Here is a 72,089-nt window from a genome sequence, read left to right on the forward strand (position 1 = left end):
TTTCACGTCTAGGGCGAAGGCAACTTCGAATATGGCTAGGTGTATCAAGATCTTGTGAATGCGGAATTTTGTATGAAAACAAAATAGAAAAGAATACTAAAGAATCAATGTTATTGATGATTGATGAACGAAAGATGATGAATGAAGAGAATTGATGAAAATTGATTAATAGATGTAGATGATGAAGATAGTTGATAATTGGAGTATTCGTGTTGACAATCCATCCATTAAAACGGAGTTTTGATACGATATTTATCGAGAAAATCAGCCAAAAAAAGATAATTTATCAAAACAGAGTCTGAAGACCACAGAACCACCTTGGCGCCAGCCCTGGCTCATTGGCGCCAGGACCAGTGGCTAGCGCCAGGCGCCAATGGCTGGCGTCTAGCGCCAATCCTGGTTCCAGGCGCCAAGGCCTGGGGTTGGACGTCAAACCGACTTTTAACGCGTTTTCGAAATTCTGATAAAATTCTCGTACTGGAAGATAAAATAATATAATTTCAATCGAAAATGCTATTTGATCTAATTAAAACTCTAAAGAATCCTAATTAAATTAAGAATGATGAGAACCTTCTAGAATGTTCTAGAAGACCAAAACCATTCCTAATTATATTAGGAATCATAAATCATATTAGGCCCTCCCCTAGATTATTGGGCCGTACTTAAAACTCAAACCGGGCCCAGTTTAGTAAATTGGCCATAACTTCCTCAATATTCATCGGAATTGGGCTTATAATATATCGTTGGAAAGGTCTTTGCAAGCCCCATCCAACTACACCACTATTGGACCCATATCATGGACCAACCAAACTGGATTGGCTGTTTTCTTAAAATAAAGTTTTAAAAAACAGGAAGAAGAGAAAAGAATTAAAACTTTCCGCAACACTAGACCTTTCCACACTTTTGTTTCATTCGATTATGTTTCGACGTGAAAGGTACTCATCACTGGGTTTGGTTTTGGGGAGACACAAATGGGTGTCTACAGAAGCCCCCACTTTGATTGAGTTTGGAGAAACGCAAGTTTCGAAAACGAAAGTCAAAGTAGCGATAGGGACGGAGAATGATTCAGAATGTTCTGCGATCCTAAATCAATCTTGTAACGTCGATACCTGCAAAACTAGCATTAGTTAAACAGATAGAAGAGTTAAGAAACGCGTATCTTGCACCGTCGAGCACACGTCTCTGAAAGTAACCGATTTGCTGTATCCTTGCTTTGATGACCTCCTACAAGCTAGAGAATGCTATCCCGCTTGAAAACCGCTATGCCTGTAACTGCTTCCAATATAGAAGATTGCTTCGCCTGAAACGATCCTCTTCCGCTTTGATAATATTCCATATCCAAGGGAATACTATCGAAGATTATTTCTCTTGAAACAATCCTCATCCGCATTGATAATATTCCACGTCCAAGGGAATACTATCGAAGATTGCTTCTCTTGAAACAATCCTCATCCGCATTGATAATATCCCACGTCCAAGGGAATACCATCGAAGATTATTTCTCTTGAAACAATCTCCATCCGCATTGATAATATTCCACATCCTAGGGAATATGATCGAAGACAACTTCGCCCGAAATTACCTTTAGTTGTTTGTGACAACTCTCCACAATCTAGGGAATGCCACCTTGCAACTTTGACATTCTGAACAAAGAGCTCCTTTTTGATATGTTCAATTTCCACTGTGATAGTCTTCGAAAAGATAACTGCTTTTTAATCCTTAATACTGCCATGCCAGTACGTCGGCGCTTTGCTGCTTGTGAACCAGTATGTCGGTGCTTTTGCTGTGATGAGAATCCTCTTTTCTTTGGGAATAGTTGCCAACACAACTCTTGTTTGATGTATGACAATCCGATTTAGGGAAAGTTGTCAATGCCACGTAACAATCCATCCTTGGAAATGTTGTCACGATGAAGCGACAATCCGTACCTCGGAAAATTTGCCAAAATCCAATCTTTGGAAAAGTTGCCAATGCTTCGTAACAATCTTTCATAAGAACTTTGCTACGATCGACAATCCACATCTTGGAATATAACTCTTGAAAGCAATCCACCTTGGAAATTTGCCAACGCTATGCGACAATCCTTTTAGGAAAATATTGCCACAATTGACAATCCGCGTCTTGGAACATTTGCAAAAAAGAGTCGACCGACAATCCACTTCGGGAAAACTTGCCACTTACTGAAATGGATGACAATCCACGTTGAGGAACCTTTGCCGAAATTTATGATGAGTAGAGACCTACAACCATCCTTTGGGAAATTTTGCTATAAGGAACTGGGTGTATGACAATCCAATTTCGGAAAACTTGCCAGCGATGACAATCCGAACTTGGAAAAAATTGCCAAATAAAGAAGGAGCACGACAATCCACGCTTGGAAACTTTGCCAGAGATGACAATCCGATCTTGGAAAAATTGTCGTTGAAGAAGATGCACGACAATCCATTTTTGGAAATATTGTCAGTTGGGGATGACAATCCAATTTTTGGAAAACTTTGTCATTTAATAAGAATGCGCCGACAATCCATATTTGGAAACATTGTCGTTTGAGTGCTTGCTTTTGAACCGATGCTTTGGTGCTTGTAATGAGCCAATACTTAGGCGCTTAAGCTAAGTGAGACTATCTTTCGTCAGGTCGATCACTTAGACTGTAATCAAATCGACTACTCAATCATGTCAAATTGCTTATAGGGGCTAACTGGCGTACCAGGGAACCCGAAATCGCTGTATGAGGCAAAAATCACCTTTCTGAGAGGCTTCGAGCTCTGTCACTACTGAAATATCTCTGGCGCCAGGCGCTGGAGTAGGGTCTTCCCTGTTCTGCTGCACCTGTATTTATTTTTTACTATAGAACTTTGCCAATCTTTTTAATTGTCTTAGGGTTGACTTAAGGCTTAATGTTGCTTGACTCATCGACTTGACACGACTCAAGGTATAAACTTGACTCGATATGATTGACTGACTCAAGGTTGACTCGACTCGAAGTGTAATGACACATGTGTTAGACTCAAATCAAAATGATATGACACGACATGACTCAATGTGTACATGACTCGTGTGTGCATTGTAATGTGATCGTACGACTCGAAAAAAGCAAAAAAGCAAAAATTTTCCGTCAATTGTGGAGGGTACCGACTTTCTCCCAAAAAAGAAAGACGTGAAAAAGAAAAATCAAAAGTTTGAAGATGCATGTTGAATGATCTTAGTCAAATGTTGTTTGATACTATCTCTCAAGGTTCAAGGATTAATTCATCCTAGGCTATCTCAACTGTTGACTCCATGATGAAAGTATTTAGGTAACTTAGGCACGGAGGCTAAGCACTTCATACTTCGTGATGCAATGATAATTATGAGTGATTTTGACGAACCATGCTTCAGCGTTGTGCTAAGATTTCATGACAAAGGGTTCCTAAGGGAAATATATTTGGTCATGTATGTGTGCAGTGTGTGAAAGTGACACTAAAGCTAGGCCGCAAGAGCTAAATGTGTGGAAAAATATATTATTGAAAAGAGTCAAATGGTGGTGACTCTTAGGCTAGGTAAGCTAATGATGTAGGGATCAAGCCCCCAAGTCTAGCTCTAAATGAATAGGGATGAGCATTGGAGATCCCTTGATATGATCATGGTTCAAGTGTGTGAATGTGTATATGAATGCATGTTTATTACGGCCGCACCTCGATGTGAGGTTGCCTACGTATCCGTTAGGAATCAGGCCAAACGTAGCTCTAGCCAAACCTCGCACAAGTGTGTATTCCTCAAAAAGGTCATTTTAAGGGTTGTAACGTGGTTAGGCTAAAGGTTTAAAGAAGAAGGGGATAAAGGCTCAAGACCCTAGACAAACCCCCAAGGTGTGCAACCTTACTTTTGAATCTTTATAATTTTATGCTTGAGTTTCTACTCTTTTTTAGCTCTTTTTGCTTTAGCATTTATTTTATTTTTATAAGTGTGGGAAATCCCGATCATGTGGTCTATCACTCACTTGGCATTCATGTTTCTCAGGCACGGTACCGAGCACTCGATAAGAGACGCAATCTGAGACGTGTTCTTATCGAAGATATTTTCACATCAAAGACATTGGAACACTTACCCTTTTGTACACTTGTTTTCGTTTTTTATTATTGCTTATTTTTTGCTATTGCTTTCTTTTGAATTTGCTTAAGCTTTCTTTAGAATTGCATAAGTTGCACACCATTCCATCCCAAGGTTAGGTAGATGTAGGTTGAAAAAAGAAGGGTCTATCGTTAGACGAGGCTCAAAGTGGTTTATGAAGAAAGGATTGTATAATTGAAGGGCGAAAGGAGATATGATGTAGCTACAAGGGGTGCCTCAAATCCTTAGTATACCTTGTGCTTAATTCGACATGTTTTTTTTTTTTTTTTTATATTTGATGCAATATAATGAAATGATCATATATAAGGAAATAAATGCTCATTTTATTAAAAAGGAAAAAGAAAAGAAAAACTACAAAAATAATCTAAAGGAAAAGAAAAGGTGCCTATGCTAGACTTATTGGGGAAAGGAAAAAATGAAAAAGAAATAGAAAAAGAGGTCATGAAATCTTTTCGTTGAAACTCGCCTCCTGTCTTGTGTTGTTTCATCATTACCCTCATTTTTTGTTTGTCAATCATATGACTCAAACTCGATTCAACACACATGGATGGAAGGAGTGAAGAAAGATGGAATAGAAAGTGAAAAAAGAAAAAAATGATGGAGGTGGAGGGATATGAAGAATTAGGGGTAGAATGTACCCCCCAACTCAAATGACGGAAAAGACCGACTCATGCATGAACCTAAGACATGGCCATGGTGACATGTGCTCAAAGTGTGTGCTAAGACTAGTGAGTGTAGATGGTACTTTAAGACACGTGTCATGACCATGTTGGTAGACTATGTGACTAGACTCAAGCAAAGACTAAGTTAAGACTTCACGTATATGTATTAAACTGGACAGACTGTGGTATTTTAGTCATAACGTTTGATCTGCGACTCTGATTGGGATGAAACCAACTCCAAATTAAAGTTAAACTCGGGGCTACAGATCCATAGGTTGTACGACTCGTAGTTCTTTCTAGAACTCCAGATATGACCAAAACAAGTTGACGTTTGTGCAGTATACGGGTTGACTTAAAGGAACTATGACTCGATTTTATGTTTATTTTTTAAGCTCAAATTAAGTAATTAATTAATTAAACAAAGTCCTTTAGTCATTAATCAGTTTATTTATTCTTAGCACAAGTCAAACAAACGGTTAGGAAAAATCACATAGAGTATGCACAACAAATAATGCACAATTAGTCAAGTAGGCACAATATGATGCAATGAGTTTGCAACCTAACCATGGTTCTAGTTCTCTAAAATTCGGGATATGATTTAGTCAAACAGGGTCCATGGTTAATTGTCCATATGCACCGCGTAGAAGCCTAACCGTGAAAGGTTAACGCGTGTGGATAGAACACCGCGAGTTTTTTAGAAAAAACTCGCTTCCATGGTTTGGTGAATTCAACCTCTCAGATGTACCCTTTGTTGCCAGGAGCGTTTAATCGGGTAGATAGAGCATGAATTCCCAGAGGGTTACGTCCATATGTAGAACAAATATGGGTTTCAGAAAAATGAGAAAAAATTCAATCCGAAAGTAGGATCGAGAAAACAATACGAAAAACCGGTCGAAATTAGAACGCATATTTCTGGCTCGGTATTGGGGGAAATTGGCACCAGAAAACAGAGACTGGCGCCAACTTTTAACTGTAGCGCCTGGCGCCAATACTGGCGTCTGGCGCTACGGCTAAAAGTATGGCGCCAAGCTCTAGCCCCTGACGCTACTTCCCACATGCCTCAGCAGCTTTCTGTGCTCAATAAAATCATCCAGTTTCGCGCGGTGTTATTTCAGTCCTAGTTGTGAAAGACATTTCTCAAATTTCCTACGTGTAAAATCCTATGTTTTTGACTCATTACGGATGGTCTTTCCAATGAGAACCTTTTTATGCATATGCCACAATGTTAATCAAAATTACGCACATGAAATACTTAGAACTTTTCGAGTCTCATCCACTCATTCTAAATCATTGCCGAAACAAATTCAGGAATTAAAGTAGAAATCCTCCCCAGTGGAGTCGCCAAAAACTGTAGGGAATAATTTCAAGCCTTAAAGATCCCACTAGCTCGAACCCCACTGTGATCATACAATAAAGTACGGTGGCGTCCAAAAGGGAAGAAGATAGAGCAAAAGAGTCGCCAACAAGTTTTTAAGGAACTTGTAAACCGTTCACGAGGTGAAGGTTACACCCCTTAACGATCCAAGAGATCGTCAACTCCATAAGGTCATGAACCAAATAAGGGTTCGGGGATGAAGGTACAAATCCAACCTAAAAGAGATTGAACCTGCCCTAATAATAGGCCTCTACTTTATTCTGATCGTATTCATGTGCGCTTTCTGACTAACATACAATCAATAGAATTAACCCTAAACCTGTTTATCTATGTTGGTTGAATTTAATGCACAAATAAACTATTATTGGCGATCACTTGAATTATAATCAAATTAAACTAACAAGATTATTAATATCTTATTAAGCGTGATTGCAAATACCAATTCCCTTTAACCTGCAATAAAAGGTGATCAAGCAATAACAATATATAATAATATGCACATCAAGCAACATAATAAATAATCATAAACATTAGAAAAAACATAGGAAGCATCATACCAATCATACTTAATATTAAAAAACACCCTAGACATGATACTAGGAATATCATAATAACAATATAAACATGATATCTACATCATAAACTCAATTAATCAATAAAGTACTTACTTGGATGCCTCGTACTTCTTTCTAATTACAAAATACACACGTTAGTAACTTCAAGGAAAATAATAATCAAACAATTAAAATAATTGAAATAGAGATATTTGGGACCAAACCCTCAGAAATTAAAAACCTTTCACGTCTAGGGCGAAGGTAACTTCGAATATGGCTAGGTGTATCAAGATCTTGTGAATGCGGAATTTTGTATGAAAACAAAATAGAAAAGAATACTAAAGAATCAATGTTATTGATGATTGATGAACGAAAGATGATGAATGAAAAGAATTGATGAAAATTGATTAATAGATGTAGATGATGAAGATAGTTGATAATTGGTGTATTCGTGTTGACATTCCATCCATGAAAACGGAGTTTTGATACGATATTTATAGAGAAAATCAGCCAAAAAAGATAATTTATCAAAACAGAGTCTGAAGACCACAGAACCACCTTGGCGCCAGCCCTGGCTCATTGGCGCCAGGACCAGTGGCTAGCGCCAGGCGCCAATGGCTGGCGTCTGGCGCCAAGGCCTGGGGTTGGACGCCAAACCGGCTTTTAACGCGTTTTCGAAATTCTGATAAAATTCCCGTACTGGAAGATAAAATAATATAATTTCAATCGAAAATGATATTTGATCTAATTAAAACTCTAAAGAATCCTAATTGAATTAAGAATGATGAGAACCTTCTAGAATGTTCAAGAAGACCAAAACCATTCCTAATTACATTAGGAATCATAAATCATATAAGGCCCTCCCCTAGATCATTGGGCCGTACTTAAAACTCAAACCGGGCCCAGTTTAGTAAATTGGCCATAACTTCCTCAATATTCATCGGAATTGGGCTTATAATATATCGTTGGAAAGGTCTTTTCAAGCCCCATCCAACTACACCACTATTGGACCCATATCATGGACCAACCAAACTGGATTGGCTGTTTTATTAAAATAAAGTTTTCAAAAATAGGAAGAAGAGAAAAGAATTAAAACTTTCCGCAACACTAGACCTTTCCACACTTTCATTTCATTCAATTATGATTCGACGTGAAAGGTACTCATCACTGGGTTTGGTTTTGGGGAAACACAAATGGGTGTCTACAATCAGTAATACCAAGTTAAGTTCTATTTAAACCATTAAACCATAATTTAGCCTTGCCACATAATGAAAAAGGAAAAAGAATCTCCCTGATTTGGTCCTACGTGACCCTGGCTTGTCTAATGGTGTTACAATACTGGAAGAAATCTGCGATGTGAAGATTAGGATCTTCACCCTTAGCTCCGCTGAATTGCTTCCTCTCTATTATAGTGATAAATTGGGGCTTGATTTCAAACTGAACTCCATCTAGCGCCGGAGTGGGAGTAAGGTGCGGGAAATCTGTGAGCTTCGGCTGCGAGTAGTCACTGAGTTTCTTCTGGGCCGTCATCTCTGATTTTGAATCTGAAGGAATTTCTGTGTCACTAGAATCAGAGGGAGGGTTTCTTTAATTGTTGTCTTCCTAAGAACCCGCCAAAATTTATCTATAGATTTTCCTTTGCCTATGAAACGAGCGCTCGATCTCAGAATCAAATGGGATGTAACCTGATCTGGAACACCTGGGCATAAACAAGGAACTAAAAGACAAATATGAGAACTGCCTCAAAGAACTAACGTTCTCTGAGACAAAAGGGAATAATCTAGACTACAAAAAATTAATCAGAAAATAAAAATAAAACCGTTTCCCCGGCAACGGCGCCAAATTTTGACAGGGTAAAGTTGTATCCCCTAATCAAAAGTAATTATCTAAATCCTCTAACTAAAGTAGATAGGGAAGTAGGGTCGAAATCCACAGGGAAACAAGTCTTTCTACTCCTAATTAATTATTATAATCTAAATTATCAAAGTAACCAATATTGTTGTAAATAAATTCTATACCACGAAGAATAAGATTGAGGGAAATAAAGTAGGGAGAAATCAAATATTAAAAGACCTAGGGTATAGGTTCACTAATAAACAATATTCCAGGGCAAATCAGAATAAGAAATCATCAATCATTGATTAATCAGATTATAAAGGGCTTTCGCTACGTATTATAATCACAGAGTTAATTTACCAGTATTATATCTCATCTGTCGAATCTCGACTTAACCATTTATAAATTAGTCCGCCTATTGAAACTAAGCCTAAACATCAATTCTCATCTGTCGAATCTCGAATTAATATTGCTAAACTCATACAATTAAATCTGGCCAAACTTAATAGCATAGCATTAAATCAATCAATAGGAAATTAACCAAGCATTGATAATCAACAATCACAAATTTACCCCTTCATATTATTTATTAGATTCCCATAAACCCTAGAAATAAAACTACTCAAATATCATCATAACTAAACTAATCAAATGAATAAAGCAAAATATAATCAAAGAAGTAAATAAAATAAATGAAATTATAAGAGAAGAAATTGTTACCAAAAGAAACCTGGATTAATGAAAGTAATTAAGAACAAAGTTGAGAGAGAAATTAAGAGAGAGAAAATATCCTAAGTAGAGAGAGAAAATCTAAAGAAGAAGGTAATTAGAATTTACATACATAATTCGTACTTAAACATTCCTCAAAACAAAAATTAAAACAAATCTAATCAGTCTCCTAAGAAAAACACGCGCCCGATCAGGCGAAGGGCCGCCCGATCGGGCCCGCCTTTTTCCTTGCCCACTGTTGGTATGCCGTGCCCGATCGAGCTTACGCTCACCTGATCGGGCGCGCCTCTTCCTTGAGGGTTCTTCTGCACGCATCCACCCGATCGGGCGTATGCTTGCCCGATGGGGCCCGGTCTTCTTCTTCGAGGCTTGGATTTCGATTGGGCTCAATTCCTCGGCCCAATCTGGATTTCCTCATCGGGTCTTGATTAATCGATCCAATAGCCCCGGTATCTCATACCGAGCCCTTAATCACCGGCTCTCACCGATCCTGGGCTTCAAGAGTGGTCGTGTCCTTCTAGCTTCCGTAGTTGATCCAAGAAAACCTAGGAAAATGCTCCAAAAGTGCAATTTCCTGTAAAACACAACTAAAAATACGAAAACACTAGAAAACACAAATTAGTAATAAAAATGGCCCTAAAGAGCCAAAAACACTACTAATTATGACCGTGAGACGGGGGTAAAACACTATATCAATTGGATATATCACATATCTTGGACAATTATAGGGGGTTCTTGGTTTGCCAACTCAAGAAGAGGTCGATCTGTCGCCCATCTATGGTGCCAAAAGAAGGTTTGCAAACCATTTCCAACCGCCATATTCACCCCTTTTCTCACAATATCAAAGCTGCTCAAAATCCCTTTCTAAGTACTTGAGGAATTGGACTTCGATTGGATCGGAACATATCAAGGTCGCACCTGTTGTCACAATACTTTGCTCTCAAAATATGCGACTGATATGTCTATTTTATATAGTATTTTACCCCGTCCCTTGGTCATAATTGGTAGTGTTTTTGGCTCTTTTGAGCCACTTTTATTACTAATTGGTGTTTTCTAGTGTTTTCGTAGATTTGGTTGACTTTTGTAGGGATTTGCACTTTTGGAGCATTTTCCCAGGATATTATGGAGCAATTACGAGCATTGGAGAAGCACGACCAGTTTTTATAGCCCAGGGCCGGTTAGATTCCGGTGATTAAGGGCTCGGTATATGTGATACCGGGGCGTTTGGACCGAGTATTCAAGACCCGAAGAGGAAACCCAGATTGGCCCGAAGAATTGAAGCCCAATCGTAGTCCAAATAGTGGCCCAAGAGTGTCGCCCGGCCAAAGAGGCTGGCGCCCAAAGGCGCGCCCGGCCGGGCGAGGGAAGCAAGGTTGGCGCCTGAACTCGCGCTCAGTCGGGCGCGAGGAAGTGTACCTGAGGGAAAAAGGCGCGCCCGATCGGGCGGTGCCTCGCTCGATCGGGCGCGTGTTATTATTAGGAGACGATTAACGTCATTTAAGTTTGCTTTAGTTTAGGATTCTTGCTTAGTATAAATACTTTTCCGTTAAGAGAGTTTAGTATCTTCTTTTACTCTTTCGTAATTCTTCTTAGATTTTCTCTCTCTACTTAGCTTTTAGATTAGTTTCTCTCTCTTATACTTTGTTCTTAACTCTATTCTTAATTTCAGATTTATTTGGTAACGATTTCTCTTCTCTTAATTTTAGTTATTTATTTTATTCCTTTGATCATGTCTTGTTTATTTATTTTGATTAGTTTAGCTTTAATTATGTGTGAGTATTTCTATTTCTAGGGTTTGTGGGGATCCATAAATAATATGAAGGGGTAATTTATTGCTGTTAATTGTCAATGCTAGATTAATTTCCTATTGATTGATTTAATGCTTCGTGACTAGATTTGCGCAGATCTTTTATGCATGAGATTGACAATATTGATTCAAGATTCGAGATATGAGAATTGATGTTTAGGTCTAGTTTCAATCGGCAGGTTAATTTATAAATGGTTAAGTTAAGATTCGAGAGATGATATTTAATACCGGTAGATTAATTGTGTGATTGTAATACGTAGCAAAATCCCTTTATGATCTGATTAATGAATGCATTGATGATTGATTATTATGTTTTACCCTGGAATATTATTTATTGGTGAACCTATGCCCTAGGCCTTTTATTCATTGTTTTCTCCTTATTCTTAATCTTCGTAGTTTAGTTTCCTTCGATTAGTATATTTTGGTTACTTTATAATCTAGATTATATTAATTAATTAGGAATAGAAAGACTCGTTTCTCTGTGGATTCGACCCTACTTACCTATCTACATTAGTTAGAGGATTTAGGAATTACTTTTGATTAGGTGATACGACTTTAGCCTTTCAGCGACCAAAGAGCATTCGGTTCAGCCAGGATACGGTAGCCAAGGCTGGCTAAAAAAGCTTTGTTTTCATCCCTCATATAGTTAAAACCTAGGCCACCCAAGTCCTTTAGTTTCGTGATGTTCTCCTAGGATACAAGATGAACTTTTCTTTTGCCATCTAACTCACCCCACAGAAAACTTCTATTTTTCCTATTAATCTCATCACAAGTTGATTAAGGGAGCTTGACGGATTGCATAGCATAGGACGGGATTGTGCTCAGAGTCGATTGCATCAAAGTGGCTCGGCCAACTATTGAAAGGGTTTTAGTCTTCCATCCTGCTAATTTGCCATTCACCTTATCGACAAGATATTAATACTCCCGTTTAGATGTCCTACAATTGACTGTTGGGACACCTAAATATTTTCCAAAGTCCTCTATGGAATCCACACCGAGGCAATCACACACTTTATCCCTAATATTAAGATTAGGATTGTTCGAAAATTAAATTTTCGATTTATCAATACTCACCTTACTTCCAGATGCTTCGCAAAACTGATCGAGGCAATACTTCATCACTTTATCCTGTTCTTCCGAAGCTTCATAGAATAAAATTAAATCGTCAGCAAAAGCAATGTTCGAGATAGCTGGCCCATTACGGCTTGCTTTCACATGCTTTTAACTCCCTAATTTGACTTCCCTGTCAATTAAATGAACAAACACTCCATGCAAATCACATAAATATAGGGTGAAAGGGGATCTCCTAGCCATATGCCACGAGTAAGAGAAAAGGCTTCCATTGGCTCTAGGGGTGAGCAAAAAATCAGGGTACTCTAAATAGGAACCGGAACTTGTTAGGAACTGCAGGTTCCGGAACCTGTACAGGAGGTTCCGGTTCCGGGTAGCAAATTGGAGAACCTGTTGGAACAGGTTCCGGTTCAGGTTCTCAATTTTTTGGAACCGGAACCTGTAGGGTACCATGTACCTGATAAAAGTATCACTTAATTCAAATTATACACTAATTCTTACTCAATCTTTAAATAATAAATATTAAAATTACAATTATAAAAATATATATATTAAATTTGTTAGAAAACTACTATTAGTTTGTCTTATTTGCAAGTTACAAACATTATAAATTAGTGACCAATCAGTTTTTTATTAAAAAATCCGCAAAAAAGTTAGTGAGTTATATTATAATACAGGGTACCCTAAATCGAAACTAGAACCTGTAGGTTCCGGTTCCGGTTCCCAATTTCCAGGAACCTGTTCAACAAGTTTCGGTTCCGGTTCCTGTTTTGAGGAACCTATTGCAACAAGTTCTGATTCTTGGAATTTTTACATGGTACCCTGTTATGCTCACCCCTAATTGGCTCTCCTTCCACAATATTTTCAATTCAGCCGAAGTAATACAATGCATTGTGAATTCCACCATAGCCTGAGGGAGACAGAGCTCCATAAGTGACTCTCTAATAAACTTCCAACGGAGTCTATCATATGCTTTCTCAAAATCTATCTTCACTGCCATGTAGCCTATCTTGCCTTGCTTTCCTCTCATACTTTATAGCATTTCTTGGACAATAATCACATTATATGTGATCTGACGTTTAGGAACAAAGCTACATTGCGTTGGGGATATGAGAGTTGGGAGAACCGGTTTAAGCCGATTAACAATCACCTTCGTCACAATTTTGTATGTTATATTACATAACCCAATAGGCCGAAATTTCTTGGTTGTTTCCGGGGTTTCAACTTTTGGAATTAACACTAGAAAAGCATCATTTAAACCCTTCGGAAAATCCCTTCCTTCTAGCACATCCTTCACCATTCGAATAAGACTCAGGCTAACAATCTCCCAAATTTTTTGGTAAAACATAGGCTGGAAACTGTCGGGGCCAGGGGCTTTGTACGACTTCATACTCTTTAGAGCCAACTGCACCTCGCCGCCACTAAAGGGACGAGACAAAGTCTCTATGTCAGAGCTCGAAATTTCTGGAAAGTAGTCCCATAAAAGCTGAGTATTAACATGACCTTCGACTTCTTCTTGACACAAATTTTTCCAGTAAGACAAAACCATCTGTTGAACCTGGTTCGAGTCAGTCACCCACTCCCCTAATCCATCCTTGAGAGTCTCAATTTTATTCCTCCTTCTAATTACTGTCGATAGATGAAAGTATCTCGTGTTACGATCACCGTCACAAATAGCATCAACTCTCGATTTTTGAAACCAAAGAAGTTCTTCAGCATTCAACACATCTTCCATTTGTTTCTTAAGCTTTGCTTCAAGGGTAATAAGATGAGTTTGTCTACCCTTCAAAAGATCAATTTGAATCCATTCAAGCCTTGCCCACAATTCTGATTTTTTGCGGAAAATGTTGTAAAATTCTTCTTTATTCCACCTATCTAACTTTTCCGCAAACACCCCCAAGAAAGGAACAACTAGAACGTCATTCTTCCAGTTATCACGCATAAAATCACTGAATTTTTGGTGAAGTTTACCACGTGACCTGAAATTGAAAGGGCTTTAAGCTCTTTGGGATTGGGGCAAATCCCGAGGTGCGTATCAAGATTAGACAGTGATCCGAGGTTAACTTTGATAAATTTCGAACTGCACCCTCCACAAACATTAGTCTCCACACATCAATGGCAAGACCCCTATCAAGTCTCGCACTTTTAAAAGTAGATGGGGTCAAGCCATTATGTCTCTATTGGCAGAGTGAAGTTCGCCATCATGCTTGGAGGATCGTGATCCGGTTGAATATATGTGTCCAATTGGATCTATGCCTTGTTTGTCAATGGGTGGACTACTATTAGGTACAGGTCCTCTGTCTGGTAATCCACAAACATCTCGAAGCTTGGGAGGATATCAACTCCATTGTCACTGGTACATGTCTTGGGTTCATTGTGAGGGTTCCCTAGAAAAGTAATGTTTCGATTCTCCTTTCCTTTACTGCCAATAAGTTTCGAGTAAGGGGAGGCTATCTCAGACTTTTTGATTGAAGTCTTAAAAGAAGTAAAAACTCTATTTTTATTGGTCAAAGGGACTCTATTATCTTTACCAATTTTTTTATTGATTAAATTTGGTAAGATAATATTTCCATGCTTATATTTGGCAACATCCCCTAAGATATTGTTATTATTCAATATCTTATCATTTAGCAAATCAACATGAGTATCTCTATTCAAAATATTTTCTTCAAAATCACCAAGAGTTATATCCTCAACCATAATACTTTCCTTATAAACTGCTTCCAAATTCAACTTAGAATTATCCCCTTCCATAAGATCCTCCTCCATTCGATTTGATTCCATAGTCATCACATCACTTTCCGTTTCATTCTCCATATCATTCGAACTAATTTCCTTGCCAATTGACACTTTCCTCCAGTAAGAGTTTTTACCCTCTTTAACCCCTACATCTTGATCAGTCCTTTCCTCTTTTGTACCCATGTCTTCTTCATTACCTAAGACACTGACTCTTGACCCTTCCACTACACTTTTCGAATTCTGTTTCAAACTAGGCCCTAACTTTGTCTTAGGTTGATCCTTAAGAGGTTAACCTTGCTCACCTTGCTTGGTCTTGTTATTCTCCTGAGCTTTCTTACTGCCTTCTTCTTTTCCTTTATAGGTAGACTTCCTAGCTGGTTTCTAGACTAACATCCAAGCACCATATTTATCCTTGACTTCCGGTCTGCTCCCCTACACTTGGCTCTTATAAAAAATTCCTCTATCGATCCTACTCGATCACTTCAGTATTGTTTCCCTCTTGGACGTTATCCCTGACAAACTTAGGACATTCCTCATCCTTGTGCCCAAGGCAGCCATATTTGAAACTGTAGGGAATATTTCAAGCATTACCCCAAACTTGAACCCCATTGTGATCATATACTTAAGCATGGTGGCGTCCAAAGGGAAGGAAGCTAGAGAAAAAGAGTCGCCAACAAGTTTTAGGAACTTGTAAACCGTTCACAGGGTGAAGGTTACACCCCTTAACGATCCAGGAGATCGTCAACTCCAATAGGTCTGGAACCATGACTGGAAGTTCGTGGATGAAGGTACAAATCCAACCTAAAAGAGATTGAACCTGCCCTAATAATAGGCCTCTACTTTATTCGGATCGTATTCATGTGCGCAATCTGACTAACATGCAATCATTAGGTTTACCCTAAACCTGTTTAATCTATGTTGGTTGAACATTAATGCACAAACAAATCTATTATTGGCGATCACTTGAATTATAATCAAATTAACCCTGAACAAGATTATTAATTATCTTATTAAGCGTGATTACAAGTACAAATTCCCTTTAAACATGCATAAAAAGTGTGATCAAGCAATAACAATAAATATTATCAAGCAACATAATAATAATAAATAATATATAAGTTATCCGTCAATAATTTTGATAATCACAATCATCAAAATAATAATCATGTTAGGGCATAATATTAATAGCAAGATCCTAGGCATGATACTAACAAGATTAATAACAAACCCTAGCATGTCACTAAACAATAAAGATCAAAGCTTTATCCATAACATGATACTAACATGAATATTAAGAAAGAGAATAAAAAGCATCATAGAAATCATAATAAGCATATTTGATATTATAACCTTTACCCTAAACATGATACTAGGAAGATCAAAACACCCTAACATGACACTAGGAATCATAACAACCTAGACATGATTTCTATATCATAATAACAATGCAAACAATTAAAGCATTTACTTGGATGCCTCGTACCTCTTTCTAATAACAAAATACACGCGTTAGTAACTTCAAGGAAAATAATAAAAACAATTAAATTAAATAATTGAAATAGAGATTAGGGACCAAACCCTCAGAAATTAAAACCTTTCACGTCTAGGGCGAAGGCAACTTCGAACTTGGCTAGGTGTGTCTAGATCTTGGGAATGCAGAATTTTGTGTGCAAAAGGCTAGTTTAGAAAAGAGAGAGGGAGAATTAGAGAGAATTCCTAAGAGTTGATGATTTAAAACGGTGGTTTTAGGAGGCTATTTATAGAGAAAATCAGCCGGATATGATAAAAAACGAATCAAAGTTTCGAAAAGAATAAAATACGATTGCAGCGCCAAACACGCGCTTGTCGCTAGACGACAAACCTGTCGCCTAGCGACAGAAACGCCAGGTCTGTCGCTAGGCGACAAAACTATCGTATGGCGCTGCAAACAATTTTCCACGCGTTTTCTTATTTTGATAAAATTTAAGCGTACAAGAGGGTAAAACTGTATTTTCCTTAAAAACACTTCTTTTATTCTAAAATAAAACTCTAAAAAGTCAATTAAAGTCAATTTATCAATGCTAATTAAATTAGGATTCAAAAGAACCTTCTAGAAGATTCTAGAAGACTATAATCAATCCTAATCGCACTAGGAATGATAAATCATAATAGGCCCTCCTCTAGATCATTGGGCCGCACATAACAATCAAACCGGGCCTAGTTTAGTAATTTGGCCATAACTTTCTCATTATTCATCGGAATTGGGCTTATGATATATCATTGGAAAGCTCTTTTCGAACCCAACCCAACTACACTATTATTGGACCCTTGCCATGGACTAAACCAAATTGGATTGGATGTTTTCTTAAAATAAGTTTTCAAAAACAGAGAGAAAGAAAAGAATAAAAAACTAACCGCAACACTAGACTTTCCACACTTTCCAAAAAGAAGTGAAAAAAAGACATTTTTTTATATACATTCGAACTACTGTTGGTCATATTTCTCTTTATCGCGAAATTGAAGAAGCTATACAAGGATTTTGTCAAGCCTGCGCATAGGGTACTAAATCATATCGTATTTTTGGAATTCGAGTCTTTTGGGTTCAACTAGGATCATAATTTGTGAATTTTTAGGTGAATTAAGATCAAGAAAAGGAAGTTTTCTAATCACTAACTCAACCACATTCATTGTTGAATCCTAAGGTAGCCAACGTGTCAGCCATTCTTCTCCCATCAGACTTGTTCATTTTTTTTTCTTTTTCCTGACTTGTTCCAAGTAAGTGAATTAACATTACCTTCTCTCTTCCTCTACTTTATTTGACAGGAGCGGAGAATACCACTATATCAATAACAAGACAAAAGTAGCAATTCAGTTTCAATTTGAGCTTGGAAGCAACCTGCTATCAATCGATAGGCGAGAACAGACTGCTACTGCCTGCTTTGCCTATCTATTCTACTTCACTTCATTCGATTATGATTCGACGTGAAAGGTACTCATCATTGGGTTTGGTTTTGGGGAGACACAAATGAGTGTCTACAGAAACAAATCAATCTTAAACCTACATATTGAATTTTCCAAACTCTACCATTTAATCGAAATTTCGATAAGAAAGGTTAGGTTAGATCAACTTTGATACAAAATCGAACATACTGACCCCTGTCTTTTGACTCAGTGTTTCTATTGATCTAAATAACCTTCCCAAATTTTCGACCCTACTTTGTACAAGAATTCCCTGTCAAAGTACTCCACAAATAATTGAGGAATACGAACCAAAGTTGTAAGCTTCTTGATTGCCTCTTCATCCGATACGAAGTTTGGCACCCATTTGCGAATAGTTAGATAACTATCCCCAATCATCCATGGTCCTTCCGTCATCATATACTCATAATCTTCCATATTGTTAAATCTAACAACATAGTAAGCATGGCCATCGTCAGTCAGTGCAATTTCTCCTTTCAAACTCCATTTTAATCTTACCCTTTTAACAAAGAACTTCATAACTTAAAAAAAATTTGATTATGATGGCATCTCTCCACGGAAGGAGCAACCGCATTTTCTCCTCCCTTTGTTAAATAAATGATTGGACAAACCTCATCCTCTGAGTCACAATCCAGGGGCACATCATCATTCGAGGCCGGATCCTCCTCATGAATGATTCCTTCGAACAAAGGGTTCACATTCCTATCGAAACCTTTGGTCATCTGACTATAGGAACTTGGTTTTTGGTTTCGACCCCCAGTTCCTATTGTCTCTTCCACAAATGAAAGGTCTTCCATTGTTGCATCCCCTTCATGATGAAATTCATTAGGGTTGCCATTTTGTTCCAAATTAGATTGTGTTCGTTTGTACTTTTTATTTGATCTCTGGAGGAGTTCATTTTCCTCGCTCGTGAGACTCTTTCCTCTCTCGCCCTCGCTTTCTCTTCCCATTTTCCTCTAACGAGACATGTTTTTTCTAAGTGTGAGTACCACGTTTCATATTATATGCGTAGTAGAATTCTTACTAATATAATGGATGGCATACCCTTGTCTTATTTCTCATATTACACTACTAGTGGTCTTATTTATAGTAATGTGCAAGTAAAAATCAAATAAATAGAATATATGATACAATACATCTTTATTCGAACTTAAATTTTTTGAAAACAGGCAAACAAAATAGGCCCTTAATAACTGGTGCACGACTGCACGGTCAAAGCAAACCATAGCCTTAAACCAAGAATCATCACAAGGGAAAAACCTGTGATGCACGGACACGCCACATAATAGGGGTGTCCGAGTCGACTCGCGTGTCCGACACCGACACGGGTGGGACACGGTACGATACGTCTCGGACACACCAAAATCCGTGTCCAATTTTTTTTTTTTAAAAAACGATGCATGGACACGGACCGTGTCACCCCTAGACACGGCCCGTTTGGTAGTGGACACGCTAATTTTGCATTTTCCTCAAACCCTACTGCTCAATTGCTCATGTCCTCCTGCCTATCTCAAATTCAATCCTCTCTGCTTCTTTCTCTCGTCACTCAAACACCAACAAGGCAACAACTGGAACTTCAGCCTCACCGCAACCTAGATTGTCTCCGACTGCCGTCACTCGTCACCGGCTGACCGCCGCTCGTCACCACTCACACCGGTGTCGCAGGTGTCATTCTCCGTCCTCTCTTTCTCGAATTTAACGGAAACCCCCTTTAATCTTTCCCGTCGCTCGTCGCCCTCGCTCGTCACCGCCGGTGCTCTCAGTTAATCCTCTCATTCTCGTTTTCATTTAAATTCATCCCTTAATTCTCGATTTTTCTTGTTAGAGTAGATTTTTTGGTGTTATTGAAGAGTTGAAAAAAATTTCAAAGTGTTGTGATGTATGATTGGAGGAAGACACAGAGAGATCGAGAAATGGGAGTTTAAGAGTGAGAAATGATAGATGAGAGGAGAGAGAAAGGAAGAAGAAATAGTGTTTACTTGAGTGTATTTGTGTACTTGTTTGTTTACTTGTTTAGATAGATGAGTACCGAATTTGTTTACTTGTTTTACGGTACTAAATAATTACATTGGTACGGACACTAAATAATTACTTGTTTTAAACAAAATGACTTATTTGAGTTTAATTACTTAGTGTTTTATTGAATAGGTTGTCAAATTTTCGTTTTTTTAATATATTATATGCCTAGTTATTCGCCGTACCCGTGTCCCCTATTTTAGGATTGCCGTTTTACCGTGTCCGTATCGTACCCGTGTCCGTGTCCGTGTCCGTATCGGTGCAACATAGGGGAAAACCGGAAAAAGAGAAAAAGCCAATAAAGAGGGTTTTCTTTGGCCCAACAAACCACAAGCATTTTCACAGTTGCCTTTGCCACCCCCAAATCCAATCTACCCCCATTTTTGAAGGTTGCGAAGAGAGAGAAAGTACGAAAAAAATGAGTGGAGTTGGGAAGAAGATTGCTGATGTCACTTTTAAGGCATCCAAGAACATCGATTGGGATGGCATGTCTAAGCTCATTGTCTCTGAAGCTGCTCGCAAGGAGTTCTTCACTCTTCGTCGTACCTTCGATGAAGTCAACACTCAGCTTCAAACCAAGTTTAGCCAGGTCCGATCTTCGATCTTATACATTATAAACCCTAATTTATTGTTTACCCATTTCTGGTTTTTGTTGATTTATTGTTATTATTGCGGTTAAGGGAAATTTTTCCGATGTTTTGGTTAATTGATTGTGATTTTTTTTGAAATGCGATCTGGGTTTGTTGTTGCTGTGAAACCCTAATTTTTTTAATTTGCGATTGTTCCTGATTTAAGCCCAGAAATGATTTGATTGCATGATTTTCCGAATAGGTTTGATGGGATTCTTTTTGTATTGCTGAATAACAATGTATTGAGTAATAATAGAGAAGGATTGTGAATTGATTGGATGGTTTTTTGGGGAAAGCTCGAACATTTTTGAGTACTTGGATAATTTTCGGGGGAAGCTCGAATATTACGGTAACCCATAATCCTAGTCTTTTGCTCTTAAGAACAAATTCGAACCCCATTGGGTTAGAACCACCAAATTTGTTTAGTTGGGGAGGGGGGGGGGGGTGGTGGTACCAGGTTTAATTTACTTCTCACCTGTGTTACTTGAACATGATTACGTGTAAAAGTACCCTGTTGTTTGGTGTAAAATTTTCATGGTACTGTCCCGGAATGAGCGTTGAAGTGTCCATAACCATCTCAGAGTGTAAAGGATAGGATCCGACACCAGTACACGATATCAAATGGACTCTGACTCTCTGAGTAACATGGCTTCTCACTTCTGTACATAGTCTGGCTGCATGCTTTCAATTGCTTCTTCCGTTGAACCTCAGTCTGCATTAGGGTTATTGCAAATAAACTGTAGACGTTACCGTGTGAGTGAGTGTGGCACATTTGTTATTGTAAATCATGGAATAGCAGTAATAGATTGTGATTAGTTTTGTATGGGTACGCAAGGATTGACATGCAGATACGATGATAATATAGCTTTGCTTATGCAGGAACCTGAGCCCATAGACTGGGAGTATTACAGAAAAGGAATTGGCAACAAATTGGTTGATATGTACAAGGAAGCTTATGATGGTATATTTCTGCAATCCTATAATTAATTTTTTTTTTCTATCAAGATATATATTTGTTACCTGAAATTCATGTTAGTTCTACATTATAACATGATATTAAAAGATTAACATGATATTGCAGGATTAGTCATAAGACAGCTTAGGGATAGTTTATATCATGCTCTTTTTATGTTTAATAGACACTTGTGTCTAATGTAGGGTAGGAGAGTGGCTATGCTGTGCTCTAGTCATTATATCTTTATTGAAGAACCTTTAAAACTGGGGAAAAAAAATTAACTTTGTGAGAGCATCATTGATCGCAGTACAACAATAGTCTTTAATATTTTCAACTTTTCTTGTCTTTTCTACCTAATATCATGTTATACCGAATAATCAAATTTGGTTCATGTAGCCGACCCCACTTATGGGATTAAGGCTTTGATTGATTGTCTTTTCTACCTAGTATCATGCTAGATGTAAGGATAGTTTGATTTCCTTACTTTGTCTTCAGCATTTGTAAAGTTTAAGGAGAAGGTACAAGGTCACAAGCATGAGGACATGACTTGTGTCAAAATGAGTAGATAATGTTATTATTTCTTTTCCATTTGGAATCTTCCATTTGAAAATAGAAAAACTTTGAGCATGAGTATTCATAGATTTATACATCATCTGTGCTGCTCTGTATCACTTGCTACATAGCACCTTGTCACATATTTAAAGTTGAGATTTGATGGTGTATAATGGCAAATTAAACAAAATAATTGTTACACAAGCATGATACTAGGTTGACTCTCAAATTTATTTTGAGTGTTTACACCCTCAAATATCTTCCTCTAAATGTGTGCCTAGAGGGCATATTGAGCAGAGGAATTATAAGAAAATCATACTCTTGTTGACTACTTGACTCTGCTCGGGTTTTGATAATAGTTACTGGATTGGATGTTAATAGAATGATTGGAAGCAGTTTTTAAGAGGAAGAGAAGAGAAGAGAAATTGTTGTGATCGAGAACAATAAGAGTTCGTGGAGGAAAAATGGGGGAAATAGTTTCTTACGATAAGTTTTTTTAAGAAGGCAACGAGGAATATTTTTTATCGGGATACCAAGTATAGTATTATGGATACTATTTTTGGACAGAGGGACTATATGCATTGGCTTGAAGCTTCCTATTCCCTTTTTCTGTGTAGTTTTTCTTAGTCGTGAGCTGATTTACATGAATCTCTTTTTAAGATCTATGTTTGGTGTCTTGTAGTGAAGTGATGGTTTTCATAATCTGGCATTCGGGCAATTTTGGAGATTTGCTTGTTAGAATGTTGGCTGTGTTTTGGGGACAAAAGATTTTTTTTTTCTTTCCTTTCCCTTGCCAAAGATGGGAAAGGTTGTTCTGAAATAAATCTGAGAATTATTATAGTATAAAACTTGTGTCTGGCATTTTCTTTGCAACATTCTTGATGTATGGTTTGATGTTTAATTTTAACTTTTCATTTTTTTTGTTCCTGCATTATGCTTAAACTTGCTAAGATTTTACCCTAATGTAATATATTTTTTTCTCTCTAGGCATTGAGATTCCAAAGTACGTGGACAAAGTTACACCAGAGTACAAGCCTAAAATTGATGCCCTGGTGAGTGCATTGATCATTCTAGAGTGCATTGATTATTAGGTGTAGTCAGGCAGTGACATACTCATCTTCATTCAAAGGGACAAAAATGCATAATAACTAAATAACTCTCTTCTGACCCAGCCTAAAACGTGGAAGAAAAAGAACCTCGTATCAAGAGATACTACAGGGTTTTTATTCTCTGCTTTTAGCCATTATAATTCTAATGAGTAATGATGCTCTGATTAGTAACCTTGGTGTGTCAAAAGTTGACTTGTGCTCATATGCTGTGATTTCCTGAGAATAATTTCTATTCATGTGCTTTGAAAGGGCCAAATTAGATCTTTATGGTTTTTGTTCTTTTCACCTTGAATAAGTAATTATTTCATACAAGGGTTACATAAATCTAGTCAGAGGTTTGAATGGTGGATAAAATTATCTTGCAATGGTGATATGGTCATGATCCTATTGGGGTATCTAGTAAATATTTGCTTCATCAAATCAATTTTATCCATATTTGTCAGAGAAAGCATATTCCAGTAAATAATTGCTGCTACAAGAATGAGTAATGCTTAAGATTGTGCTGACCTGTTGTCATGTGTTGTACTGCAGTTGGTGGAGCTGAAAGAAGCAGAACAACAATCTTTGAAAGAGTCTGAAAGATTGGAAAAAGAAATAGCAGATGTGCAGGAGTTGAAGGTAAGGCTATTTCTTTGCAGCTTTGTATTTGCTGAGTGCTATCCTTTGAGCCTCTAGAGCTAGTTGTTTTAGGTCTTCTTTTCTCTCCGTGGACTAAATTATGTTTATTCTCTTTAGAAAAAATTGAGCACCATGACTGCGGATGAGTATTTTGAGAAGCATCCAGAGCTGAGGCAGAAGTTTGATGATGAGATTCGTAATGACTACTGGGGTTATTAATTATGTGACGATTCTGCAATTCCCTTAGGGTGAACATGTTGAGATCATGGTGATTGATCGATATATTAGCATAATAAAATAACTAATTCTGCTTTTTTGGCGATATATTTCGTCCTTGTGAAGGATTTTTTCATTTTTCTCTTATGCTCTTGTAATTAGATTGTGAGGTGCTTGCAAGATAAGAGGCCTTGGTATGAAAGAGCGAGCACATTTGTTTGTCTGATGAGCTAAATACCATGTTGGAATTAATTTTTGAGAATTCATCTTCGTGTTGTGCCTGTTTTTAAAGTTGTGTTGATTTCAATCCTTGTGTGCGTTTGTTTCAGTATTAGGCAAGGTCAATCCAGAATTTATCTTAAGAATATGAAGTAAATAATTACGGTTTTTAATAAAAATCCTGGGGGTTGATATAATTTCATAATCACTTGCTACAAATAGTTAAGATTGTAACATTAAGATAAACTACTCATTACATTATGATTATTTAAGAAATCATCATATTGACAATTTTCTATGTACAATTAGCTATACTACTTCCTTTCTAAATTATTTGCAATGATTTGATATAAAGTATGAGTAAAAAATGTCTAATAGTTGTAAATAATTTGAAATAGAGGTACTCCTAGTATATAAAGTGTGGTACAATAATACCTACTCTATCTCTTGGTTCTTGTGCAAACCCTCCAAGATTTCAACTTTAAATTCACATGTGAAAAATATTTATGATGTGCGGTTTGATAAGCAAATGAATTAACATTATTATTTTCTTGTGAAAGGGTTGTGATCATTAAATTTGTTAATGGAAGAGGTCAAGAGGAAGATTGAATTTAAATTTCAAGTTTCAAAAGTTAGCAAAGAAGCAAAATTAAATACTTTACATATTGATAAATTTGTTCTTGAGGGAAAAAAAAATAATTAAAAGCAACTTAGTTATAAGGATGTCTCGGTAAAGAAAATGAATCAACTAGCATGTAATCACATAAGGCATAACGATGTGTCAATTCAATTTTCTGGGTTGAGTTCGGTAAAGTCGGGTTTAGTCGAATCTATTAATTCGAGTCATGTTAAATTATTGTGTCCATATAAAATGAATTTGGTTTTTTCTAATCCGTTTTAGATCGGATTGTTTGGGTCAACAACTCAACATTTGATATCTTAGACGTCACATGTAAAATTGTCAACTGAACATGCATGGCCTTAATACAGTTAGACCTACCTACCCCTTTCTCTAAATTTACCTAGGCAGTCATATTAGCCAAGACAGCCGCCATGGCCCATTTTTTTCACTTTCTCCATCCAAAACAAAAAGGAAAAGTATTCTTGATTCTCATTTGTCTCATCTGAATCCCAAGATTCTACTGCACCCATTTCTGTAATCACTCCATGAAAAACATTCTTCCTCACCATTCTATTCGCCAAAAAAATGTCAACTTCTCTTCTATCCTCCTTTAATCTTACCCTTAACACCCAATTTAACACCCTTAAATCTTCATCCCTGCAAAACCCTTGCTGCATTACTCATAAATTCATCCCCTCTAAGATTATAAAGCACCCATTTTTCTCCAATTCAACTGTAAAGATACCACCTTTTAAATCTAGTTTCAACAATGCTGCTCATTCTTCTGTAACTTCTTTTGTTACAGATGAAGCAGATGATTTAAAACTTGATCAAAGTGTTATAAAACAGGAGAAAAAGAGTTTTTGGGGTGCTGTTAGTCTGATAATTGGGACTGCTGTGGGTCCTGGAATGTTAGGTTTACCATCTGCAACAATAAAATCAGGGCCATTACCATCTACTATTGCCATTTTATTTTCATGGGTTTATGTCATTTCTTCCATAATTTTAGTTGCTGAGCTTAGTTTTGCTACAATGGAGGAAGATGGGGTCAAAGAAGTGAGCTTTACTGGGTTAGCAATTAAGGCCTTTGGCACCCATTTTGGTGCATTTGTTTCAGTTGTTTATGCTAGCCTTAGTTTTGCTCTTCTTGTTGCTTGTGTTTCTGGTATTAGTTCTATTGTTTCTCAATGGTTTCCTAGCTTAAACAATGTAGTATTACATGGGATTTTCCCTTTGTTTCTTGGGAGTATCATTTGGTTCTTCCCGTTCCAAATAATCGATTCGACTAATCGATTTCTGTGCTTTATGATGCTTGTTTCTATCATTACTTTGGTGGGTATTGGTGTTTCAGTTGCTAGAGCTAATATTGTAAGTTCATTGTCCTGTTCATCTTGGCATGTTTTCACTATTTTACCTGCCATTCCTGTCACTGTCCTTACCTTAGGGTTTCATGTTATTACACCTTTTATATGTAAAGTTGCTGGAGATAGTATTGATGAGGCTCGAAAGGCAATTCTTATTGGTGGGACTGTTCCATTGATTATGGTTTTGGCATGGAATCTTATTGTATTAGGACTTGCTGGAACTGGAAAAGCTCAATCATCATGTATACAAGGAGACCCTATCAAATTGCTGTTGTCTGTAAAATCTTCTTCTTTGTTTGCTGTTCAAGGATTTGCATTTTCTGCTTTGGCTACTAGCTTTATTGGCTATGCTGTTAGTTTTCCCAAGCAGTTGATTGACACCTTGGAGTTGATTTTTCGTTTTAGTAAATCGGAAAATGAGTTGGGCTCTATAGAGTCTTCAGGGGAAACTAGGATTGTAGATGTTAGTGATGAATCAATCTTGAAGGGAAATGGTTTTAGGAAATTCGAGAGGCTTGTATCTGTTGCTCTAATTCTTGTTCCAGTTCTTGTTGCTTCCTTCTATCCCTCGACATTCTCAAGGGCGCTCGACTTTGCTGGGGTGTATGCAAATTGTTTTCTGTTTGGCATTCTTCCCCCTGCCATGGCATATATTTATAAATCCCAGAGAAAATACAGGTACTATCAGTATATTCACTCTTATGTCAAGATATTACTAGCTGTTCTCTGTAAATTTAGAAGGAAAAGCTATTAAAAGGAAAATATGTAAGAAAAATACAGTGGAACTTCAATCTGCTTGATGATGAGTTGTTTTTAGAGTCTCAATCAGAATTCTGATGAGTTGAGAATTAAGACAATGTTATAATTTTCTTGCTGGCTTTGATTTTCTTTGTCCCACCGTTTCTAAAAAGTAGGGGTGATAGGATTCCTTGCAACTAGCGATTAGGTGTTTTATGTGTCTTGGAGGTTTGAGCCTATTGTATCCTTGTTTGGTTGTTTACATAGTGAAATTAAAGATATCCTTTATATTGCTAATTGATATGGATTATAATGAACAATTCTTAGTTAGACATAGACTGTTCTTGGGAATTCACATGATTTGGAGTCTCAGTAAATAAGAAAAATGAAGTTAGTGATTATGCTGAAATCAAAGGCAAATGAAAGATAATCCTGACTTGATAAAGTATTGCTTCTACCGGAACCACTTTGTCTGTGGCACTTTTGTTTGGTGTGAGAGTGGAGGTGGTGTGTGTTAAGGGTTCATATCATCTTATGTAATTGCGTTTAAGAATTAGGTTTCCGTTTAAAACGAAGTTGATAGATTTCAAGCTTTCAAGATTAATTTTTGGTTAAAGTTTTCTAGATTGATTAATGTTTTTAAGGCTCTGAAACTGTTCTGTTTGAATCACAGGTCTTCTTTGCCTGGAGGACATATGGTGCTTTTCCTCCTCTTTAGCGTCGCTGTCATACTGAGCATCTGGCATTAGATGGCCATGATCAAGACTTCGAAGCTCAGATGTATTTTTGTGGAACTAATTTTAGTTATACATTGCTAATGATGTTCGAGGCTGATCTTGTCTATATCTCAGCAAGGTAACATGACAAATAGTTTTTAGATCTCTTGTAATTGTTCAATTGGAGTGGTAAATTTCCCTAACATCCAATAGTTAATGTAATGGTTGCTTGTGGAATCAGAAATCCTTTGTATCCTGCCATTACATCTAGCATGTTAGTCAGTTGTAGCTCATTAAGTCATAATCCTTGCGACGTTGAGCATCATACCCTTATTACTTGAAATCACTGACTATAAAATAAATATATTCATCCCTTCACTTCATCCCTAGAATTATTATGATAAAAAAAAAAAAAATGGAAACTTGATAGAAAAATGATATTATTCATTTCTTGATGCATTTTTGTCATGCATTAAAATATCTGTACACTGGTTTGATCTAGGATACCATTTGTTAAAGCCTTAAAGGCGATACACAAACACATAGGGTGTGAATCAAGTTATATGATGCCATGTCTGTCCTTAGTCCTCAATGTTTGAAGGAGGAGAAGAGCTAGATCCATATTTAAAAGCTACATAAACTCCAATTGCGACGACTGCTGCTACTGCAACTCCTAAACCCACGTTCACCTTCTTATGCACTTGCAATCTTCCCACGGAGCTTCCAAGCCCAAACATGTTATCACCCTTTGCCTGATCATAACTAGTGCTTGTTCCTGCTTTACCATTCTCCGAACTTGGAGCCTTTGGCTTTTCATCTTTAGGAGCTTGGACTTCTGATGTCGGCTTTTGAGTAACATCTGGTTTTGGAGCACCTGATGATGTTGTTTCTGGCTTCATCTGCTGCTGCTCAATCTGGGGAGAGGCTTTTTTCGGCATGGTAACATGAAGGTGGCCCCCACTGAACTTTGCTCGAATGTCATTTATGTTGCAGCCTTGTGGTATCTTTGTTTCCTTGACAAAACGGTTTCTTTTGGTTCCATCTGCAGTTGCCACCTTCTCTCCGCTTACTTTGAGAACTCCAAGATTATTGACTTGAACCCTTAGTTGATCTTTCTTGAAATCTATACGAATAGAGATATAATGAAATGATATTCATTCAAAATCAGATTTTAGTTAATTTTCTCTCTAGAAAAAAAGGCAAAAAAAATTACAAAAAAGCAGAAAGTAGTGAGAATAGAGACATACCGGGAAGATGGAAGTCTAAAGTTTCAACTCCTTCCTCTTTCTTCCATTCACAATAGGGTTCAAAATCGATGTAAGTAGGCAATGTAATAGTTGCAGTCTTGGTTTTGTTTGCCATTGGCTTTGGTTGTTTGTAGCTTTCGTATATACAAGAACGTGTTGCGAAGATATAGCTAATTGTTAGGATATTCTGTTAGAAGAACGACCCGTATCCCATTTATAGGTATGGTTTAGTAAGGGCATCTCTTTGGTTTTCCATTAAGATTTCCTCTGAAAGGAATTATTCTTGTTTGCTTTCTTGAGTGTTAAGTTGCTTTATATCTTTTGCTGTGATTAGCTGACTTTCTTCTGAATAGGCATACAATATTCCTTTTGCATACTAACTTTCTAGGTTTCTTTGCATATAGAATTTTCTGGTTAATCACACGTCTCCTGTTGCAAACCCATGGACCGCGGTTGCTTCTGATTTTATATTTGGTTGATGATAATAGGCAGTGACAGTTTTGGAGTTGTAGAGAAGTTATGCATTAAACAAATACATAATCACAATATGATTATTATTTACAGCGCAATACTATTGTTTAATCTAGGGGAATCGAATAGCTTTTTTCCAACGTTTATAAAATAATGTTTGTGAATATTGATTTTGTATGGATTTTTGTATACTCAAATTACCTTTGTAGAGCTCTCATGTATATTACTTAGGATCTACTCTTCAAAAGTTTAGCAATGTGCCTAATACTAAGCTCTAAGCCAAGCTCTATAGAGTAAAGAAGGTATTGATCCATTGCTCATTGGAGGTGTGTGACTTTTAACATTCTTGGGATAACTTCTAGGATTTTGGATGATTGTTGATGTCATTGGGATAACAATTTTGGTGGATCCATCTTTGGTGTTAATCTCATAAACGTAAACAGTTCGGCCTTGTTAATTAGCTGGTAACTAGTTGATATAATTGATTGTGTTAACTGGTTTGACTAATTTGTTGCATTATATGCTTTGACTAACTATTCATATCACCTACTTTACCAATCTCCAAAGTAGCTTATTGCAAGAATTGCTCCAACACCTCTTACAAAATACTCGGTTGAGTAAAACTTTCAAATTAGCTTATTGAAGAATTCCAATGCTCTCTTTAAATCATCTGTTTTCCAAACACCAAAACTAGCTGATTTTATTTGTGGTCAAACCATCTAATTGCTCTACAAAAACTAAAATCTCATCAATCATCTCTTTACCAAACAAGGCCTTCATGCAAGGGTTTACCTATTTCCATTTTTTGTTGGTACCCCAAAACAAGGAAAGACAAAAGGCATGCACCTAATATTAGAGGATTGTATTCTGTGTTTAATATGCTGCATGCTACCGTTTAGTCTGTCAATTTGAACAACTTACATATTAACATATTATCTAACACGAACATTTTTTTAATCCCAACCAAAGCGACACAACTATACTCCTGAGTCCTGGCAGATCTTAGCTAGTCTAGTTATTGATAGTTGAAAGGGTAGTGCCAAGTTATTGAGGGTGGTTGTACTTGGAAAGACAGGACAATAGTTAAGCTAATGCTCAGACGGCACAATGGTGCCAATAAGATACATAATTGATAGATCCAATTGGAGATCTCCTGTAACTTTTCAAAGGACTTTCATTAGAAATTCTATATTAAAATACAAGATGTGGTTTAAAGTCATGGTGCATTTTGGTTTTGACGAACATATATATTTACCCGAAAACCAAGACGGCAGAATATTGCTGTACTGTTATAGTGTAGGGGGCATGCCTTATTTATGACCCTGAATTGGTTTTTATCTTGAGGGTGTTTCGAGTTATTTCGATACTTATTGACAGATATATCAGGGAGCTCAGGGATGAATACAGGGCGGTACTTAGGGTAGTGAAACGCAGAATTTGCTTGCATTGAAACATGTATGAATCTGGAATTTGTCGTTACTATAGACTTCCATAAACTATAGGAAATGCAAATGCAGTTTAGCAATTTGGATCTATATGTTATTAAAAGGAACACAATCTTTAGAATTTTCATCAATTTATGTACCAAAGTTTACATTTATTCATGCCTGGAAATCTATCTATACATTTGTCCAAGCTCATAACCCGATGTAGAAGAGAATAGTATACAACATTTGGAGTTTATATAAGTCCTGAATCATCCATATACATGGATGGAGAAGAGATGCTATTAGACCCATATTTAGAAGCCACGAAAGCTCCGATTGCTATCATTGTTACAGCTGCAATTCCGAATCCCAAAGCACACTTCTTACTTCTTCGCAGCCTTTGCATTATGCTTCCATCCTCAAACAATTGATCAGCCTTTGGCTGTGCACAAGTACTTGTCCCGGACTTTGCACCATGTTCTGTACTTGTTGTACCCTTTGCCTTTTGGTAATCATCTGATACCGTGGCTGCCTCAGCTTTCGGCTTTTTATCAGTAGCCTCTGGTTGAGGAGGAGCTGACTGTCTTGATGATGCAGGCTGCTGTTTGGTGCCTTGAGGAGTTTCAGGTGTAACTTTTTTCTTAGGCATCATGATGTGAAGGCTTCCATCACTGAACTTGGCTCGAACCTCATTCATATCACAACCCTCTGATAATTTTTCTTCCTTGAGAAAACGACTCTTCTTTGTTCCATCAGCAGTTAATGGTCTTTCGCCGCTTATTTTGAGGACTCCTTCTTTACTAATTTGCACCCTGAGTTGATTTTTCTTGAAGTCTAGATGCACATATAAAAGAATTGAAATGAGTATGTATGCTTTTGCTAAAATGATTCCATTCAAATATAAAAATAATCTTGTCACCTTATCGCTGTGATTTGTTTTATTTTTTTTTTTATTTTTTTTTTCAAAATCATATGATATATGTTATATAATAAATAAAAAATTGATTAAACTAAAATAATTTTTAAAATTGACAACAGAATAGTGAAAACATTGTTTTCTTGTTTTATTTTTTGGGTTTTTGTTTTCAAAAAATTAAAAAAGTGAACACAATAAACAATGCCAAACAAACCCATGTATGTGTTTCTGAAACACAATATAAAAACAGAACAAAGAAGTAGAGAAATTTGACTATACCAGGAAGATGGATGATCAAAGTTTCAAGACCTTCCTCTTTCCGCCATTCGATAGCAGGATTATACTCGACGTAAGAAGGTGAAGTCTTGGTTTTGTTTGCCGACATTGTTTTCAATTCGTTAAATTGCTTGTACTATATGTTACTACTATGTATGTTAGAAATGTTGAGAGAAGAATGATTGTGTGGATATTCAAGGAAGAATGCCATAATGTTGTTTATATAGGTGATGATATGAAAGGCATCTTATTAAGTTTATATTTTTAGATTAGGATTTCCTGCAGAGTGATTATACCTCTTTGCTTTCTTGACTTTAAAGTTGCTTTATGAATTTGCCTATGTTGTATTATGTAGCAAGTATTTGCCTTGTTAAAGAAATATATGTAAAACACTAAACACACATTTTCGTATAATCAAAATAATTAATTAAGTACATTAAGTCCTAGCTAATAGGGGAAGTTTATTTATTTATTTATTATTATTTTTTATTTATTTATTTTTTTTTTTGACAAATGCTGCTTGCCTGCTTGTCATCTAGCCAATATCTATTTTTTGTCGATAAATAATCGATGATTGTTTATTTTTTGGATGCCATAGTATGAGGCTGCAATAGGATAGGATTGCTGCTGGGGATTTAAATCTGGGGTTCGAATTGGACTAGTTACGGCCTTACGGGTAGTGTTTATTGAGTTTCGGTAAAAACTGGTAGACAGGTTTTGGTTAAGAACTTGTGGTAAAGTGTTTCAAAAAAAAAAAGAACTTGTGGTAAAGTGTTTCAAAAAAAAAAAAAACTTGTGGTAAAGGTCTAATTGTAATACGGGAGTATATAACTAGGAGTTTTGGTCTATTATAAGGAATAGGATTTATTTTTTTAATTTTTAATTTTATTATTTTTTTTTATAAAAAAAGACAATTCCTATTTGGCCGATGTTTTACTACTAGTTGGGCCCTAGAAAGTTTTTTCCGCAAAATTTGTTGTCTTACTTCCTTTTAAGTTCTTTTATTATATGTCGGTTTAAAATCAGGTTGAGGTCAAGTTAATATCAGCCCAGATTCTGATAAGTACTTAAGTCAAATAGTAGGTCGGAAGAATTGGGTTAATATCCACTTTTAAGTACTTTAGTTGAATAATAGGTCGGGTCAAAATCTGATCGTTAATTAACTTTTTTTTGTTATCACATTCGACTAAGGGTCTGTTCACATTTACTGAACTGAATTGATTAGAGCTGAACTGAACTGAGCTGAAATGAATATTTTAAGAGAGAGAGAAATTAGGAACTGAATTGAACAGAACTGATTAGAGTTGAACTGAACTGAACTGAACTGAACCGAACTGAACTGATTGGAGCTGAACTGAAATTAAGTAAATGTGAACAAGCCCTAAAGTACATACTTACAAGAAGACAGAATTGTGTCCCTCATGATGCACGTTAGCCGTGTCAATTCCTGGGTTGAATCATGATGGGACGAGTCAATTCGAGTCAAGTTAATTTTGGATCGTGCTAATTTTAGGTTAAGAACTGTCGGGTTAGGGTCGTGTTTGAGTTGGATTTAATTCTGATCGGTTCATTTCTAGTTTTGATAAATTTGTATCAGATTTAATATAGGGTTTGACTGAGCTAATTACGGGTTGAATGACTGGTTGGGTTGATTAAGTTTCGGTTAAGTTTGGTTCAATTTTATTAGGATAAGCTAAGGTTGAATCAATTTGGGTTGATTCTGATTTAGGTCTTTTACAAATTTAGCTGTATTTGGATTGGATTGACATATTAAATATTCATATAAGGTCATTTTTAAACCAAAGTAATTGTGGAGTTATTACCTTGTTATTAGGTCACTATTAGGTCATTCATGAGACATCTTTCATATCTCGCCCTTAACACTTATCAATTTTCTCATTAAATTAGTTCTTGTATCAGTAGTATCTTTAAGTCAAATGAAAGTCAAATTATAGATGACTTCTCATAGCTATGTAAGTGAGACGATAAGTAATGAACTAAAGGACAAATTGATAGATGATAGCCACAAATATAATAGTAGAGTTATGTTTAAGTTAAAAATAGAAAGTTCTTAATGATTAATGAAACGAACAATTACATGAATTGAACTAATTATGTTTAAGTAAAAAAAGGAAGGTCAATAATAGGTTGGGTTTAAAATTAAGTTTGGTTAGAGTATGTGTCTGGTTAAAAATCAGATCATGCGGGTTAATATCAGGTTGGGTCAGATCAGATTGACTCTAGATCTGCCCGATTTCAGATCAGGGGGAGTTCAAGTCGGGTTAAGATGGTGTCGATTTGAGTTCAAGTTAGGGTTAAATCAGTGCTAGGTAGGTTCTTGTTAGGTCAAATTGGTGCCGGATTAAATTCATATGGGTCCTAATACGAATTCGAGTTTGGGTTTTTTTTTTTTTTTTTTTTTAAAATCAACCGTGTTGCAACAGTGTTTTAGAAAGAGCCATAGATAATATAAATATAATTGGCTAATTGCACAACCATGTCCAATCCTTTGGATTTAAAATACTTGAGTACATAATCAAAATTAAAATTGAAGAAATTTCATCAATTTATCTACCATCCTTTTATTCAAGCTATAAATCATTATGTACACTTAGTTAACATTACATACAGTTTATATAGAAGAATCAGGATTAGTTAGTTTGCATTAATCCTTACTCCTTACTAAACAAAGAAGGAGAAGAACTGCTATCAGACCCAAATTTAGAAGCCACAATAGCTCCAATTGCTACCAGTGACACAACCGCGATTCCGAAACCTAAGGCCACCTTGTTACTTCTTCCTTGTAGCTTTTGTTTGACGCCTCCATTCTCACCATTTGGCTTATCATCATAACCACTACTTGTCTCGGCCATTTTACCATTTTTAGTACTTGTAGTTGTACCCTTTGGCGTTTGATCCTTGGAAATCGAGGCGGCCTCAGCTTTCGGCTTTTGATGATCATTAATTACCTCAGCCTTCGGCTTTTGATCATGGATGACTTGAGGAGTTGGTGGTGTAGTAACTACTTTCTTTGGCATTGTGATATTAAGGCGGCCGTTAATGAACTTGGCTCGAATCTCGTTTACATCACAGCCCTCTGGAACTTTAGTTTCCTTTACAAAACGGTTCCTCTTTGTTCCATTTCCATTTGTTGGTCTTTCTCCATTTATTTTGAGGACTCCATCTTTGTTAACTTGCACCCTCAATTGTTCTTTCTTAAAGTCTGTACATTCATGTAAATTCATACAAAAAAAAAAGTTAGTAAATTAAATTTCTTATTTCTTTTCTACGGTGGTCATTTGAAATATGACTACCTTATTATTTTAATGATAAACAATATGAGAGATTCATTTTTTCACACTATAAATTGGACACAATTAGTATTCTAATTTCTACAATGCAAATATAATTTTTGAAAATTTTAATAACGTAAAATAAATATTTTTCCGAAAAACTATAAAATAAGTTTAAAAATTACATAAATAAAACTAAAAATTTGATAAATTAACAAAATGTTAATAATAATATTTTGTAGCAAAAATAGATTAATTTATATAATTACTTGGATAAAAATACGTTAATTATGAACTATATAATCATTAAAATATTATGGTAGTCATATTTCAAGCGACCACTATAGAATTTTTAAGGAAAATTATCATTACAATAGTTTTTTTTCTTAACTTGGGTCACATGCACGCCCATCTTTTTATTATGGGACATTGAGAGTATATTAACGTACAATGTGAGAGCAATAACCTTTTATAATTGCTTCTTTATTAAGATGGCAGTATGGTACCCTATTATTCCAAATCAAAAGCTAGAAAATTTAAAAAGCATTGCAAATATAGAAAGCTATGACAATACCAGGAAGATGGATGATCAAAGTTTCAAGTCCTTCCTCTTTAACCAAATCACAAGCAGGTTCGAACTCGACGTAAGAAGGAGATGCAGGGGTTGAGGTCTTGGTTTTGATTGCCATCTATTTTCTTAGGTTATATTAAGAGAAGGATGGTTGTTTGGAAACTAAGGGAAATCCCTCCTCTTTATATAGGTGTTGATATGAAGGGCATCTTTAGTTCTTTAATTTGAGATATCCTGTTTATAAATTATTCTTCTTTGCTTTCTTGAGTTGTAAGTTGCTTTATGTCGTCTATACCTATGCTATGTATAAGTTCCTATTGTGAAGATAAGACATAAATAAATACTTATCTTTGTAATTTGATTTATGTTTTGTACTTTTGTGTACTTAATTAATGAATAAGTTTTAATTTCTGTGAATTTTAAAAGATTCTTTGATCTTTCATGTTAAAGTCTCATTGGTGGTATATGGTATATCACTTGGATGAGAAAGAGGAAAAAGAAAATTACAACTTTTGTAATGACATTAGTATCAGTAAAATACAATCTTTTATATATATGTGATGGCTAGACAGTGTGGCCGGAGTTACTTGAAAGGGGTTACTCGTTTATTGAAATTTTTTATAATAAATTATTATTAGAATTTTAGATCTACATATTAAACATAATAATTTCTTCACTAATTTGCACAAAACACGTTTAATCTCTTATCTTATTTTTGAACCCTATTTTCGAATTGAATAAAACATACTGATCCATGAAGGAATTGGATTAATGAAATTAATAATCGACATAGTAGTGAACGAATTGATGATCAATTTGGTGAAAAAAATTATAGAAGAGATTGATCATGGCGGTTATTAAGATCCAAGGATGAGAAACATTGAATAGCAAAGTTTTAATTTTAATTTTATATTTTAATAATATAAAAGTGTGAAAATTAAAATTTTTTTTTACTTTTACCACAAAAAAAAAACATTTTTTTTTACCACCAAACTTCTAAAAATTTTATTTTACCACAAAAAAAAGTGTTTTTTTTACCATCTACCATCTAGAAAACCGTTAAATCTAACGGTTTGAAAAAAAATATCTTTGATTTTTATGCGCAAACACATGTTCCTCACAGGTTTTTGGGGGATTTTGGCGCTTCAACTCCAATTTGAGGTCAGAACTGATAAATATGATCGAAAATGCCTTGTTTTGCGTGTTTCACGCTGTAGGGAATAATTTCAAGCATTTCACACTTGAACTCCACTGTGATCATACACTTAAGTATGGTGGCGTCCAAAGGGAAGGAAGCTAGAACAAAAGAGTCGCCAACAAGTTTTAGGAACTTGTAAACCGTTCACAGGGTGAAGGTTACACCCTTTCACGATCCATGAGATCGCTAACTCCATTGTGCTCTGGAACCATGACTGGATATTCGGGGATGAAGGTACAAATCCAACCTACAAGAGATAGAACGTGCCCTAAAAATAGGCCTCTACTTTATTCTTCTCATATTCATGTGCGCTTTCTGACTAACATACAATCAATATATTAATCTTAAACCTGTTTAATCTATGTTGGTTGAATATTAATGCACAAACAAATCTATTATTGGCGATCAATTGAATTAAAATCATATTAGCCTAACTAAAATCATTAATTATCTTATTAAGCGTAATTACGAGTACAAATTCCCTTTAATTTTGCAAGAGAGGGCGTGATCAAGCAATAATAATATGTCAAGCAACATAACAACAACAACAATCATCATAATAACAATCTCAATCTCAATCTCATCAAAGCATAATAATATTATTAGCAACATCTTAGGTATAATACTAACTAGATTAATAACAAATCCTAGCATGTCACTAAGCATTAAAGATCAAAGCTTTAGCCCTAACATGATAGAAAAAAATAGGAAGCTACCTAAACATGATACTAGAAAGCAATAAATAACATCCTAATATGATACTAGGAAGCAATAAAAGCATCCTAACATGATACTAAGAGTTAAAATAACATAAACATGCTTTCTAAATATATAGAGCGATAAAACAACTTACTTTGTTACCTCGTATCTCTTTCTATCAAAACAATATACACTTTAGTAACTTCAAGGAAAATATTAAATCAAACAATTAATTTAAATAATTGAAATAGGGATTTGGACCAAACCCTCAGAAATTATCAACCTTTCACGTTTAGGGCGAAGGAAACTTCGAGCTTGGCTAGGTGTGTCTAGAACTCGTGAAGGAGGAATGTTGTATTTGAAAAGGCAAGGCTATAAAGCATAAGAAAGAATAAGCTTTTAACTAAAGAGAGAGAAGAGAATTAGAATTGTTGATGATTTAAAAACAGAGAATATCGACCCTATTTTTAGAGAAAATAGTCCGAAAACGATAGAAAGAGTTAGAATTTGAATCGGAATAAAATTGGTTTTTTCGCAGAGCGATAGGGTCCAGCACGGCGCGACAGGGCTGTCGCGGCGCGCTGGGACAGTTTTTTGCAGATTTTGTTTTTATCATATCTTTTGATACAGAAGTCCAAATAAGTCATATAATATGTCGTTGGAAATCTATTGAAGTCTAATTTCAACCCAATTGTAATTAGATTATAATCCTTTGTAGAATAAAATATATGGCCGAAATAGTGAAAGGGTGTCAGTTTTGGATAAAGTTTCGTATTTCTTTCATATCTTCTTTGTTATAGCTCGAAATTAATATTATAATATATCATTGGAAAGATAATTTTAAGATCTATCCAACCATCTAAGGTTTGGATAAAAAATATGATGTACGAAAATAATAAATGATCATCTTTGAACGACATTCATTTTGAATAGAATTAGGACTTAAAAAAGGAAAGTTTTGTCCAATTTTAAACTCTTTGATCTTATCTTTTTTAAAAAGGATAATTAAGATCACTTAGAAACTAATAAAAAATTTCTAATAAATCCTATTTAATTTAGGAATGGGATTAAACCTTTGGAACCTCCACATGATCATTGGGCGTAGGTAAAATCCGGTTTGAGCCTAGTTTAATATTTTGGCCATAGCTTCCTCATTATTCATCGGAGTTAGGCTTATATTATATTATTGGAAAATTCTTTTCAAGCCCCATCCAACTACACAACTACCGGACCTATATTATGGACCAAACTAAAGTGGATTGGACAGTTTTCATAAATAGGATACGAAAAGAAGTATTTTCGAGAATAGAAAGAAGTATTTTTATTATAAAACAACCGCATCACAAGACTTTTCACACTTTCACTTCGTTCGATAAGAAATGACGTGAAAGATATTCATCACTGGGTTTGGTTTTGGAGAGACACAATCAGGTGTCTACACACGCAAATCGAGGTATTTTCTAGTAGGAAAAACTAGCCATTTACGATCATTTTTTTTTGTAAATTATGACCTCAAATTGGATCCTTAGTGACAAAATGCCCCCAAAATCCCTAAACACCATGTGTTTGGCACAAAAATCGAAACATTTTAAAAATTGCGTTAAGTTTACCGGTTTTTTGATGGTAGGTGGGTAAAAATAATTTTTGATTTTTTTCGTGGTAAAATAAAACTTTTAGAAGTTTTGGTGGTAAGAAAATAATTTATTGATTTTTTTGGTGGTAAAAGAAAAAAAAACCCGGAAAATTAGGTATGAAATAAAAACATTGTTTTTAAAAAATAGATTTTCAAAATTAATAATAGAATTTAAAAATTAAAATAAAATTATTTTTTATTATTTTATTATTAAAAAATAAAAAAGAAATGTCATGTCATAAAACTAGGCCAATAAAAACGCGTCACACATGCATGTTATTTTAGTCATTTTAAGAATAACTATCTACCATAGACTTTTTATACAACGTTTGTTAACTTTTTTTTTTTCACTTGACCCATTTAGAGTTTTACATTATTTACGAGCTCATCCCTTAACCGTCTTTTGTGAATTATTGTTGGGGATTTTGTGTTTACAAAGGTCACAAATAAAATTGCAAATGAAATTAACGAAATAAACTTCGAGGCATGAACGAGATCGCTTTCCCAAAAGCATAATTTTGACCCTATACTACAACCAGGCATCACGGAAATTTACTCATGAGATACAACGAAGAACAATTGCAATCATAAGTAGGATGGTTACAATACAATATACATAAGCTTTAGTAATTTGTGATAATTTAATGAACAATAACTGATTTCTACAAGTTCTCTTTTATTAATATGAACTATCATATTTATATCAAGAGCAATAAACCAATCAAAACTGAAGAATAATCGTCAAAATTTCCCTGCGCGCCCTGCCAGGCGAGAGAAACCAAGCAACCCAGAAAAATTTGGGTGTTCTCGCGCCCTGCTAGGCGGTGACATCGTTTAATTATTCTTCGCTCTCGCTCTCCCGCCCTACCGGGCGCGCCACTGGGAGGACTACAGGGCGAAGGAACACTTCTCTATTTTTTTTACACAAAGGAACACTCCTCTAAATCGAGATACAACTTGATCTTGTACTTGTTTAATTGAATTGCAACACCTTAGCCTAAGCAATTTAATCAAACACACGAATATATGTCACTAATTCTCTAAATAATTCAACAATCCTCCCCCATTTAGAGTATTGAATTTGACTCATTGTAAAACATCATCATCACAAAAACAATCTTATACATAAATGAAAGTGTACAAAGACTTGAACTCCCACTTAGTGCAAAATACAATTCAAGAATCCGTATCCATTTGGTATCGTAAAACGTTTGAACGAAAAACAACACATATTGAATACTTGAACATATTACACACACAAGATTAATTACTTATATACATATTTACTTGACACTTAACTCACGTGTCCATATCTATTCATAAGTACATCAAAGCTATGCCTCTAATAGCTTCTTGAAGCGACTAAACCTCGTACTTATATAGGTAGAATCCCAAACATGCTCCTATGACAAACACAATATTAGGAATTCTAATATGTTAAACAACCTCTTATAGAGCACAGTAAATCTGGAACTTCACCTTGGATGAATAAACAAGTTCCCCAATTAGCAAATAAGAAAGGTAATCTTATTGAACTTAAGACCCAACATCTTATTGGGCGTTAAATTAAGACTCTCTCATTTGTAATTATTTATTAGGACTCCAATCCTAAACCAATCGCCATCCTGTTATTGTTAACATCTCTTGCCAATGCCTTTGTAAAACAATCAACGAGATTAAGATTTGTTCGAACATAATCAATAGTGATCAACTATCCTTGATAAGCCCTTAGATGTAATTATGCCGTACTCCAATGTGCCTTGACTTACCATTATAAACTTAGCTCTATGCTCTTTCCAGGGTAGCATTGTAATCACAATGCATCACTATTGGTGATATCGGTTTTGGCAACAAAGGAATCTCAAACATGAGATCCTTCAACCATTTGGCTTATTTACCAGCCGAATGCAAAGCAATGAACTCCTATGTCATTGTGGAGTCCGCAATGCAAGTTTGCTTCTTAGAAGCCCATGAAATGGCACCTCCCCCATATAGAAAAATCCATCCACTTGTGGAGGAATGATCTTTGTTAGAGATCCAACTTGCATCCGAATACCCTTCTACAACCAAAGGATATCCACTATAATACAAACAAAACTCCTTGGATTTCTTCAAGTAGTTCAACAAGTGTCGAACTGCTTGTCAATGTAGCATACTAGGCTTCTCTACTAGAAATAGGCCTATTTTTGACGGACTGGTTCTGACGGACACGTAAATTTGTCGGAAACATAGGAATATCTGACGGAAAAAAAAACCCGTCGGAAAAATTCAAAAGGATTTTGAAAATCCGTCGAAAATTTCTGACGAAATATAAATCCCTCGGAATATATGGGAATCCGTAGGAATATTTTTTTTAAATACACCGAAACCCTAACATCTAACCCTCTTTTATTTCATTCATCTGCAACTCCTTCCCTTCTTAATTCAGTTTCTCGATCTTCCCCTTCTTTCTCCTCTCTTCTTTACTTCCCCTTTTCTCTCCTCTTCTTCAGTTTCTCAATCTTCCCCTATATTCTCTTTCTCTCTCATATCCTCCTTCCTCCTCCCTTCTCTGTCTTTCTCGGTCTCCTTCTCCTTCCACGTTCTCTTGTCTCACAGTCTCCTCTCTCCCCTTATATTTTCTATTTTCTCCTCCTCTTCTTTCCTCATTCTCTTTCTCAATTCGAACTGAACTAATTTCTCAAGATAATGGTTCTCACGGTCGCCAATGGTTCTCTTTCTATTTCATTCATAGTTTATACGGTCAAATTCAACCATGAAATCTCTAGATCTAAAGGTTTTAGGGTCAAATTTAGCCGTATTAAACCAAATTTGGGTTGAAATTCGAAGCTTCGGTTGTTAAGTTATGTTTTCTTGTTTTAAATTTTCTTTCTTTTTTGTTTTGTTTTTGGTTGTGATTCTGGTTTTTGGCGGTGGTGGTGGTGGTTTTTGGTTGGGTAGTACGACCAGATTTGGTAGTGTTAGGGTTGTAGATCTGGGTTTGTTTTGGTGGTAGATATTGATTTGGGTGGGTTAGGGTGGTGAAAATGGTCGTTTAGGGTTTGGGGGTGGGTCTGGTTCGGGTTAGTGGGTGGGTGTAGGCGTCGTTCGAAGTGTGCCTACGCTAAAAGCATATTGTGAATATGCTTGGAACTCATAGGAAGTGGGAATTGACATATACTATTAGGGACAACGATTAGGGACAAAGCAATGTAGGGAGCCGCCAACAAGTTTTTAAGGAACTTGTAAACCGTTCACGGATCATAAAAAGCAACCACGATTAAGGGACAACAAAAGGCAACAACGATTGACCCGTGAAGGTTACACCTCATTCATAATCCATGAGATTACTAACTCCATATGGTTTGGAACCACGAAAGGAGGATCGGGGATGATGGTATGAAGTGAGTTATGGAGTCACATTCGCATGTATTGGCCTCTACTCAATTCTTATATTGAAAAGTGATTCCTGCGATCTCAAAGGCATGCAAACAAAATATTCAATTTGCCCCTGTAGGGAATAATTTCAAGCCTTTAAATCCCACTAGCTTGAACCCCACTGTGATCATACATTAAAGTACGGTGGCGTCCAAAAGGGAAGAAGATAGAGCAAAAGAGTCGCCAACAAGTTTTTTTAGGAACTTGTAAACCGTTCACGAGGTGAAGGTTACACCCCTTAACGATCCAAGAGATCGCCAACTCCATAAGGTCATGAACCAAATAAGGGTTCGGGGATGAAGGTACAAATCCAACCTAAAAGAGATTGAACCTACCCTAATAATAGGCCTCTACTTTATTCTGATCGTATTCATGTGCGCTTTCTAATTAACATGCAATCAATAGGATTAACCCTAAACCTGTTTATCTATGTTGGTTGAATATTAATGCACACATAAATCTATTATTGGCGATCACTTGAATTATAATCGAATTAACCCTAACAAGATTATTAAATATCTTATTAAGCGTGATTATAAGTACCAATTCCCTTTAACATGCATAAAAGGTGTGATCAAGCAATAACAATAAATAACATCAAGCAACATAATAAATAATCATTAATCATGATAATAAAATTATAATCATAATCATGATAATCATAATCAAAATAACAATAATAATATTCATGATCATGTTCATATTAATATTAAAGCATAATAAAAATAGAAAGATCCTAGGCATGATATTAAAAAGATTAAAATAACAAACCCTAGCATGTCACTAAGCAATAAAAATCAAATCTTTAATCCTAACATGATACTAACAATCATAAATATTAGGAAGAACATAGGAAGCATCACAGGAATCATATTTAATACTTCCTCCGTTCTTTTTTTATCGCATCACTTACTACTTTAGGAAGTTTACTTATTATTGCATCATTTCCTTTTTAGGATAAAAAATATCTATGTTCACACTGCAAATACCCAACATACCCTTACTTTTTCACACTTACTTTTTATTTTATCTTACATTACATGGACAATTTTGTATTTTTACGTTTCTCTCTCTTACTTTTTCCTACTACCAAATTTTGCCTCCAAAACCCCTATGATGCAATAAAAAAACGGAGGAAGTATTAAAAATACCCTAGACATGATACTAGGAATATCATAATAACAATGTAAACATGATTTCTACATCATAACATCAATTAATCAATAAAGTACTTACTTTGATGCCTCGTACTTCTTTCTAATAACAAAATACACACGTTAGTAACTTCAAGGAAAATAATAATCAAACAACTAAATTAAATAATTGAAAGAGAGATTTGGGACCAAACCCTCAGATTTTAAAACCTTTCACGTCTAGGGCGAAGGCAACTTCGAATATGGCTAGGTGTTTCTAGATCTTGTAAATGCGGAATTTTGTATGAAAAAGCAAAGGAAGAAAGAATTGAATGTTGAAGAGAGATGAATGATTTAGAGAATGCTAAAGAATTAATGATTGTTGATGAATGATGGATGTAGATGATTGATGAAAACGGAGTTTTTAATACGATATTTATAGAGAAAATCAGCTAAAAAAGATAAATTAACAAAACAGAGTCCGACGCTCAGAAAACAGAGATGGCGCCAACCCTGGATAGCTGGCGCCAGGCACCACCACTAGCGCCAGGCGCCAATGGCTAGCGCCAGGCGCCAGACCTGGTTCCAGGCGCCAAGGCCTGGGGTTAGGCGCCAAGCCTGATTCCAACGAGTTTTTGAAAATCTGATAATTTTACCGTACTGGAGGATAAAATAATATAATTTCCTCAAAAATGCTATTTGATTTTGATTAAAACTCTGAAAAGTCAACAAAAGTCAATTTATCAATGCTAATTAGATTAGGAATGAAAAGAACCTTCTAGAATATTCTAGAAGACTAAAACCATTCCTAATTGCATTAGGAATGATAAATCATATTAGGCCCTCTTCTAGATCATTGGGCCGTACATAAAGCTCAAACCGGGCCCAGTTTAGTAAATTGACCATAACTTCCTCAATATTCATCGGAATTGGGCTTATAATATATCGTTAGAAAGGTCTTTGTAAGCCCCATCTAACTACACTACTATTGGACCCATATCATGGAACAACCAAACTGGATTGGCTGTTTTCTTAAAATAAGTTTTCAAAAACAGAGAGAAGAGAAAAGAAATTAAAACTTCCGTAACACTAGACCTTTCCACACTTTCGCTTCATTCGATTATGATTCGACGTGAAAGATACTCATCACTGGGTTTGGTTTTGGGGAGACACAAATGGGTGTCTACAGAAGCCCCCACTTTGACTGAGTTTGGAGAAACGCAAGTTTCAAAAAACGAAAGCCAAAGTATCGATAGGGACGGAGAATGATTCAGAACGTTCTGCAATCCTAAATCACTCTTGTAACGACGATACCTGCAAACTAGCTTTAGTTAAACAGATAAAAGAGTTAAGAAACACGTATCTTGCGCCGTTGAGCACACGTCTCTGAAAGTATTTGATTGTTTTGATGACCTCCTGCAAGCTAGAAAATGCCATCCCGCTTGAAAACCGCTACGCCTATAACTGTTTCAAAATTTGGAAGATTTCTTCGCCTGAAACGATCCTCCCCGCAATGATAATATTCCACATCCTAGGGAATACCATCGAAGACTATTTCTCTTGAAACAATCCTCATCCGCATTGATAATATTCCACATCCTAGGGAATACCATCGAAGATTATTTCTCTTGAAACAATCTCCATCCGCATTGATAATACTCCACATCCTAGGGAATACCATCGAAGATAACTTTGCCCGAAATTATCTCCAGTTGTTTGTGACAACTTTCCGCAAGCTAGGGAATGCCACCTTGCTGCTTTGACGTTCTGAACAAAGTGCTTCTTTTTCCGATTGTGATAGTCTTCGAAAAGATCACTGCTTTTTAATATTTGCTATGCCAGTACGTCGGCGCTTTACTGCTTGTGAACCAGTATGTCGGTGCTTTTGCTATGATGACAATCCTCTTTTCTTTGGGAATAGTTGCCAACATATCTCTTGTATGATGTATGACAATCCGATTTAGGGAAAGTTGTCAATGCTTCGTAACAGTCCATCCTTGGAAATGTTTCCACGATGAAGCGACAATCCGTATCTCAGAAAATTTGTCAAAATCCAATCTTTGGAAAAGTTGCCAATGCTTCGTAACAATCTTTCATAAGAACTTTACTACGATCGATAATCCACATTTTGGAATATAACTCTTGATAGCAATCCACCTTGGAAATTTGCCAAACTCTATGCGACAATCCTTTTGGGAAAATATTGCCACTATTGACAATCCGCGTCTTGGAACATTTGCAAAAAAAAGTCGATCGACAATCCACTTCGGGAAAACTTACCACTTACTGAAATGAATGACAATCCACGTTGAGGAACTTTGCCGAAATTTATGATGAATAGAGTCCTACAACAATCTTTTGGGAAATTTTACCGTAGGGAACTGGGTGCATGATAATCCAATCTCGGAAAACTTGCCAACGAGCCGACGAATTTATGACAATCCGAACTTGGAAAAACTTGCCAAACAAAGAAGGAGCACGACAATCCACGATTGGAAACCTTGCTAGAGTTGACAATCCAATCTTGGAAAAAATGTCGTTTGAAGAAGATGCACGACAATCCATTTTTGGAAATATTGTCAGTTGGGGATGACAATCCAATTTTTGGAAAACTTTGTCGTTTAATAAGAATGCGCGACAATCCATATTTGGAAATATTGTCGTTTAAGTGCTTGCTTTTGAACCGATTGTAATGAGTGTTTTAGGCGCTTAAGCTAAGTGAGACAATCTTTTGTCAGGTCGATCACTTATTGCAGTTGTAATCAAACTGACTACTTAATCATGTCAAATTGCTTATAGGGGCTAACTGGCGTACCAAGGAACCCGAAATTGCTGCATGAGGTAGAAATCACCTTTCTGAGAGGCTTCGAGCTCTGTCGCTGCTGAGATATCTCTGGAGCCAAGAATTGGGGTAGGGTCTTCCCTATTCTGCTGCACCTGTATTTATTTTGACTATAGAACTTTGCCAATTTCTTAATTATCTTAGGGTTGACCTAAGGTTTAGCATTTCTTGACTCATCGACTTGACACGACTTAAGGTATAAACTTGACTCTCTGTGATTGATTGACTCGAGGTTGACTCGACTCAAACTGTTTTACACATGTGTTAGACTCAAATCAAAGTGATATGACACGACATGACTCAATGCGAACATGACTCGTGCAACTCAAAAATGCAAAAAAGCAAAAAAGAAAAAATTTTCTGTCATTTTTGTAGAGGGTACCGACTTTCTCCCGAAAAAGAAAGGCGCGAAAAAAGAATCGAAGTTTTGAAGGTGCATGTTTAATGAGCTTAGTCAAATGTTGTTTGATGCTATCTCTCAGGGTGCAAGGATTAATCTATCCTAGGCTATCTCAATGGTTGACTCAATGATGAAAGTATTTAGGTAACTTAGGCACGGAGGCTAAGCACTTCATACTTCGTGATGCAATGATGAGTGATGAGCGATGTTGATATGACAAGGCATGCTTCAGCGTTGTGTTAAGATTCCATGACAAAGGGTTCCTAAGGGAAGTATTTGGTCATGTATCTGTGATGTGTGTGAAAGTGACACTAAAGCTAGGCCGCAAGGGTTAAGTGTGTGGAAAGATATTATTTGTTAAAAGAGTCAAATGGTGGTGACTCTTAGGCTAGGTAAGCTAATGATGTAAGGATCAAGCCCCCAAGTCTAGCTCTAAGTAAATAGGGATGAGCATAAAAAATCCCTTGATATGATCATGGTGCAAGTGTGTGAATGTGAATATGAATGTGTGTTTATTACGGCCGCACCTCGATGTGAGGTTGCCTACGTATCCGTTTGGAATCAGGCCGAACGTAGCTCTAGCCGAACCTCGCACAAGTGTGTATACCTCAAAAAGGTCTTTTAAGGGTTGTAACGTGGTTAGGCTAAAGGCTATAGAAGAAGGGGATAAAAGGCTCAAGACCCTATATAAGCCCCCAAGGTGTGTAACCTTGATTTTGAATCTTTATATTTTTATGCTTGAGTTTCTACTCTTTTTTTTAGCTCTCTTTTATCTTTTGCTTTAGCATGTGTTTCATTTTTATAAGCGTGGGCAATCCCGATCATGCGGTCTATCACTCATTTGGCATTCATGTTTCTCATGCACGGTATCGAGCACTCGATAAGAGACGCAATCTGAGACGTGTTCTTATCGAAGATATTTTCATATCAAAGACATTGGAACACTTTCCCTTTTGTACACTTCGATGTGAGGTTGCCTACGTATCCGTTAGGAATCAGGCCGAATGTAGCTCTAGCCGAACCTCGCACAAGTGTGTGTACCTCAAAAAGGTCTTTTTTTTAAAGAATTGTAACGTGGTTAGGCTAAAGGCTGAAGAAGAAGGGGATAAAGGCTCAAGACCCTAGGTGTGCAACCTCGCTTTTGAATCTTTATATTTTTATGCTTGAGTTTCTACTCTTTTTTTAGCTCTTTTTTCTTTAGCATTTATTTTATTTTTGTAAGTGTGGGCAATCCCGATCATGCGGTCTATCACTCACTTGGCATTCATGTTTCTCAGGCACGGTACCGAGCACTCGATAAGAGACGCAATCTGAGACGTGTTCTTATCGAAGATATTTTCATATCAAAGACATTGGAACACTTTCCCTTTTGTACACTTTTATTTATTTACTTTTTTGCTTATTTTTTGTTATTTATTTTGAATCACTCAAGCCCTTTTTTAGAATTGCATAAGTTGCACACCATCCCACCCCAAGGTTAGGTAGATGTAGGTTGAAAAAAGAAAGGTCTATCGTTAGACGAGGCTCAAAGTGGTTTATGAAGAAAGGATGTATAATTGAAAGGTGAAAGGATATATGATGTGGCTAAAAGGGGTGCCTCAAATCATTGGTATACCTTGTGCTTAATTCGACACAGACTTTTTTTTTTCTTTTTTTTTAAATGCAATGCAATGTGATGATCATATGCAAGGAAATAAATGCTCATTTTATTAAAAGAAAATAAAGAATCTACAAAATTAATCTAAGGAAAGGAAAAGGTGCCTATGCTAGACTTATTTGGGAAAGGAAAAAAATGAAAAAGAAATAGAAAAAGAGGCCATGAAATCTTGTCGTTGCAGCTCGCCTCTTGTCTTGTGTTGTTCGTTCATCATCACCCAGTCTTCTCGCTAGCTAGAGGCAATGGAATCTTATTTGCCTCTATGAGATCTTGAATGAGGTTTTGAAACCTGTAGCATTCATCAGTAGTATGACCGTGCCCTCGATGGTACTTGCAATAGGAGTTTGGATTCCATCTCGAAGATCAATTTTCTGGTGTTGGATCCTCGGTAGGGCCAATAGGTTTGATTAATCCTCGATCATAGAGACGATCGAAAGCAGCATCGTAGGTCATTCCAATGGATGTGAACTCTCGCCTAGGTTTCCTTTTAGATCCTTGATTGTCCATGGCTAAGACATCATTATGGTTAAAGGTACTAATATTATTACTAGAGTGGGTGTTTTCGGAAGAAGAAGGATTGTCGCTCTTCTTTCCTTTCCAGCCACCGTGATTACTAGTGTTAGTAGCTTTTTGCTTTGCGAGGTCATCTTCGATTTCAATACCTATGTCATAGACGGCTTTGAAGGTATTCAAGTTGTGTTGATATTTTAAGTGCTTTGAATACTTCTCTTGAAGATTCTTGATAAACATCCTCACAGACTCCTTTTCGGTGGGGACCTCAATCATCTTGGCGGAAGTTTCCCTCCATTTATTAAAGAAAGAAGTAAAACCTTCATTCTCTTTTTGTCTTAGCATCTCAAGTTGTCTATGATCGGTTTCAACTTGAATATTGCACTTGTATCTATCAACGAAAGCGTTTACTATCAATTCCCAGGTAAAGGTTTTCTCCTTGTCAAGGGAGAAGTACCATTGTTGGCAAATGGTTTCAAGAGATAGTGAGAACAGAGAAGGGAAGACCTTCTTATCGATGCCCTTAATGTTCATTATAGTTTCGAAAGCTCTTAGATGAAAATAAGAATTATCTGTTGCCTTGAATTTAGGGATGTCAGTGGCGTTGAACTTATGTGGAAGAAGTTCCTTGTCCAGCGAGACCCCTTGTGAACTCATGCCCTGAAATTTATAGTCATTAGATAGCTTCCTCAAACTTTCTTACATGAGGTTCATTTGTTGTTGCTTCACGGGATCATCAACCTTGAGTGCGAGAAGCTTCAGTGTCTCAGTTACGGTAGCCAATTGGTTCTTAAGATCATTGACTTCTTCTTGAGTTGCCATTATCTTCTTAGCCTTCCTCTTTTGACGAATCGGTTTATCAAAAAGCGAGACTTGAATAAAGAGGTTGTCCTTGATTAATCGCCCTTCTCTCCTCGACCAAGTACTGTGGGAAAGGAATTTGGGGATACTTATTGTTAATTATTTGACTCAAACTTCATTCAACATGCAATGGATGGAGGAGGTGAAGAAAGATTGGAATAGAATGTGAAAAAAGAAAAAGATGATGGAGAGATATGAAGAATTAGGAGTAGAATATACCCCCAACTCAAATGACGGAAATACCGACTCATGCATGGACCTAAGATCTATACTCAAAGTGTGTGCTAAGACTAGTGAGTGTAGGTGACATGTTGAGACTCGTGTCATGACCATGTGGCTAGACTATGTGACTAAGACTCGATTAATGACTCGACAAGGTGTTATTGACAGCGAAAATTAACCGAATTAAACAGAAGACTGATTAATTAGACCCTAAGTGATGACTCGACAAATGATCCGAACTGTCCGCCAAGCGACAGGACTGGCGTCACATTGTGGATCTTGGCTCTAGACAACATTGCTGTCGTCAGGCGCTACACTCCATAGTGTGGCGCTACAGCTCAGACCTTGGAGCCAATATTGGAGCTTCGGTCTGGGACTGTTTTAGGTGTTATTAGTCAATTGGGGTATGCCTAAAGTCGTACTAGGTCAATTCCGATTAAAATATTAGACTTTATTGACTCAAATTAATTAATTAATTAATTAATTAGGCAAAGTTCTTTAATCCATTAATTTATTTAGTCTAAACGCAAGTCAACAAACGGTTAAGAGAAACATAGAATATATATGCACAACAAATAATGCACAATTAGTCAAGTAGGCACAACATGATGCAATGAGTTCGCAACCTAACCATGGCTCTAGTTCTCTTCGGGATATGGTTTAGTCAATAGAGGGTCCATGGTTAATTGTCCGGATGCACCGCGCGGAAGCCTAACCGTGAAGGGTTGGCGCGAGTGGATGGGACACCGCGAGTTTTAGAAAAAACTCGCTTCCATGGTTTGGTAAATTCAACATCTCGGATGTACCCTTTGTTGCACGGAGCGTTCAATTGGATAGATGGAGCATGAATTCCCAGAGGGTTATGTCCATATGCAGAACACATATGGGTTTCAGAAAAGTGAGAAAATATTCAATCAGGAAGTAGGATAGAGCAAACAATACGAAAAATCGGTCAAAATTAGAACGCATATTTCTGGCTCGGTATTAGAGGAAATTGGCGCCAGGAATCAGAGACTAGCGCCAACTTTTAACTGTAGCGCCTGGCGCCAATGCTGGCATCTGACGCTACGGCTAAAAGTCTGGCGCCAAGCTCTGGCCCCTGACGCTACTTCCCACATGCCTCAGCAGCTTTCTGTGCTCGATAAAACTTTCCAATTTCACGCGGTGTTATTTCAGTCCTAGTTGTGAAAGATATTTCTCAAATTTCCTACGTGTAAAATCCTATGTTTTTAACTCATTACGGATGGTCTTTCCATTGAGATCTTTTTTATGCATATGACAATAATGTTAATCAAAATTACGCACATGAAATAATTAGAACGTTTCGAGTCTCATCCACTCAATCTAAATCATTGTCGAAACAAATTCAGGAATTAAAATAGAAATCCTCCCCAGCGGAGTCGCCAAAAACTGTAGGGAATAATTTCAAGCCTTTAAATCCCACTAGCTTGAACCCCACTGTGATCATACATTAAAGTACGGTGGCGTCCAAAAGGGAAGAAGATAGAGCAAAAGAGTCGCCAACAAGTTTTTTTAGGAACTTGTAAACCGTTCACGAGGTGAAGGTTACACCCCTTAACGATCCAAGAGATCGCTAACTCCATAAGGTCATGAACCAAATAAGGGTTCGGGGATGAAGGTACAAATCCAACCTAAAAGAGATTGAACCTGCCCTATTAATAAGCCTCTACTTTATTCTGATCGTATTCATGTGCGCTTTCTAATTAACATGCAATCAATAGGATTAACGCTAAACCTGTTCATCTATGTTGGTTGAATATTAATGCACACATAAATCTATTATTGGCGATCACTTGAATTATAATCGAATTAACCCTAACAAGATTATTAAATATCTTATTAAGCGTGATTACAAGTACCAATTCCCTTTAACATGCATAAAAGGTGTGATCAAGCAATAACAATAAATAGCATCAAGCAACATAATAAATAATCATTAATCATGATAATAAAATTATAATCATAATCATGATAATCATAATCAAAATAACAATAATAATATTCATGATCATGTTCATATTAATATTAAAGCATAATAAAAATAGCAAGATCCTAGGCATGATACTAACAAGATTAAAATAACAAACCCTAGCATGTCACTAAGCAATAAAAATCAAATCTTTAATCCTAACATGATACTAACAATCATAAATATTAGGAAGAACATAGGAAGCATCAAAGAAATCATATTTAATATTAAAAATACCCTAGACATGATACTAGGAATATCATAATAACAATGTATAATCAATAAAGTACTTACTTTGATGCCTCGTACCTCTTTCTAATAACAAAATACACACGTTAGTAACTTTAAGGAAAATAATAATCAAACAACTAAATTAAATAATTGAAAGAGATATTTGGGACCAAACCCTCAGAAATTAAAACCTTTCACGTCTAGGGCGAAGGCAACTTCGAATATGGCTAGGTGTTTCTAGATCTTGTGAATGCGGAATTTTGTATGAAAAAACAAAGGAAGAAAGAATTGAATGTTGAAGAGAGATGAATGATTTAGAGAATGCTAAAGAATTAATGATTGTTGATGAATGATGGATGGAGATGATTGATGAAAACGGAGTTTTTAATACGATATTTATTGAGAAAATCAGCCAAAAAAGATAAATTAACAAAACAGAGTCCGGCGCTCAGAAAACAGAGCTGGCGCCAACCCTGGCTAGCTGGCGCCAGGCCTGGTTCCAGGCGCCAAGGCCTTGGGTTAGGCGCCAAGCCTTAATCCAACGCGTTTTCGAAAATCCGATAAGTTTACCGTACTGAAGGATAAAATAATATAATTTCCTCAAAAATGCTATTTGATTTTGATTAGAACTCTGAAAAGTCAACAAAAGTCAATTTATCAATGCTAATTGGATTAGGAATGAAAAGAACCTTGTAGAAGATTCTAGAAGACTAAAATCGTTCCTAATTGCATTAGGAATGATAAATCATATTAGGCCCTCCCCTAGATCATTGGGCCGTACATAAAGCTCAAATCGGGCCCAGTTTAGTAAATTGGCCATAACTCCCTCAATATTCATCGGAATTGAGCTTATAATATATCGTTAGAAAGGTCTTTGCAAGCCCCATCCAACTACACTACTATTGGACCCATATCATGGACCAACCAAACTAGATTGGATGTTTTCTTAAAATAAGTTTTCAAAAATAGAGAGAAGAGAAAAGAAATTAAAACTTTCCGCAACACTAGACCTTTCCACACTTTCGCTTCATTCGATTATGATTCGACGAGAAAGGTACTCATCACTGGGTTTGGTTTTGGGGAGACACAAATGGGTGTCTACCGCCCCAAACTGTTATTATGCTAAATTGGTTGAATATTAATGCAACATATAATTCTAAAATATCGTGACCACTTTAATTAATAACAAGATTAAAAAGGAACCTAAACCGGTTGTCCAAATTATCTTATTAGGCGTGATTTTTAATTACATATTCCCTTTAAATATGCAATATGGTGATCAATAAATAATAGAATCAACATTAATATTGGAAGCAATTTAACAATAATAACGTTAGTCAAATCAAATAATAAATTAACCTAATCATGATACTAGCAATATAAAATAATAAGAGTAATTAAGTGATTTACTCTGTTAGTAACTTCAATAAAAATATAAAATAAATGGAAATTAAATTAAATAAATGTAGATTTGATTTGGTCCAACCCTCAGTTATTTATACCTTTCACACCTTGGTTTAAGGACGGAACCTCAGGTTAAGTATGGACTCCTTGGAGTGCTTAAAAAAGGAATGATGTAGTTAGGAATGGGAAGACTAATGTTGAGGCTAAAGAGGGAGAAGAGAATGAATTTGTGATAAAGCTTGTTGATGATTGAAAAAGGGAGATATTACCTCTATTTAAAAGGAAAAAATAGGGGTCGAAGAATCAAGATAAGATCCGAATTAAATCGGAATAACTCGATAGACCGCTGTTTTTGCGGTTTTTGTTTTTATCATATCTTTTGATCCAAAAATTGGAATAAGATAAATGAGATATCGTTGGAAATATCTTGAAGTATAATTTCTAACCCAATTAAAATCGAATTAAAATATTTTGTAGAATAAAAGATATGGCCGAAATAGTGGGACAGTGTCAGTTTTGAATAGAGTTTGATATTTTATTCATATCTTTTTCGTTATAGTTCGGAATTGATATTATAATATATCATTGAAAAAATAATTTCAAGGGCTATCCAACCATTTAAGATTTGGATAAAAATATAAGGCACAAAAATAATATCTGTCTATCTTTGAACGTCTTTCAATTCAAATTGAGTTATTAGTGGAGTTTATTCCAATTCAAACTCTTTAATCTTATCTTTTAAAAAATGATAATTAAGATCTTTTAGAATTTTATAGAAGCTTCTAATTAATCCTAATTTTTTTAAGAATGAGATTAAATAATTTGGATACTCCACATGATCATTGGGTCGTAGGTAAGGTAAGCTTAGGTTCGGTTTGGGCTAGTTTAATAATTTGGTCATAACTTATTCGTATAACTCGGATTTGGGCTTATAATTTATCGTTGGAAAGCTATTTTCAATCCCCATACAACTATTTAATCATTGGACCCAGATTATGAACCATAATAAAATGGGAAAAACGTTTTTATAAAAAGGACACGAAATGATTGATTTTAAAGGACACGAAATGAATTATTTTGGGTTTAAAGGCACGAAAAGAGGAAAATAAGTTATGGTTTGGTAAATTGGGATAGAAATTAGGTTGTTTATGAAATGGAAATATGGATTTAAGCACTCCAAGAAAAAATCCTCAACCTGACCAATAACGGCGGTGAAAGGTTGTTCATCATCGGGTTTGGTTTTGGGGAGGCATTTTTAGGTGTCTACAGTGGGTCTAGTTCAGGTTAGGGTGAGTGGTTCTAGTTTGGGTTATTGGGTGGGTCTGGTTTGGGTTAGTGGGTGGGTCTGGTTTGGGTTAGAGAGTGGGTCTGTGCTTAGGGTTATGGTTAGAGGCTGGTTGGGGCTGATGTGGGGGGTAGTGGCGGTGATGGTCTTCTGTTAAGGTTAGGGTGGTGACACGCCGTTCCTTGGTGGTGTGGCGTGTTTTTTTTAATTAATTAAAATATTTTCCGTCGGAAAGTTGCGACGGATTTTTCCGAAGCCAGAAAATTTGTTCTGGCAACAGAATTCCGTCGGAAAAAGTTTTCGACGTAAATACCGTCGGAATATACCGCCTTTCCTACAAAAGGTTTTCCAACAACCAGTTCCGACGAAATTCCGTGTGAAAGGGCTTTTCCGACGGAATTCAGGATGTTTCTAACGGAAAAATTCCATCGGAAATGGCGTATTTTCTAGTAGTGCTTATTAGTGTACCTACTTAGTTGACCAACTGCATAAGCAATATCCGGTCTAGTAAACGTGTCATGGCATACATCACAGACCTATTATTTTAGCATATTCAAGTTGTGAAACTGCATTACCTTCCAATACTACGAAAAGCGTGTTTTTTTTTACGCTTTTAAGCCTTATTTTGGACACAGGAAAACGCCGCAAAAATATCTCTCGACGCTTTTTAAAAGCGTTAAAAATAAGCGAGTCGAAAATTTTGTTGGATATCAAAAAGCGTTGAGAATCTCGACGTCTTTTTGTGTCTAAAATAATATACAAAGCGTCGAAATTTGCAGTAGTTGGCGCACTTTCTCGACTTTATCGACGTTTTTTAGTGTCTAAGACCATTAAATTGGTGACACTTTTTAATGTCTAGAGTTTCAAATATTTGATGTTCAATATTTTGGGACGCTTTTTCTGTCTATATTTTCTATGTTAGGGACGCTTTTTCTTGTCTATGTTCTTAAAAAAAAAATATATCTTAAATATATTTACCAAAAACCATGCATCTTAATAAAAATTTTTTTACCAAAAAACATATTTCATACCAAAAAAGTATTACTAGTATAGCCAAAATATGTATATATACTAAAAAATTGGTCTGTGATGTATGCCATGACACAAACTTCTTTTTATTTCATATAGGCATATTATAGTATATGTACAATATCTCATAGTAATGAGTTTTCTATTACAACAGATATTATTTCATCTTATACTTAATTCGTGACTAGTTGTTGTAACACCCCCAAATCTCCCTCTACGAAAATACTAGTATAATACGTATTATATCGTAGAGAAAGACTTGGGCGTATTACCACCACGTGATTACGCAAGGCTACTCAAAACATACTAAACAAAACCAAAACTTTGGAGCAGAAAACTTCAATACTCTTCTTTTATTAATAATAAACCATTATTTATGGTCATGAGTACTCAAAATAAAGAGAAGACCAACATTCTTGAACTAGGTGAAGCAAATCCTGGGACTCCCATATGCTCATTCATGACTCCACCTGAAACAACACTGCTTACCATTACGGTAAATAGGGCGAATTAAAACAAATAAGAAGTATGAATTAGCAAATTATGCTAAGTACGATAAGTGCAAGATAGTGTAAACTCAATTTATTTGCAAACATGCTTTTAAAATCAATTCCAATAATTAATCCAATAAATTCAAAACTCATTATTCCAAAACCGATTCCAATGATTCATATTCAAAATATTAGTTAATAAAACCAATTCCTTTATGAAGAACCAATTCCTTTTAATCTAATTCATCACCCAAGTGTGCACACCCCCCAAGATAGTCTCCTTATATTATAAGGCTATTCTTGAGGAAAGACCCGGTCATACAAATTCCAAGCCCTTATCAATAAACCAAATCTGCATGGTGGGATTACTAACATGCTTATAAAGCATTAATAATAATAATAATTTAATGGTTCAATAAATCCTTTTAATATCCAATAGTTCCAATATAATTAAAAATCTTTTTTTAATTAATTTCACATTGTTTCTGTAGGGAATATTTCAAGCATTACCCCAAACTTGAACCCCACTGTGATCATACACTCAAGCATGGTGGCGTCCAAAGGGAAGGAAGCTAGAGCAAAAGAGTCGCCAACAAGTTTTAGGAACTTGTAAACCGTTCACGAGGTGAAGGTTACACCCCTTAATGATCCAGGAGATCGTCAACTCCAATAGATCTGGAACCATGACTGGTAGTTCGGGGATGAAGGTACAAATCCAACCTAAAAGAGATTGAATCTGCCCTAATAACAGGCCTCTACTTTATTATGATCATATTCATGTGCGCTTTCTTACTAACATGCAAGCAATAGGTTTACCCTAAATCTGTTTAATCTATGTTGGTTGAATATTAATGCACAAATAAACTATTATTGGCGATCACTTGAATTATAATCAAATTAACCTAAATAAGATTATTAATTATTTATTAAGCGTGATTACAAGTACAAATTCCCTTTAAACATGCATAAAAGGCGTGATCAAGAAATAACAATATAATATAATCAACATAATAATCATCATAACAATAATAATAATAATAATAATAATAATAATAATAACAATAATAATAATAATAATTAAAATAATCATTTTAAGGAATAATAATAGCAAGATCCTAGGCATGATACTAACAAGTTTAATAACAAGCCCTAGCATGTCACTAAGCAATTAAAATCAAAGTTTTAACCCTAACATGATACTAACAGTATATTAGGAAGAGAATAAGAAGCATCCCAGGAATCACAATTGTCATATTCGATATTAGAAATTATAGTTGTTACCCTAAACATGATACTAGGAAGATCAAAACGCCCAAACATGACACTAGGATTCGTAATAACAACCTAGCATGATTTCTATATCATAATATCAATAAAATCAATTAAAGCACTTACTTGGTGACAGGCTAAAGTCGTATCACCTAATCAAAAGTAATTCCTAAACCACTAACTAAAATAGATAAGGAAATAGGATCGAATCCACAGGGAAATGAGTCTTTTTAATCCTAATTAATTAATATAATCTAGATTATAGAGTAACAAATTATTATTATCGAAGGGAAACTAAACTACTAAGAGTAAAAGTGGGAAAGAATAAAAGTAGGAGGAGAAACAATGAATAAAAGACCTGGGGCATAGGTTTACCAATAAATAATATTCCAGGGTAAAACTTAATTAATCATTAATGCATAAATTAATCAGATCATAAAGGGCTTTCACTACGTATTACAATCACATAATTAATCTACCGGTATTAAATCTCATCTCTCGAATCTCGACTTAACCATTTATAATAAATTAACCTGCATATTGAAACTAAGCCTAAATATCAATTCTCATCTCTCGAATCTCGAACCAATATTGCTAAACTCATACATAAAAGACCTGCGCAAATCTAGTTGCATAGCATTAAATCAATCAATAGGAAATAATCTAACATTGACAATCAACAACAATAAATTACCCCTTCATATTATTTAGATCCCCACAACCCTAGAAAGAAAACTACCCGCACATAATTAAATCTAAAATAAACAAAACAATTAAAGGAGACATGATTAAAGAAAGAGAATAAATTACTGAAATTAAATCAAGAGTTGTAGAGAGAGAAATAAGAGAGAAAGTAAGACTAAGAGTTTAATTTAAAAGGAGAGAGAGGGAGAGAGAAAAGTTAGAGAGAGAAAGAGAAAAGAAAACTAAACTAAAACTAATAACAAATTAATAAAACTAAACTAATACTAATGAAAAAAAAAAACAAATAAATCTAACTAAACTTGCCTAACCAACCTACGTAACTACTCCCTCCTTTTATAAGAAAAGAAAGGAAAAAGGAGTTTGATTTCTAGTAAACTTCTAATCCCACTCAAAAGCTGCTTGAGAATATTGAGAATTAGGAGCCTACTAAATTCATAAACCCTCTTATAGAAAAGTTGGAGTAAAGCCCAAGTCAGCAACAACGGCACATAGCAGCAGCCTAATCAAACGTGCTCCTGCTTTGGGACTGGGATGCCTGTTTAGGGCCTTCAGCTTCACGCCCAACAACATCTCTTGTATGCTTAGGCTGTAATTATTTGGCCCAATCTCCTTCTTCTAGATATCCAATTATTAGACTTGTAACAAAATAATACCCCGATCAAATTGAGCCCTTAATCACCAAACCAAATACCTTTAATTCGATCTTGGGCTTAAAATATAAGGTCATGAAAATACGCTCCGACTCTAATATCTTCGTAGTGGCTCAATAAGCTCAGGAATTATTATAAATCTGCAAATTCCTACAAAATAATACCAACTCTACAAAAATACTAGAAAACGTATATTAGTAATAAAAATAGCTCTGCAGAGCTCAAATAAGCACAAATATGACCGTGGGACGGGGAATAAAATATATATAAAATAGACTCATCACTTGGATGCCTCGTATCTCTTTCTAATAACAAAATACACGCGTTAGTAACTTCAAGAAAAATAATAAAATCAAACAATCAAATTAAATAATTGAAATATAAATTTGGGACCAAACCCTCTGAAATTGAAACCTTTCACGTCTAGGGTGAAGGTAACTTCGAACTTGGCTAGGTGTTTCTAGATCTTGTGAATGCGGAAATTTGTATGCAAAAGGCTAGTTTAGAAAAGAGAGAGAGAGAAAGAAATCAAGAGATTCTTGAAGAGAATTGGTGATTTTTGATGATATTTGATGATTGAAAACGGAGGTTTTAGGAAGCTATTTATAAAAAAAAATCAACCGGATGTGATAAAAAACGAATCAGAGTTTCAAAAAGAATAAAACAATGTGGTGCCAAACGCTAGACTTTAGCGTCAGGCGCCAGGTCTAGCGCCAGACGCCAGGCGCTGGAAACAAATTTCCACAAATTTTCTTAATTTGATAAAATTTAGCCCTACGAGAGGGAAAAATCGTATTTTCCTTAAAAACACTTCTTTTATTCTGATTAAAACTCTAAAAAGTCAACAAAAGTCAATTTATCAATGCTAATTAAATTAGGAATGAAAAGAACCTTCTAGAAGAATCTAGAAGACTATAATCAATTCTAATTGCATTAGGAATGATAAATCAATATTAGGCCCTCCTCTAGATCATTGGGCCGCATATAAATATCAAACCGGGCCTAGTTTAGTAATTTGGCCATAACTTCCTCATTATTCATCGGAATTGGGCTTATAATATATCGATGGAAAGCTCTTTTCGAACCCGACCCAACTACACTATTATTGGACCCTTGCCATGGACCAAACCAAACTGGATTGGCTGTTTTATTAAAATAGGTTTTCAAAAACAAAGAGAAAGAAAAGAAATATAAACTATCGGCAACACTAGACTTTCCACACTTTCACTTCATTCGATTATAATTTGACGTGAAAGGTACTCATCACTGGGTTTGTTTTTGGGGAGACACAAATGGGTGTCTACAGAAGCTCCACTTTAACTGAGTTTGGAGAAACGTAAGTTTCGAAAACAAAAGTCAAATTATCAATAGGGACGGAGAATGATTCAGAACGTTCTGCGATACTAAATCATTCTTGTAACGCTGATACCTGCAAAATAGCGTTAGTTAAAATAGATAAAAGAGTTAAGAAACGCGTATCTTGCACCGTCGAGCACACGTCTCTAAAGGTAACCGATTTGTTGCATTTGTTGTTGTTTGTGACAACCTTCCGCAAGCTAGGGAATGCTATCCTGCTGTTTGTTTTGACGATCTTCAACAAGCTAGAGAATACCGCCTGAAGACTGCTACGCATGTAACTACCTTCAATTCCGCCGTGATAGACTTCTACAAGCTAGAGAACCCCATCAAAGATTGCTTCACCTGAAACGACCTTCTAGCGCTTTGTGATCATCTTTCGCAATCCAAGGAACACGATCGAAGATTGCTTCGCTTGAAACTATCATCATTTGTTGCGACAATACCCTAAAGAGTATCACCGAAGACCAACGCCTGTCGATCCTTTGCTTTTTCTATGCCAGTACGTCGGCGCTTTTGCTGCTTGTGAATTACGTCGGTGCTTCCGCTGTTTATGAACCATTATGTCGGTGCCTCTGATGTTTATGAACCATTATGTCGGTGCCTCCGATGAGCCAATGCTTAGGCGTTTTAACCTAAGTGAGACGATCATTCATCAGGTCGATCACTTAATGCGATTGTAACCGAGCCGATTACTAAATCATGTTAAATTGCTTAGAGGGGGTAACTGGCGTACCAAGGAACCCAAAATTGTTGTAAGAGGTCGAAATAACCGTTCTGAGTAGCTGAACGTTCTGTCACCGCTAAAAAGTTGCTGGCGCCACGATTTGGCTCTGGCGCCAGATGTTAGATCTAGCGCCAGGCGCTGAACTCTTGCGTCATACGCCAAAGCTGTCGTTTGGCACCAGAGTAGGGAATTCCGTATATATTTCCTTTCTTCCTCATTTCGCCGCCGCTGCTGCACTTCTTCGAAAGTCGCCGCGGAACTTCATCTTGCTCGTTTCTCGACCAAATTTGCTCAAATTTGTTGCAAATCGAAGCTTCTTTCATCTAATTTCCCGATCTATGCAAGTTTTCTTCAAATTCACTTGGTTTTTTTTTTTATGAATTTTGACATTCTTGTTCACGAATTTTTGAAAAATTCGAACCTTAAATTGCTTAATTCGCTTTGTTTGTCAAATTTTATGCCACGATGATTATGTTTATATATTGCCTTGGGAGTATTTTGAGACTTTTTTGACTCAATTTGTTGAAGAAACGAACAAATCACCATTTTTGGACCTCTTAAGGTCGGGAAGACAATGTGGCTTGTTCTTGATGTTTTTGCTAGCAATTGTTGTCCAATTTGTCACAATAATTACCATTGTATTGCAAGAAATTGTTTAGATTCTTGAAAAATGTCGTATATGTTCACATTTAAATTGTGCTATGTTTTAGTACTACGTACTTTGGATTTTTTTTTTTTTTTTTTTTTTTTTTTTTTTTTTTTTGCGAACATAGTATCATGCAGCTAGGCGAACCTTAGATACTATAGAACCTTAATTTATGTTGATTTTGCACAATGTAGCATGGCTAGACAGCGAGGTTCGGGTTCACGGTTCCGAGACACACGACGGGAGCATGAGCCCGTAGAGGAGGACGCCGACCCGTCCACTTCTCTCGGTCCCCTCCCTGAGTGGGATGAGCGCACTTTGTCCTTTTCTCCCGGCCACCACATTTCTGAGAGGGTGCGTCGTGGGATTACTGCTGGTAGGACGCGTTTCCATGGCTCGGGCAACGATACTGTGGGCGACCTATATAGGATGTTCATCAGCGTCAACGGAGAGTTGAGACTTCTCTGGGAGTATTGCGGGCTGACTTCCCTATTCGAGGCCGCGGAGGCCATGATTTCTTTTGACGGGGGTCACCGCGTGGCTCGCGCCCTGGTGGAGTTCTTCTGGGACAACACCAACCACTTTCCACTTTCCTTGGGGTGAGATGATGGTCACCCCAACCGACTTCAGTATCATTACAGTACTGGAGTTTAGTTCTACTACGCTGCCGTTCGATAGCAACATCAGCGTCTACTATCCTGAGGTTGAGGAGCTGCTGGGTCCGATTGCTGTTCGGGTCCGTGCTGAGGTGGAGTCAGCACAGTTCAGTGCCAAGGGTATTCGTCGGTCGACTCAGGCAGCAGCTTTCGAGGATGATGCGACCACCCGAGAGCAGCGGGTGCACATCTTTGCGCTTATCTTGCCGTCAGGGACTTTTTCCCCTGACAAGGGTAGTAGAGTGTTGCTTTACTACCTTCCTGCAGTATGTGATATTCACATGATTGGGACTTACGACTGGGCCAGCTTGGCCTATGCTGATTTTGTTCGAGCATTGCGAGACTCGTGTCGACACCGTTCCTACATGGGGAACGTTGCTCTGTCCAGCTTCTAGAGTCGTAGAGGTGTACTTTACCTCCCATGAAGTTAACTCTAAGCTTTCGTTAGCACTTGCTGATACTTTTTTGTCTTTTGTAGATCTGGTTCTACGAGTACTTTCCTTTACTCGCACCGGCGAGACCGTCACTACGCGGGTTTCCCGATAGCGCCGCTGGGGAGGCCGCCACGTTCGGATGTCTACCGCCCATGTTCGAGAGCGGATCTTCTCGGTATGATTTTTGCATTTTTGAACACTTTTATATTACTTTTGGTAGATCCTCATCTCATAGGCATTCTTCGCAGGAGCCTGATGTACAGTACCGGCCATGGAACGGCTTGGTTGTCCCTAGGTTAGCTGCGAAGTACACTTCTGAGTGTCATTACTTCTTAGGGACGTATGGGGCAGTTGTATACCTGGGAGAGAGGGTTTCTATTCAGCACTCCTCAAATGTTTTCGTCGTCCCTGCTCCTCCGCTGCGTCACATGTTCAATGACGTGAGGCTGCTCAGCATGTCGGAGAGGGTTGGTACCCCTTGGCGATCTCATGCGGTCCCAGGGCAGTGCTATGAGGAGGAGTTTCTACGTACCGCTGTTAGCTCCGGCTCCTGTTCTGTCTAAGGAGGCGACTGTATGATTTTCATCTTTTATTTTTTGCTAAGTAGCCCCCAAGTGATATTTTACTAACTTTGGTTTGCTTTTGTCAGGCTGGGCCTACTGAGTTCGTGCCCCCTCTTATGTCCATCCATTACCAAGGGACATACGGGCCTATCGAGGAGATGATTCCTCCGGCTCCTGAGGATCAACGCTTCGTAGAGCGGTCGATTCCTCGCCACCAGACTCGGGTGAGTTTATTTACTTGCAATTTATTCATATATGTCATGCATTGTTACTAACTTTATTTCTTTGACATCTCTCGCGGGAGGTGGTCATAGCGATGGCATGGTGTATAGACGCCTTGCAGAGCCAGCTCGTCCGGATGAGGAATGTGGCTATGTGTCGCCGCGATGACGCTGCTCAGGAGGTAGCCTTTTCTCCTTATTTTTGTATTGTTATGCTTCTATTTTGATTGTTTCTGACTTGGTTTCGTCTTGCAGGGTCAGCCCATTCCTTCTCGTACCCGGACGAGACCTGGGGTCTGGAGAGAGCCGGCGAGGTCTAGCTCGAGACGTTGCCGTACTGGTTCTGGCGGTCGGGGTGGTTGATCTGAGGCTGCTCAGACCGAGTTGGTGGAGGGCTCGGGCTCTTCATATGAGGGCGCACGTGCTGAGCCGGTAGGCCAAGGAGAGGCTACCTCGGCTCCTAGAGGTGGTGGGATGTACGAGGTCAGCTCGTCATCGCAGCAGCCTCCACAGCCTCAGCCTCTATCGGTTCATTAGGGCGACCTTGGGTGGACGGGTCTTGTGCTGAGTTTTCCTCCTCCTGGAAAGACTGGAGCTAGAGCTGGAGTTGGTGGAGAGCATACTCCTTGTACTGCGCAGTTCTATGATATGATGGGCGTCTCTCATCATATGCGTCCTCCAGCGCCGTAGTTTATACCTGTGTTTTTTATTTTGACTTGTATAGAACTTTGCCTAATTGACTCATTTATTAGACTTATTTGTATATACATATTATCTATTATTATGACTTTATTTAGCTTGCATTTATTTTTCATTTTTATGTGCATATTTGTGTGTGCAAAGAATTGTGATAAAGCAAAAATTGTGATAAAAATAATTTTGCGTAAAAATTCTGTCATTTTTATTATTGATGGAGGGTATCCGACTTTCTCCCCCAAAAAGAAAAAAATGAAAAATAAAATTGGACTTACAACAAACTTAAAATTAAGTCTGAATAAAATCCAAAAAAGGAAAAAATCAAAATTAATATATGAAATTAATTTATAAAGGTATAAGAAGGGATAAAATCGTAAAGCCATTGTACATGTTCGAATTATAGCAAAAAAATGCGGTTTTTGAATAGCTCGCTGATACGACACATCGGCGCCACGTGGCGCCACGCTTTTTGCGTTGGCGCCAGGCGCTGCTGCTGGCGATTGGCGCCAGACTCTGGCACCAGACGACAGAATCGTCGTTTGGCGCTGAAGAGCGCTGACTCCGAATCCTTTCCGGATTGAAACTGTATCGATGTTGTGTATAAATAGCCCCCTGGTCTGCCGAATTTCTTCATAATTTCAGCAGATTAAACATAGTCTTAGCTTTTGATAAAATAATGATGTCTTTAATTACTAAGAGTTTTACCAACTTTACACGTGAATGGTGTCGGTCTTTAGCTGCCAAAGAGAGAAAAGAACTAGAGTTTTTTCATATGGGAGGTATCTATGGTGTCAAGGGGGTAGATCTTGATATAGTCTTCATTCGTACCGCCTTAGAATCTTGGGATACGGATACTCATTGTTTTAGACTAGGGTGTGATGAAATTAGCCCTTTACCGAAAGAATTCGGTGCTATTTTAGGCTTCTCTTCATTAGATCTTGCGGTAATCCCTAGAATAAATGAATTTTATTATAAAGATTTTGAGCGCTTCTTTAATTTAAGAGCCAAAGATCTAACAAATATTGTAGATGGTAGCATAGTTAATTTGAAAGAATTTGCACGCCATTAATTTGATAGACCTTATTCTGAATCTTTTCATGTTTATAGAAGAAGGGCTTTTCTCTTTTGCATGCTTAACCAATATCTTCTCACTAGTGGTAGAACTAACGAGGGCCAAGCAATCATATCAACTGTTTTGGAGCAAATCGAATCTGGGAGAAATCCAATGCCATTAATTGTTGGAGAGACTATGCTTAGTCTTGATGAATTGAAGAGAAATCCAAAAGCACCTTTTCGGGGCTCTCTAGTTTTATTACAGGTAGAAAAATAATATTTTTAATTACAGAAATCAAAAACATATTTTTATATAGTAATATTAATTTATTTGCATTGAAATTTTGCAGATGTGGCTAATGGAGAGATAGAATTAATTATTCCTCCAGACAATGTTGAAAAATACACTCCAAATTGCTTTGTGAGGCGAAAGAAACGCTTCTCTAAGATGGGGCGTCATGAGTGGAAAAAAGTCTTTTCCTCTTGCAACTTTGCTATCAAGTGGGTCATCCCTTGGTGGAAATAGAGAAGATGGTTGGTGTCAACAAGCAACCTTTCTGTCGTCTTCCAAGCTTAACCAAGATGACTTTTTATTATCCCTGCAGGGTAAAAAGATAGTACGACCTACTTCAAACAATTCCTTATGGGGATCTTCGTCATCTCTATGAATTCCCTGTGTCACAAGAAGTAGAAAAATTTGATGCATATTGGAGCGCTAGACCTTTATGGGAAATGATTACCCAAAAAGTTCCTCCTTCCTTTCCCAATGATGTGAAGAGGTGGCTTCTCAAGAAACCTTCAAAGAACATGAAGAAAGATCAGAGTAAAACAGATGTGAAGAGTCATCTAGGTGACAAGGTGATTTATGTTAAGGAACGCTTGGGTGAAAAGGTTGAATTCAAAACACCTATGATGCCTAAGAAGAAGAACTCTTCAAAGGATAAAGGGAAAAGAAAAGTTGGCACCTCAAAAAAGAAGGTTTGGGTAGAGAAGAAACATGGAGTCCTAGCTAAGGGAGAAACTATTTACTCCAAAGTTGAATGTAGGTCCTCTAAAGGATGCCTACTTGCTAAAGCCATGGACGATGAAGAGGATGCGGATAAAAATTGGAAGAGAGCAAAGAAAGAGAAGAAATATTGAAGCATTGCTTAACTTTTAATTTATTAGACTTAGTTTTAAATTTAAAGTTAATTTGTTTTATTAAGCTTTATTTAAATTCCATCAATAATGTAATTTCTTAGTTTATTTTATTAATGAAATTTCAGCTTTTTAATTAAATCATATTCTTTAAATTTAATTTATTAAAGCAATGAAAACAGAAAATTTAATTTTCCAGAATTTTTTCGAGTACGAAAGCCGAAAATTTTCCGAAAAACACCGAAATATGCCCAGGTACTCCCAGAAGTACGACATCGTTTCTTTATGGTTGGCGCCGACTGCTGCTATCTGTGACAGGCTTTTTTTGTGACAGTCCATCGGTCAACGACATGCTTTTTTCTGTGACGCTAACACTTCGTCGAATTTCTATCGAATTTCTTTTTATATCTAGGATGCGAGGTTTGCGAAAGATAAAGTGGTCGCACCCGTAAAGGGTTGCCTACGTATCCTTTCCTAAGGAATCAGGCCAAACGTAGCTCTCTTGAGTATCCTACTCAAGTAATTATGGGTAGTACTTTTTAAGTTGGTCAAGATTTGTCATGTTAGAGAACTCATTGCCATCCATATCAATTAATTTTGCTGCACCTCCTGATAGGATTGTTTTGACAATATAGGGTCCGGACCAATTAGGCCTAAATTTGCCTCTTGGATCCAAAACATTTTTCCCTAATGCTTTTAACACCAAGTCTCCTACTTTGATGTTTCTTGTCTTGACCTTCTTATTAAAATGTCTAGCCATACGAGTTTAATAACATTGAGTATGATGTAGAGCTTCTAGTCGCTTTTCATCAAGTAGAATAAGCTCTTCATATCTTGCTCTAGTCCATTCGACTTCATCGAGTTTACTTTCTAGTGCAATGCGTAGAGATGGTATCTCTAGATCTACATGTTGTACGACATTCATTCAATAAACCATGGAGAATGGCGTAATTCCTGTTGATGTGCGAATTGACTTGCGATAACCCCAAAGTGCCAAATGGAGATTGGGACATGCTCTTCTTTAGGTGATACTAGTAATACTCCAACGCCACATCCTTTTTGGTTTGAGGCTCCATCGAAGTATAAAGTCCAAGTATCATCTTCTGTGACCATCAAGTCTTTGTCTGGAAATTCATTGACGTGTATTGGCGTTGAATCTTCTATTGGACAATATGCTAGGAAATTTGAGACCACAGATCCTTTGATAGCCTTTTGAGGCATGAATCTTACGCCGAACTAGGCTAAGTTGACTATCCATCTTGATATGCGCCCAATGAGTGTAGACTTCTCGAATAAATACTTAAGTGGATCCATTCGGGAAACTACAAAGACTGTATGCACGAGCATGTAATGTCTTAACTTGGTTGTGGCCCACACCAATGCGAGGCACAATTTCTCAAGCGGTGTATAGCGTACTTCATACTCGAGCATCTTTTTGCTTAGATAGTAGATTGCATTTTCTTTTCCTTATACTTCTTGTGCAATCATGGCTCCCATTGTCTCCTTGGTGACTGTTAGGTACAACCTAAGAGGTATTCTTGGAAGTGCTGGTGCTAATACGGGAGGATTTGCGAGATAGGCTTTGATCTTTTCTAAGGCTTTTTGACACTCATCGTCCCATATTACTGGTACATTCTTTTTGAGCTTTTTGAATATTGGTTCACATATTGTTTTTAATTTTGATATGAACCTACTTATATATTGCAATCGGCTAATAAATCCTCGAATTTGTTTCTCGGTTTTAGGCGGTGGCATTGACATGATTACCTTGATCTTGGTTAGGTCTATCTCTATTCCTCTAGAACTTATGACATAACCCAAAAGCTTTCCTAAGGTGACTCCAAAAGCACACTTGGATGGATTCAATCTCATGTTGTATTTCCTTAGCCTTTTAAAGAATTTTCTCAAGGCTACTTGATGGCCTGGGCGATCTTTTGATTTCACAATCATATCTTCCACATATACTTCAACTTCTTTGTGCATCATGTCATGGAGTAAGGCTGTCGCTGCTCGTTGGTAAGTAGCACCCGCGTTTTTCAACCCAAATGACATTACCGTGTAATAGTAAGTAACCCATGGTGTAATGAAAGTTGTTTTCTGCATGTCTTCTTCTGCCATGAGAATCTGCGTATCCATCCATGAATGAGAGAAGTGCATGATTCGTTGTATTATCTACCAAAATATCGATGTGTGGTAAAGGGAAGTCGTCCTTTGGACTTGCCTTATTAAAATCTCGATAGTCGACACACATTCTTACCCTTCCATCCTTTTTCGGAACTAGGACGACGTTGGCCACCCATTCGGGGTATTTGGATACCCTGATAAAACCTGCAGTTATTTGTTTTTGAACTTATTCTTTTATTTTAAGAGCTCCGTCGGGTTTTATTCGATGCAACTTTTGTTTTACAGGTTTCATTCATGGAATTAGTGGTATAGTGTGTTGAGCTATTTCTCTATTAATACCTGGCATATCTTCATATGACCAAGCAAATAAATCGATAAATTCTTTAAGTAAATTAATTAAATCGGTTCTTTCTTGTTCATTAAGTGTTAATCCAATTTTAATCTCTCTTTTAATGGTTAAATTATTTAAGATGCCAACCATCTCTGTTTCCTCAATTATCGGTGTTTTCTTTTCGAGTGTTTCCATTGCTTTAATAATTTCTTTGTCATTTTCATTGTTAAGCTATGATTGTCATCTTGGGTTAAAGAAAAGCACGAGGAGTAAGCAGAAGAAGACACATTATTGAACTCGGAAATCATTACATCAAAAAGGGAGATGTCCTCAGGGACTTGATTACTAACTATCCTAGGAGAATAAATAGAAGACCGAGGGGGTGTTACAACTAAGGACTTGGATGACTCTATAGGAAAGGACTCTGACTCAGACGACTCTTCAAACATTGGTCCTTTCCCTGTCGTTATGGAGATTTTCCTTCCACTTGGAGTAGTCACCTTGGCTGTCTTGCGCCACCCTTGTACGGATCCATCTGCTAGAGTGACGAGCTTTGAGGGGTCATAGTTCTCGCTTTGTAGGACCGTTTGGATGAGCGAGGAGTTATCCTCTATGTATCTCGGCTCATCTTTTTCTCGCCAAAATAATAATCCCATGACATTAAAGTCAAAGAATGGGGGTGCTTTCTCCTTGTGGATAAGAGTTTGGATTTCCTCTAGAAAGTAACAATCTAAGAAAATTTCAATTCCCGGCTTCCTTATGCCATTTACGACAAAAGGTTCAGGAAATTCATAGCATGGGTAGTCCTCTCCTTCTTTTATGAATTGTCCATTGAGAGTAAGAGGATACTGATCCATTGTGATTGCTTTCTTTTGGATGCGAGCGTTCCTACGTGCCTTAGACCTTTCCTGGGCTCGCTTAAGATCTTCCCGAGTCGGTTCGAAACCAAGTCCGAAAGTATCTAACTTACGGAGGCCGGGTAATTCCAGCTGTTTTGCTATTCCCTTCTTCTTTCCTAGAGTCATTCCAGGAAAATACCCTTGTTTCTTAAGAATAGCATTTATTGTCATATAGGAGTGGGGGTCGTGGCAGAGAGGGGTCCTTTCATCTTCCTCGATTAAGGAGACCTCTTCATTAAAGCCCCATAAGTATTCATTGTGCTCCATGTTAATGATTGGATTTTCCACAACTTTAATCCTCATGGGTGAAGCATCGATTGTGATAGGAATTCCTCCAACTATGGCTTTTACCTGTTGGTGGAGAGATGAAGGGACGGCCTTTAGGTCATGTAGGCGTCGTTCGAAGTGCGCCTACGTTAAAGCATGTGTGAATATGCTTGACACTCAAAGTAAGTAGGAATTGACATAATACGATTAGGGAAAAGGAAAGTAGGGAGCCGCCAACAAGTTTTTAAAGAACTTGTAAACCGTTCACGGATCATAAAAGGCAACCACGATAAAGGGATAATGATAGGCAACAACGATTGACCCGTGAAGGTTACACCCCATTCATAATCCATGAGATTACTAAGTCCATATGGTTCGGAACCACGAAAGGAGGATTGGAGATGATGGTACGAAGTGAGTCATGGATTCACATTCGCCCTTATTGGCCTCTACTCGATTCTTATAGTGAAGAGTGATTCCTGCGATCTCAAAGGCATACAAACAAAATATTCAATTTGATCAAAACTATTATTAAGCTAAATTGGTTTAATATTAATGCAACACATTATTCTAAAATATTGTGACCACTTGATTAATCAATAAGATTTAAAAGGAACTAACCTAAACCGGTCGTCCAATTAATCTTATTAGGCGTGATTTTCAATTACATATTCCCTTTAAACATGCTATATAGTGATCAATAAAAAATAATAGAATAAACATTAATATTGGAAGCAATTTAACAATAATAGCGTTAGTCAAATCAAATAATAATAATAACCTTAATCATGATACTAGCAACAAGAATAAAAATAAGAGTAATTAAGTGATTAATTACTAACTTTCCGCGTTTCCTTGAATTGCTACATCATGAATAACTGTTAGTAACTTCAATAAAAATAAATCAAATTAAAATTAAATTAAATAAAAATTAGAGTTGATTTGGTCCAAACCCTCAGTCAATTATACCTTTCACGCCTCGGTTTAAGTATATAACTTCGGGTATTATATGGACTCCTTGGAGTGCTTTAAGGATGGAATAGTGAAAGAATGGGGAGGCTAGTGTTTAGGATAAAGAGGGAGAAGAGAATTATTTTGTGATCAAGCTTGTTGATGATTGAAAAAGGGGAAATATGACCTCTATTTATTAGGAAAAAGAAGGGTTGAATAATCAAAATAAGATAAGAATTCGAATCGGATAAAACTCTTGCGATAGACATCAGTTTTTACGGTTTTTGTTTTTATCATATCTTTTGATACAGATATTGGAATAAGATACATAATATGTCGTTGGAAAGATCTTGAAGTCTACTTTCTAACCCAATTTGAATTAGATTAAAATATTATTTAAAAAAAAGATATGGACGAAATAGTGGGATGGTGTCAGTTTTGGATAGAGTTTCATATTTAATTCATATCTTTTTCGTTATAGCTCGGAATTGATATTATAATATATCATTGGAAATATAATTTCAAGGGATATCCAACCATCTATGATTTGGATAAAAACTGTGAGGTACGAAAATATTAGCTGTCTATCTTTCAACGTCTTTCGAT

At 36.6% G+C, this 72,089-nt stretch overlaps 4 protein-coding genes across 6 annotated transcripts; 2 read left to right on the forward strand and 2 right to left on the reverse strand.

The window, feature by feature from the left end:
- Window positions 1-20,150: 20,150 nt before the first annotated feature.
- LOC110688811 (ATP synthase subunit d, mitochondrial) lies at window positions 20,151-24,227 on the forward strand. The gene is made up of 5 exons (XM_021865567.1): window positions 20,151-20,446; window positions 21,366-21,447; window positions 22,981-23,045; window positions 23,634-23,720; window positions 23,838-24,227. Exons 1-5 carry the CDS (start codon window positions 20,276-20,278, stop codon window positions 23,937-23,939), a joined length of 507 nt encoding a protein of 168 aa, XP_021721259.1. The 5' UTR covers window positions 20,151-20,275; the 3' UTR covers window positions 23,940-24,227.
- Window positions 24,228-24,999: 772 nt separating this feature from the next.
- Window positions 25,000-27,938, forward strand: LOC110688812 (tyrosine-specific transport protein 2-like). Its single transcript, XM_021865568.1, has 2 exons — window positions 25,000-26,819; window positions 27,553-27,938. The coding sequence occupies exons 1-2, from the start codon at window positions 25,363-25,365 to the stop codon at window positions 27,626-27,628; spliced, it is 1,533 nt and encodes a 510-aa protein (XP_021721260.1). The 5' UTR covers window positions 25,000-25,362; the 3' UTR covers window positions 27,629-27,938.
- An 84-nt stretch (window positions 27,939-28,022) lies between these two features.
- On the reverse strand, window positions 28,023-29,049 carry LOC110688813 (inactive protein RESTRICTED TEV MOVEMENT 2-like). Its single transcript, XM_021865569.1, has 2 exons — window positions 28,843-29,049; window positions 28,023-28,718 (listed from the first exon to the last, which is right to left on the reverse strand). Exons 1-2 carry the CDS (start codon window positions 28,955-28,957, stop codon window positions 28,177-28,179), a joined length of 657 nt encoding a protein of 218 aa, XP_021721261.1. The 5' UTR covers window positions 28,958-29,049; the 3' UTR covers window positions 28,023-28,176.
- Window positions 29,050-30,836: 1,787 nt separating this feature from the next.
- LOC110688814 (22.0 kDa heat shock protein-like) lies at window positions 30,837-35,965 on the reverse strand. Of its 3 annotated transcripts, none has more exons than XM_021865570.1 (2): window positions 35,800-35,962; window positions 30,837-31,574 (listed from the first exon to the last, which is right to left on the reverse strand). In XM_021865570.1, the coding sequence occupies exons 1-2, from the start codon at window positions 35,912-35,914 to the stop codon at window positions 30,994-30,996; spliced, it is 696 nt and encodes a 231-aa protein (XP_021721262.1). In that variant the 5' UTR covers window positions 35,915-35,962; the 3' UTR covers window positions 30,837-30,993. The 3 variants fall into 3 exon arrangements, with proteins under 3 accessions (XP_021721262.1, XP_021721263.1, XP_021721264.1); XM_021865571.1 differs by lacking the exon at window positions 35,800-35,962 and adding an exon at window positions 31,936-32,247; XM_021865572.1 differs by lacking the exon at window positions 30,837-31,574 and adding an exon at window positions 34,086-35,155 and having other exon boundaries at window positions 35,800-35,965.
- Window positions 35,966-72,089: the final 36,124 nt, after the last annotated feature.

Source organism: Chenopodium quinoa, unplaced genomic scaffold (assembly GCF_001683475.1).
Source record: "Chenopodium quinoa cultivar QQ74 unplaced genomic scaffold, ASM168347v1, whole genome shotgun sequence".
NCBI classification, from domain to species: domain Eukaryota; kingdom Viridiplantae; phylum Streptophyta; class Magnoliopsida; order Caryophyllales; family Amaranthaceae; genus Chenopodium; species Chenopodium quinoa.

Bases quoted from the DNA above. Each gene is read 5' to 3' on its own strand.
- LOC110688813 (XM_021865569.1), bottom strand. From the start codon at position 28,957: ATGGCAAACAAAACCAAGACTGCAACTATTACATTGCCTACTTACATC. The intron at 28,719-28,842 runs GTATGTCTCTAT...CTATTCGTATAG, and splicing joins TTTAGACTTCCATCTTCCCG to ATTTCAAGAAAGATCAACTA.
- LOC110688814 (XM_021865570.1), bottom strand. From the start codon at position 35,914: ATGGCAATCAAAACCAAGACCTCAACCCCTGCATCTCCTTCTTACGTC. The intron at 31,575-35,799 runs GTATTGTCATAG...ATGTGCATCTAG, and splicing joins TTTGATCATCCATCTTCCTG to ACTTCAAGAAAAATCAACTC.
- LOC110688812 (XM_021865568.1), top strand. From the start codon at position 25,363: ATGTCAACTTCTCTTCTATCCTCCTTTAATCTTACCCTTAACACCCAA. The intron at 26,820-27,552 runs GTACTATCAGTA...TTTGAATCACAG, and splicing joins AAATCCCAGAGAAAATACAG to GTCTTCTTTGCCTGGAGGAC.
- LOC110688811 (XM_021865567.1), top strand. From the start codon at position 20,276: ATGAGTGGAGTTGGGAAGAAGATTGCTGATGTCACTTTTAAGGCATCC. The intron at 23,046-23,633 runs GTGAGTGCATTG...GTTGTACTGCAG, and splicing joins AGCCTAAAATTGATGCCCTG to TTGGTGGAGCTGAAAGAAGC. The intron at 23,721-23,837 runs GTAAGGCTATTT...TATTCTCTTTAG, and splicing joins CAGATGTGCAGGAGTTGAAG to AAAAAATTGAGCACCATGAC.